The sequence below is a fragment of the Trematomus bernacchii genome, unplaced genomic scaffold (genome assembly GCF_902827165.1).
Source record: "Trematomus bernacchii unplaced genomic scaffold, fTreBer1.1, whole genome shotgun sequence".
In the NCBI taxonomy this organism is placed as follows: Eukaryota; Metazoa; Chordata; class Actinopteri; order Perciformes; family Nototheniidae; genus Trematomus; species Trematomus bernacchii.
Genome location: NW_022987652.1, coordinates 455,967 through 528,055, shown reverse-complemented (window position 1 = coordinate 528,055; position 72,089 = coordinate 455,967). Strand labels below are relative to the sequence as shown.

At 41.0% G+C, this 72,089-nt stretch overlaps 4 protein-coding genes across 5 annotated transcripts; all 4 read right to left on the bottom strand.

Annotated features, from left to right (window-relative positions):
* Positions 1-8,101: 8,101 nt before the first annotated feature.
* On the bottom strand, positions 8,102-10,583 carry LOC117486407 (tripartite motif-containing protein 16-like). The gene has a single exon (XM_034134835.1). It carries the CDS (start codon positions 10,381-10,383, stop codon positions 8,716-8,718), a length of 1,668 nt encoding a protein of 555 aa, XP_033990726.1. The 5' UTR covers positions 10,384-10,583; the 3' UTR covers positions 8,102-8,715.
* A 17-nt stretch (positions 10,584-10,600) lies between these two features.
* LOC117486410 (arsenite methyltransferase-like) lies at positions 10,601-19,131 on the bottom strand. The gene is given in 13 exon segments (XM_034134839.1): positions 10,601-10,821; positions 11,755-11,877; positions 11,951-12,090; positions 14,515-14,646; positions 14,726-14,747; positions 14,749-14,808; positions 14,890-14,959; positions 15,061-15,197; positions 15,608-15,758; positions 15,853-15,980; positions 18,005-18,053; positions 18,346-18,387; positions 19,122-19,131. Coding segments are annotated over 12 exon segments (1,140 nt in total). The 5' UTR covers positions 18,363-18,387; positions 19,122-19,131; the 3' UTR covers positions 10,601-10,710.
* Positions 19,132-23,954: 4,823 nt separating this feature from the next.
* LOC117486409 (tripartite motif-containing protein 16-like) lies at positions 23,955-26,554 on the bottom strand. 2 transcript variants are annotated; one of them, XM_034134838.1, is made up of 2 exons: positions 25,399-26,554; positions 23,955-25,356 (listed from the first exon to the last, which is right to left on the bottom strand). In XM_034134838.1, exons 1-2 carry the CDS (start codon positions 26,464-26,466, stop codon positions 24,805-24,807), a joined length of 1,620 nt encoding a protein of 539 aa, XP_033990729.1. In that variant the 5' UTR covers positions 26,467-26,554; the 3' UTR covers positions 23,955-24,804. The 2 variants fall into 2 exon arrangements, with proteins under 2 accessions (XP_033990729.1, XP_033990728.1); XM_034134837.1 differs by having other exon boundaries at positions 23,955-26,554.
* A 4,607-nt stretch (positions 26,555-31,161) lies between these two features.
* LOC117486406 (myocardin-related transcription factor A-like) lies at positions 31,162-67,318 on the bottom strand. Its single transcript, XM_034134834.1, is given in 19 exon segments — positions 31,162-32,318; positions 32,321-32,439; positions 32,526-32,589; positions 33,917-34,003; positions 35,920-36,054; positions 36,848-36,928; positions 37,016-37,222; positions 38,260-39,132; positions 40,272-40,652; positions 41,643-41,811; positions 43,387-43,571; positions 45,031-45,099; positions 45,806-45,967; positions 46,506-46,660; positions 49,127-49,285; positions 50,440-50,515; positions 52,767-52,822; positions 60,545-60,610; positions 67,049-67,318. Coding segments are annotated over 19 exon segments (3,612 nt in total). The 5' UTR covers positions 67,209-67,318; the 3' UTR covers positions 31,162-31,910.
* Between the last annotated feature and the right edge of the window lie 4,771 nt (positions 67,319-72,089).

The window sequence follows — 72,089 nt, the reverse complement described above, 5'->3', positions numbered from 1 at the left end:
CAATGGAAGAACTTAAATGAAAATGTATGAAATGGAGAAACTCTGAGAATTAGAAACCAGATGCATATCTTTGAGGAAAGGTGGGAGAAATGGGTCGAGTATAGAAAAGTAGTAATGAAGATAATTCATGTATACCTGAGTATTAATCATGTATTCATTCTTTATTTGGAATATTATTATTACTATTATTTCTTTCGTATATGTCATCTGTTATGTAGTTCATTTGGGTACCTAGATGTGTTTGTTTTGTTATGTACGCTTTGTGAATATTTTCTTAAAATGCAAAAAAAGAAAAGAAAAGAAAAGGATATCTTAAAATATTTATGTTTTCCCCCCCCACACACACACACACACACACACACACACACACCACACACACAGCACACACACACACACCACACACACGACACACACACACACACACACACACATACACATACACACACACACACACACACACAACACACAACACACACACACACACACACACACACACACACACAAACACACACACATACACATACACACACACACACACACACACACACACACACACACACACCACACACACACACATCCTTAATTCAATTCTACATTATGTCGAAATCTGCATAGAAAAGAAAGCTAAATAAAATGGATGGAGCCAAATATTTTAAAGAATATTAAATACAAATATTTTAAACAATATAACAACCTATTTTAAATAAAAATGCATATTTAAAATCCATTAAAAAACAACAAAAAAACTATATATCTTTGAATAATAAATATAATATTTAAAGGTGGGGTAGGTAAGTTTGAGAAACCGGCTCGAGATACACTTTTTGTTATATTCCATGGAATGCTCTTAACATCCCGATAGCAATGAATATCTTAAGGGCTTTGACAAAAAATCCATAAAAGAATTTCATCTGTGGAAGCCGTAATACTGTAAAAAGCACGACCAATCATTGTAGCCAGCCCGGCTAAAATAACTGGATGGCCTACCTGCCTGATCAGTTAGATCAGTGTGTAATCAGTAGAAAATAATAACCTCCCATTATGCAGATATGACATCCTCGGAACAAATGCTGCTGTGTGTGTGTGTGTGTGTGTGTGTGTGTGTGTGTGTGTGTGTGTGTGTGTGTGTGTGTGTGTGTGTGTGTGTGTGTGTGTGTGTGTGTGTGTGTATAAAATAAAATAAAATAAAGTGCTTAGGCTGCATTGATCTGTGAGATAACTGAACTGAAATGTTTAAGCTTGTATTTACTGTACTTTATTTATAAATGCGCTGTTCACTCAGCAGACACTAGAGGGCGCCAGAGGATTGAATAATGAAATCTGATGCAGAGCTCAGAGGTAAAGGAAGCTTTTTCATTATTTAACTATGGACAGAAACTTGACCTGATTTCTGATTTTGGTAAATAAACGTTGGAACACAAAATACTGAGCATGGACCCACAACATTTTAAATATTTCTTAGTTTTTGTACTGCCTGTTGCTATCCTGACTTTTTAAAATAATTATATTTATTATTCTAAAAAATATAGTTTTCTCCAGTTTTTGTAATCGTTTTTTTATGGATTTAAAATATGTTTTTTTATTTAAAATATGTTGTTATATCATATAAAACATTTGTATTTCATTTTTTTAAATATTTGGCTCCATCCATGTTATTTAGCTTTTAAAAAAATGTTCTATATAGATTTCGACATAATGTAGAATTGAATTAAGATTTTTTAACCAAAATAAAGGTGGTTATAACATCAGACATGAGAGACTTAGTTGATTTAATGTTAAATTAAACGGTTTTCAGCAGCAGCAGATTCTAGAAGTTTTGCCCTCGAGTTCAGACTGGGTTAAAAATGTGCAGCTCGTGTAAACGCTGACATTTAGAGCCTGTTTCTGCCTGTTCCAGGATCAGTGAGTTCTCTGCACGATGTGTCTGGCACCAACACAAGATGACCCAATCTGGAGAGAAAACTGGACTAAAGTAGGACGGAGCACACACTGAACATACACACTGAACACACACTGAACACACACTGAACACACACTGAACACACACTGAACACACACTGAACACACACTGAACACACACTGAACATACACACTGAACACACACACACTGAACACACACTGAACACACACTGAACACACACTGAACACAAACACTGAACACACACTGAACACACACTGAACACACACTGAACACACACTGAACACACACTGAACACACACTGAACACACACTGAACAACACACTGAACACACACACTGAACACACACTGAACACACACACTGAAAACACACACGAAACACAAACACTGAACACACACTGAACACACACTGAACACACACTGAACACACACTGAACACACACTGAACACACACACACTGAACACACACTGAACACACACTGAACACACACACTGAACACACACACTGAACACACACACACTGAACACACACACACTGAACACACACTGAACACACACTGAACACACACACTGAACACACACACTGAACACACACACACTGAACACACACTGAACACACACTGAACACACACACGGAACACAAACACTGAACACACACTGAACACACACTGAACACACACTGAACACACACACTCTGAACACACACTGAACACACACTGAACACACACTGAACACACACTCTGAACACACACTGACACACACTGACACACACTGAACACACAACACACTGAACACACACTGAACACACACATTAAACACACTCTGAACACACACACTGAACACACACTGAACACACTGAACACACACTGAACATACACACTGAACACACACTGAACACACACTGAACACACACTGAACACACACTGAACACACTGAACACACACTGAACACACACTGAACACACTCTGAACACACACTGAACACACACTGAACACACACACTGTGCAGCTCCTTTCTCTGGAGGTAATCACATTGAAAACACACGGTACTGTTCTGATATTTTGGAGATACTTTACCAGAACTATATATATTTTTGGGATAAACTCATTTTTTCTTTTCATGTTCTCTTATTTTTAGAAATGTTTGGTAATACTGTACTCTGATATTTTCTTTGATGTTTTCGAAACACTATACTTTGACATTTTTTTTTACAAACTGTACCATGAAGTTTTTTCTGATATTTTTACACTATGACTTATTTTCATATATTTTGGTATTTTCTGATATAATAGTATTTTTGTTTCGACATACAATTCCATGACGTTTTTTTACATACTATAATATCACTTTGCATCACCTTTTTCTGACACTCTACATACACCAATACGTATTCCTCAGATAATAAATAACATATTGATCAAACTAAAAATGTGAATAACAACCATCCTCAGTTTGACAGCTGATACTCTCTGCAGTGTTACAGTGATATGTGTCCTCCTCTCCTCTCTCTGTCCCTCTCTCTGTTCTCGTCACTGATTCCCCGTAAAGTCTCTCTGATGCGTCTGATCTCATTCTCCCTCCAATTAAACTCAGCTGTTTGGATTCAGACGTCGATTCATTGATTCATTGATTCGCTCATCTCACGTCATCGTGTGCAGGGTCGGTGACACAGAAACCTACTTATTGTAATGAACTGAAGTCAAATGTGTTTAATGCACTATTTATATATCATGTATGCATGTATGTTTGCCATGTATATAAATGTTATGTTCATAAATGTTGTATGTGACGGGACTACGGATGGAAACTAGCTCAAAGCTAAAATCCGGCTAATTTACATTTAAAAACATTATTTTGTTTAAAATGTTCATTAATGTGCACTGTCCCGGTTCAAATACACAATTAAATGAAAAATATTCATAACACACACATCTCTTTCCATAAAATGATGCTTATATAAATATATTTATTTAATACTATTGCATATTCTTACTTTTACTTCTTATGTTAATGTTTTTATTCCAAAAAAGGAGCAACTAACCCGGATAAATAAAGAATTGTGATCGTAAAATCTACATATTTATATATTATTACAGTATTGTGTATTTACTATACTCTACAGTTTTTAATTTCACATTCAGTTTGATCTTTTTAATGTATTTGTACTTATTCCTGCAGTTTACTTGCACCTCTGTGTCTCTTAAACTAGTCTGCAAACATTTCTTTACCTGTGTAGTCTTTAATATACGTCTGCTTTTTGTTATTTTTGGACATAAAACATGTATAAATAAACAGAAAGTGATTCCAAGAGACAGAGAAAAGCTTTTATTCTGCTTATCATTGAATTGAACTTGTATTATTATTTCATTTGCACTATTTTAAGGCACTATTGTGTTTCTTTATTCACTTAATTAGTGCATGTTGAAGAGCCTGGGACTTCAGATTGCTGCAGATATGGTGCATGACAATCAACCCTTTGAGCATTTTTAAAGCTTATGTATTTCTGATCAAGCTTCTCGTCTAATATCCGTCCGTTTGACACTCGTTAGCTCCGATGCTTCCTCATGTCAAACACTCTGAAGCCTTTTGTATGCTAATGAAGATCCAGAGAAGGACACCGAGGGAAACTCAACATCCATGCTTCATCGCCCGCACACATTCTTCCAGAGGTAACTAAGTACATTTACTCAAATACTTTACTTGAGTATTTCCATGTTATGCTAATTTGTACTTTACTCCACTACAATTCAGAGGTACATGGTGTACTTGTACTCCACTACATTAATACCGTTAGTTACTTCACAGATGTGGATGAATGATGTGAAATATAATCAAGTGTTAAATCAGACTTTAGTTCCACCTGGAGTAAATCCACAAGCTACCCTGCAGTATACAAAGTCATTCAAACTAGCTGCACCTTTACCAGCTTTGAGAACACTTTCATGATCAATCATTATAAAACATATCATATATATTATTCTGAAATGGACCAATCTGCAACATGAACTACTTTTACTGTCGCTACTTTAAACTATATTTTGGATGAGAATACTTTTCTACTTTTACTTGAGGAACATTTTGAATGCAGGACTTTTACTGTACAGAGTATTCCTACACTCTGGTACTTCTACTTTTACTCAAGTACACGATCTGAGTACTTCTACTTTTACTCAAGCACAAGATCTGATTACTTCTACTTTTACTCAAGTGCAAGATCTGAGTACTTCTACTTTTACTCAAGAGCAAGATCTGAGTACTTCTACTTTTACTCAAGAACAAGATCTGAGTACTTCTACTTTTACTCAAGCACAAGATCTGAGTACTTCTACTTTTACTCAAGAGCAAGATCTGAGTACTTCTACTTTTACTCAAGCACAAGATCTGAGTACTTCTACTTTTACTCAAGAGCAAGATCTGAGTACTTCTACTTTTACTCAAGAACAAGATCTGAGTACTTCTACTTTTACTATACAAGATCTGAGTACTTCTACTTTTACTCAAGAACAAGATCTGAGTACTTCTACTTTTACTATACAAGATCTGAGTACTTCTACTTTTACTATACAAGATCTGAGTACTTCTACTTTTACTCAAGAGCAAGATCTGAGTACTTCTACTTTTACTATACAAGATCTGAGTACTTCTACTTTTACTATACAAGATCTGAGTACTTCTCCCTCTCCTGCAGACTCCACAATATCACACATTTGTTAACGGTCCAACCTTTCCTCTCTCTGCTCCTTTTAAAGTTCCACATGAAATCCAGGCCAACAGGAGCGTTACGTAACTCTTCCCGCTCAGAGGTTAAGTTAAAGTACGCGGTTACGTAACGACCGGTGAACCGTGAGAGAAGCCGCCCTCCAAACGACCGGTGGATCCCAGTCTGACTCATCAGGTTGGAAATCAGGGTATTTTAGTTATTGAGTAGAAATGTCAACGTATTTTCTCCCAATTACGGTTGTTTTTTAAAGTAAGAGAACAGATACAATGATACTAATGAAACCCCCCCTCACAGCAGACTGTAATGACTCTGAGTGACATGCAGAGGGTCAAAGCGACTCCGTCTTTATCCCCCCCCCCCCCCCCCCCCCCCCTTCCTCTGTAAATGTCAGCCTTCACATCCCCTGCTATCAAAGGCTCCTCATCCTCAGCAGGATGCAGATGAACTGCTCCTCTCCCATCATGCAACACAAAGAGGACACAGGCATAATGAGGAACATTTAAAAGCACATACATAAACAGGTTTTGTGCAACTTTTTGATCATGAATGGGTTAAAAAAATGTGATTTCTCCCAAAGAATACACTTTTATACATAAAAATCATCATGAAACACTAACACAGGCAGTAAAGATGCTATTTTAATACTTCTACATCTACCTAACACCACTGTTGATGTATGACTGTTATCACCGGCTGCTACTTCTCCTGTGTTCACTTTCAAAATGTACTTTATTCTTAAAAGTAAATAAGGAAATGAGCACAGATGATAACCCATACGGAGGAGGAGTTACAGTTGAAGGATGTGTAGAGTACCTTTTCTGCAAGAGTATGACTGTCTACATTTATATTGTTAACAAGAGAAGAAGTCCCAAATCAAATATAGAAAATGCTGGAGAGTGTTGCTTAAAATACATAATTCAGCTCCCATCCCTACGACAATGATTGTCGTACAGTCCCTAATAAAACAGATAGAGGCCCAATCCCAAACCACGCCCTACACCCTACCCCTACACACTACCCCTACACACTACCCCTACACACTCCCCCTACACACTACCCCTACACACTCCCCCTCCGTGACGGAGAGACACTCGCAGCTTAACAAGGCTCCCTCCTGTCAGATGGAGGGAGTAAATACAGCGGCAAGCTTTGGGACAAACTCCCCTCTCTCCGGCAGAAACAGGAAATGCCGTAACTGTATGTAACAACGGTTTCAAATCAGCATCTCTTTGACAAAACATTAAAATTAATAACTCAAATAAACTCCAAACATCTTTAACTGTGTTACTTTTTTGTAAAGCTCTTTTAGTTTTAAACCTGATGTTTATAAGCTTCTTAGTTTTTGCAACAGTCTGTAAATATACACAACTTTATAATAAAATGCACACATTGACCTTTTTCTAGACTAAACACAGGTATGATCCTAAGTTAAAGAAATATGAGGTTATCATGAGGTTGTTAACATCGCAGTTTATCAGTGGATGTTTGCTGGAACTGTTTGTGAACAGCGTGTTTCCTGACGGACACACACAGCGCTTAGACCGGTCAGGTAGAGACCGGTCAGGTAGAGACCGGTCAGGTGGTCTCCAGTCAGCACCGATGCAGACTCGCTGTTTGAGGGCTTGATAACCCACTCCCCCTCCACACTCGTTGGTTTGGAACAGCACTTAATGTGGCAGACCCTCCGCGCAAACGGAGGGGTAGTGTGTAGGGGTAGGGTGTAGGGGCAGTGGCGGTTCTAGAACCTTTTACATGGGGTGGCAAAGGGGGGGCAAGAGGTCATGCCAGGGTGGCATGGGAGGGCGGACAGTACGTGGTATTTGATACTGTATATATAACCTATTTATTGTTAAATCATGCCCTAACACAAGTGTTCTTAATGCACAAGAGAAACAAGGTGTTCAGACCAACAAACTAACATATAGTATAAAACAGCAGAAAATACTCATGATACCCTAGAACTCTGCTTACTGTAAGTAGCCTACAGTAAAAGTACTTAGTTATAAGAAGTGATTGGTTAAGCTGGGGAGTGACGCCCCCGATCACTTATTGAGAGGAGAGAGAGAGTAGTAACATGTAAATAGTAAATGAAGGAGTAAAGACGGTCTTCCTGGTTGAACTTGCGCTGAGCTTCATTTAGTCTCAGATCACTTCCACATGTTCTCCATCAGCTTCGTATGGCACCTTGGACATAACACAAGAAGAACATCCTGTTTTTGTTTTTGAAAGACAAACCTTTATTAATGATCTAAACATTTCATTTGATCACACATCCCATCAGTAAAGTCTGTTCAATGATTTCATGATCAGTTTCATTTTATCCACACCATGTGTTTCATCTCAGCTATTTCAAACAGAGTCATACATGATTTCCTTATTGATTATTATCATGATAAGTTATGTTCTATAAAACTATGAGTGCCCACTTTCTATTTGGACAACAACAACAACAACAACAACAATTAGTCTGCAAAACAATAACATTTTATTTCCCAAGCAAAGACTCTAAGCTATTTACAGGAGAATAATGAATGATGTACTTATTGATTATGATCATGACAGTAAGTAATATCATTTTAAATAAACATGTTATGATGAAATAAGTGTTATAACCATCTGGGAACTCATTTGTAGTTAATTTGGGCAACAATAAGATTTAATCTGTCAAAATAATACATGTGATTATAAATGCCTCTATTGTTTTAGAAAGTGGGCAGAATAAAATGTGTAGAATAAAAGAAGCTCTGCTGCTTTCTCTCTGAAGACTCGTGCATTACAAGAGAAACAACAACATGAATCAAAAGAAATATCCAACACATATTTAGAGCAAAGTTTACATATCAGTTCAGGTGAACAAGGATCCTCCTGAGCAGTGACAGCCTCCATGGCTACACAGACACAGGAAGGAGCCGGAAGAAAGTCCAACCTTTACAGAACAACTCATGAGGAGATGTTGAAGCACATCCCATCATGTTTGATTGACAGCTGATCTCTGCACAGTGAAGACATGAACAATCAGCTCTGATGGACACACGGTGAGTTTAAGAAGTAGAAGAGTTCCTCCAATGACTTCAGGCTATTTGAGTTTACAAAACTCAGCAGTGTCTCCATATTTATAATAAAGCCGAACTCCAGCATGTAGCGGCTGAGTGAATGTGGTCTGCACTCTGTGGAGGAGAGTCATGGTTTCAGAGACGCTGTAGAAGGACAGAATACCTGCTCTGTGATCCAGGTACACTCCTACTCTGGAGGACCGAGGACCTGAGACGGGAGTGTTGATACTGTTGTAACGAAATGAATATCTGTTTTGGTCACAATCTAAGGACCAAGATTTGTCATTGTATCCAAATTCACTTCCCTCCCCCCCTGCTCTGCTGATATTCTTGTATGCGACTGCTACATAAACTCCTCTCCCTCTCCACTCCACCTCCCAGTAACAACGTCCAGTCAGACTCTCTCTACTCAGGACCTGAAAACGTGGAGTGAATCTGTCTGTGTGACTAGAATAAGACTGATGTTGATCCATGAGTGTTGCTTTTCTGCTCCCCTCAGATAATAACAGCTGTGTGTGTGCTGTGTTTGGATCCAGAGTGACTTCCTGTGAATATTGTAAGAACCCAGCTCTGGTGGTGGGCTCTGCTGCTGACAGTAAAATCTCCACCTCAGTCGGTGAGACGTTTGTCCATTCCTCTCTCAGGACGTCCTGTAGTTTGTCTCTGACTGCTGACAGGGCCGCCGTCACGTCCTCAAAGTAGCTCAGAGGACGGATGTTGATGCTGGAGGAGTGTGTAGGTTCACTGAGGGCTGACAGTGAGGGATAGCTGTGCAGAAACTGGTTGTGATCCTCTGTGTGAGACAGCAGCTTCAGCTCAGCGTCTCTCCTCTTCAGCTCAGAGATCTCCTGCTCCAGCTTCTCCTGAAGCTCTTTGACTCGACTCACTTCTCTCTTCTGCTGGGATCTGAGCTGCTGCTTCACATCAGAGCTTCTTTTCTCCATGAGACGGATCAGCTCAGTGAACATCTTCTCACTGTCCTCCACTGCTTTATCAGCAGAGCCATTGACGGCCTCCACCTCCTGCTGAAGCAGCTTCACCTCCTTCTCTCCGTCCTGGATTCTCTGCTGGATGTTTAGTCGACTCCCCTCCAGCTCTCTCTGCCTCTCAGTCCTCTCTGCTGCAGCTGACACCGTGTCGTGGCCTTTGTGTTCGTCCACAGAGCAGAGATAACAGATACACTGCTGATCAGTGCGGCAGAACATCTTCATCACCTCGTCGTGACGAGAGCAGATGTTCTCCTGGAGCTTCTTGGAGGGCTCCACCAGCTTGTGTTTTTTAAAGACAGGTGATTCATAATGAGGCTGGAGGTGTTTGTCACAGTAAGAGGCCAGACACACCAGACAGGACTTACAGGCTCTCAGTTTCCTCCCAGTGCAGACATCACAGGCCACATCTTCAGCTCCAGCATAGCAGAGATCAGCAGGAGCAGGTGGGGGTCCAGTCTTCTTCAGCTCCTCCACTAAAGCTGCTAACATGGTGTTCTTCAGCAGGACAGGCCTCGGTGTGAAGCTCTGCCTACACTGAGGGCAGCTGTGGATCTTCTTCTCATCCTCTCCGTCCCAGAAGCCTTTAATACACTTCATGCAGTAGCTGTGTCCACAGGAAGTAGTCACCGGATCCTTCAGTAGATCCAGACAGATGGGACAAGAGAAGGTTTCCCGCTCCAGCTGAACTCCTTTCTGCGCCATTTCCCCTCTCAGTAGCAGCGAGTGTGTGAGTTTCACTTCCTGAGAGCTGAAACTAGTGTGACAGCTGATCTGAACAGGATGTGTGTGGGCGGTGAATGTGGCCTATCAGCTCTTGTTCTTTACCCACATGTTGGTTACACCCCTCCTCCTCAGTGTGGATCTGAAGGGGAGGAACCAGGAAGTACAGAGTGGAGCTGGCTGTGTCTGAGAGCAGGAAGAAGAGGGAGGGCTTATCAAACTCTGAGTCATTCAGGAGGAGGAGCAGCGCTCAGACTCTGACTGACACAGAGCCTCGGTTACAACCTGCTCTTCATTTGAAAAGAGCTTTTAGTTGTAAAATAAGTTGGTAGACTGAGTGCTGCAGCATCCCCCTGTGGCTGAACCTGGCTGTTGTTTCCCCAGCTGAAGGACCAGCTGGAAGGGATCCACAGTGCCCGCCTGTATCAAAAGTAAAACAAGGTAGAAATCAGTAGGAGTTAACAACACACACACAGTTTTATGTACGTATGTATTATATTTATGGTGTGAAAGCAAATCTAAGAATTATAGAAAAGTTTGAAAAGGTTATTCTCACTTTTTTTTCAGATATTCCAGGATTAAACATCCTAAAAAATATTCATAATAGCAGAATAAAAAGGTGTTGTATGTTGAGTTTTTTAATTCTTGTGTCCACATGCTATTTCTTTTATGAGATACTAGTTGTTCGTGAAATAAACATTTCACATTAGCAATGCTTTCAAAAACAAGATCAAAGGCTATGTATTACCTATTATCACCAACTAGCCGCGCTGATAAGGGAAAAGTATCTTGGACATGATTTTACTTCAGAGGGACAGGCCAAAGGGTGAACCCAGGGACAGATGATACATTTTCAATTTCGTTTTTTGCTCCACAAAAACCAAATGGAACTTCCTCAATAGCAGAATAAAATGTTGCAAGTGATCATAGGATTAGGGTAGTCATTGAAAAATATATAGTGGTGTTTGTAGATGTGAGTGTGTGTGCACAGAACGACCATGAGAGCTGATAAGATGGCATTCCGTTAGCTGAGAAGAGAACATTCTTTCTTGTTCAATGTTCCCCAGCAGGACTCCACAGTCTGGTTATGACTCCAAGACAGCTGCTTGACCTTGTGCGTGTGGATGTGTGCGTATGTATGTTTGACTGCGTATGTGAGTGTGTGTAAGAACTTGCAGCATGCGTCCTGGTGCACACATGTGTGTGGGACTGTGTGCACAGTTCAGACAGAGGGGCTCTCTGGGTGTGTCACACACTTGTAACGAATACGACAAACACACTGACCTCTAGTGTTTAACAAAGAAATAATCATACAGACATTTACATATCCTGGAATTCAGTCGTGACACTGACCTTAGGTTTGACTCCGCAGGACTCACGGGGGCCTCCCTGAGGCTGGAGAGTGAAATCTTCCCTGAATCTGGAATGGGTCAGTATGGTGGCCACTTCTCCATCAACCTCCACCACTTCATCCACCTGTGACATCCACACATGTCTTATAAAATGTGCATACAGAGTTTGAGCTGAAGTAACTGTGGTATGTACAGACCTTGAATGTGAACTGAGTGTCAAACTGGAAGCTGTCCTCTACTCCTGTAATGCTCCCATTATATATGACCTGACAGGGATTGGTAGCGCCTTTAGGGACCTTGAACAGGCGGTATGTGGCAGAGACAAACTTGAAGTCGCCTGTATTGTCAGAACAGAGGCCTGTACTACGAAGCTGGTTCAACTTAACCTGGATATGTTGGAGTTAGCCGGTTGGCGTAATCCAAAACATACGCGCTGGCGCTAAACTGTACTACGACGCTGGATATCAAGTGGATCGCTCAAGCCGCCGTGTCCTATCTAGTTAGGTGCGCGTTCACATGAAAGGGGTGGTATTTGGAGCATTCGACCAATCTCAAACACGGAGAAGCGTACTGACAGCGCAGCGTCATACTTCCTGAATGAAAAGTGAACTTTAATATTAGTCAAATATGAAGAAGTTAAACTTTAAACATCCATGACTTAAACACTTTATCCAGGATAAAAGCCACATAGCTGCACCTGCAAGGTGAATACAGCTGGTAACAGAAAAAGTGTTTGAATGCGTACATTAACAGGTTTATGATATCACTGCCCCGTCCAAGACACGATCTGACTTTAATTACATTTGACTCGAGTGTTTCGTCAATTTAATGTGTTGCTTAAAATAATACTTCTGCATACAGTATGTGACACTGTGAGTGTTGCACGGCCAGATACGGCTCAGCTGACTCAGATAAGGAAATATATGATACATTATGATGTGATATGATATGAATGATAATGGGACACATCTACGTCTGCACTCACAGTGCCGCGGACTGTACTTAATGTTACTCTGATCCGGTTACTTATGTCGTGGCAGATATTTAAGTAAGCTTTCTTAACGCTAATGTTATAATAGTCAGATTGCTCTGAAGATGGGAGGGGATATTCTATTAATTTTCACGTTCACACAGTCAGTTGATTTTGGCCGGTCGTCTTTCCTGCAACGGCAGTTTAAACTGTATTTCCTTTCTCCTCCTGTCATATGAATTGATCGCTTTAAACTCCGCACACGGAGCTCTGATTGGTCAGCAGGCAGTGCTTTCACTGAGTTGATCTCTTAGCCTGCCACCTAACCTGCTCCGGAGCAGGTTTGCCGCTCAGCATAAGTTACCATGGAAATCTAGCCTGCTAAAAAGAGAACCAGCGTCGTAGGACCGGAAAGCCCGAGATTTCCCTGAATTTAGCCGGCTAAGCGAAAATCCAGCTTCGTAGTACAGGCCTCAGGTCAGAGAGAACAGAATCAGTCAACATCGAGAACAATCTAAAATGTCTTGTATGGTATATTCAATGAACAACAGTTTCACAAACACAGTTTGTGATACGACTTCAGTAGAACTCAATTTAACATAAGTTAAACATTAACCAAAGCTTTGCAGCACAATATACACCTACCCTTAGTTTTGTAAATCTAAATGAAGCAAACCTGAATAAATTCATTTACAGAGATACTATAAATATTTGTATGGTGGATACCAAAAACATGTAGATGATTTGAGTATTAAATCGCTGGAAAAATCTCAATACGGAATCTGTTCCTTTTTTTTTATATTGTTTGTTCCACAATGCAACAAACAATGTAAAAGTTGGAGCTGTTCAATGCTAATGGGATTTCTAAGAATTGCAATGTTGGGTTTCTCAATTTCTTTTTTCAAATTAAAGTTGGATTTGAATGTAATATTTCCTGTTAAATACAACACGTTCCTTGCAATTTAGCTACCAGAGAATGCCACTGTCAACATAACTGCACAGAATGTAAAGTATATAACAAAAACATGAAACTCTAAAGAGAAAACTAGTGGTCAATTAGATATTCGGTGACCAGAAAACATGTCCAGAATGCTACTAGATGCACAGGACTAAAGGTAAGTAAGGACACGTAGTAACACATTTAAACCTAATGAAACTGTCTATTAACACCTGCACAATCCACACAGGTGTTTCCAATGTATGCCTAATTAGACCTCTCTGTGGGCATGTGCAAACTGTGCTTGATTGACATCTCCCCCTCTGTACTGTGAGCTTAACGCACATGTTAGTGTGGGACAAGTTTCACTCTTAATGGTTCATGTCTGGTGACCTCATTAGATTCTCTGCCCCCTTTCAACCAGAGCCTACGTCTACTTAGCAAGAATAAGTGGACACCTATGGGTGTGAAAGCCTCTAAAAGCAGGGTTTTTCAGGATTGATTTAGAAAAAAAATTATTTAAATATTTAAATCAGTAAAGAGAATTTGTGTCGTAAAATTATGTTGGCAGAACCTTAATTATGTCTAGTTTCAAAATGAATGCTTGTTACTTCAACAGCTAAACAACGTGATATAGAAAGATGAGTAAACAAGAAACATATTAAGAATAAAATAGAACCAATAGCAGAAATCCTAACTACTATCACATCTTTTTGGTTAAAAGATTACATTTCTCTACTTAAAAATCAATCACAGTCTGGAAATGTGTCTCCCACTTTTCCTTTATAACATGCTTTAAAAAATGTGTTTAATAAAGAAAGTTATGAAAAAATCAAATATAATAAATATCAAACCGAGGATGTCCTGCAGTTCTTTGTTGTCCACGGTGATGAAGCTGGCTGTTACAAGGCGTGGCGGGCTGAAACCAACTTCTTCTGCCAACTGCAGCAGATCCTCCCACCAGAGCGCTCCACCAATACACTCGCCTGCCAAGATAAATTACATCTTGATATGGTAGCACTATCTGTGAGCTTTTTATGGCTGTAGGATATTAATTTTACACACCCCAGAGGACTTTATGATTTTTTTATTTCCCCTGTTAATCTTCCACTGCTGTAGACATCACTGAAGTACAGCTCACCACCATCCTAAAGATCAACAGGTAAACGGTGAATGTTCAAATTATTTTTCATAGCATTTATTTCATGTTTTGTGAGAGAGAAGCATACCTTGAGCACACTGTAGGCTTCAGCCAGTACTCGCTTCTTGTCTGGAGAGAGATTCACCACACAGTTGGAACTATGACAGAAAACAAACGTTTGAACACATTATTTCTAGAAGTATACAGCATTACAATTCAAAATAAAGACAGAGGAAGAGAGTTGAGAAATACTTCTTACATAATGATATCAAAGGAGCTCTTTTCCAGACCCGCTTCTGTTAGAGCCTCGATGTAGCCCTGGACAAAACTCACATTGGGCTTCTTGAAGCCAAACTCTTTCGTGTGATAGTCCACATACGTCCTGGCCACGTCAAGCTAGAAAATAGAACACTCTTGCATTTAAAGCTGAAATATATATATTTTTTGTAGGTTGTAGGCAAGATACTGAACCCCAAATTCAACAGTGTGTGATCTGCTTCTGTAGAGGTGCTTTGGATACAAGTGTGAGCTATTGAAATGTAACGTAAACTTAAGAGCAGTACAGAAAAAGTACACACTCACCAATTAAAATAAATAAATAAATATAAATAATAATGATAAATTAAAAAGGGATCATTATTAATATAATGAAAAAATACATAAATTATTATAATTATACAATTAAATTAAATGTACTAAGTATTCAAACATGCTATACAGCTACAAGAAACATTGATACAGAATGAACACAATGATGTATATCAAGAAGAATACAATATTTACCATAAATATGTGTAATACAATACCTGGTCCTCAGTCATGTCAATGCCAGTGACGTGGCCCTTCTCGCCTACCAGCTCACTCAGCATGTACACGTCCCTCCCACTCCCGCTGCCCAGGTCCAGGATCCTGCAGCCCTCCAAGCACTCTGGCACCACCAGACCACAGCCATAGTACCTGAGGGAGAAGAGAGACACCAACAGTACGCTTCTGTGGATCAGTGATGGTTGCTAACACTTCACTGAGGGTGAAACAAAAGCTGCCCGGTTACCTGGCGGTGACTTCAGGGTGCACTTTCTTCAGAGCCTGGCGGATGAAGGCAGGAATGGGCTGAGCTGGAGCCACACAGGCATTGCTCTTCAGGTCAGAGGTTTTCTTCAGCACCTTGCCATAATAATCCTGTTTGGGTGCAGAAAAGCACACACAGCAGGTTGCAGATGAGGAAGAAGTACCCAGATGTTGTACTTAAAGTAGAATTAAAGTTCCAGAGTAGGAATACTCTGTTACAAGTCAAAGTCCTGCACTCAAAATCTTTATCAAGTAAAAGTATAAAATAATTAGCATCAAAATATACTTAAAGTACCAAAAGTAAAAGTACTCATTATGCAGATTGGCCCATTTAGAATGATACATATCATTTGTTTTGAATGAATTCATATGTTTGTCACAGCTGGTTAACACCGCGGAACTAATTTTTATTATTTTATTTACTGCTGGGTATTTAGCTCTTTTCTTTAGTTTTATTTATTTAGTTCTTATTATACATCCATGGTATTTAGTCCAGGTGTAACTAAAGTCTTATTTAAGTGGAGTAAAAGTACACGATTAACCTCTGAATTGTAGTGGGGTAGACATACAAAGTAGCAAAAATACAGATACTCATGTAAAGTACAAGTACCTCAAAATTGTATTTAAGTACCGGTACAGTAGCCTACTTGAGTAACTGTATTTAGTTACTTTTACATCAGGTTGTCATCAATGTGTAGCCCAGGGGTTCCCAACCTTTATTGTGCCAAGGACCGGTACATTAAAAATAAATCGCGGACCGGTTGTCAATTTTAACTGATTTTAATATTTACTCACCACCAGCAGGTAGCAACAGAGGCTAATTGTATGTAACAGCCTGAACAAATACTAGAACAATATGCATCCAAAACATATTAACAAAGTTTAAAAAAGAACCGGTGTTGTTTTTTGGTTTTTCGGAAAACCAAAAAACCGACGTTATTCAGTTTTTAAACCAAAAAGGGAAAACAGATAAATCAACGTTTTGGTTTTGTTTGTATGATTTACGGATAATCCAGTGAATGCTGGGAAAACGAGGAGAAGGCGCATTATGTGTGTGTATGTATGTATGTATGTATGTATGTATGTATGTATGTATGTATGTATGTATGTATGTATGTATGTATGTATGTATGTATGTATGTGTGTGTGTGTGTGTGTGTGTGTGTGTGGTGTGTGTGTGTGTGTGTGTGTGTGTGTGTGTGTGTGTGTGTGTGTGTGTGTGTGTGTGTGTGTGTGTGTGTGTGTGTGTGTGTGTGTGTGTGTGTGTGTGTGTGTGTGTGTGTGTGTGCGTGTGTGTGTGTGACACTGGCATTTGTTTTCAGAAGATATTATGATAGTGTCGTTCGTTCCGGTGCACTCCCGACAGCATTTAGCACTACATCGAGATTAAGATTAAACTAATTTATTTTGGGAACAGCCGCATATATGCCGGTGTCGGACACATCAGGCGCCTTGGTGACTGACTGGACATCTCCTTCATAAAACTAATAAAAGGGGGAGTAATCGGGCAGTTCGATGTGTGGAGAGGTGTGTGTGGTTAACACGTAGCAGCCTGCAGTCACTCTTAAACTGTTCTGATTAAGTTAAACACAGCGAAGGCGGTGCGTAAAAAGGCACAGCTCTTTACCGAGTACGTTCCGCTGCCTCCTGCTGCTGCAGCCATTTCATGAAGGAGGGTTTCCTTCTATAAAACAGCTGCGGGCAGCAGATCGTGAGAGTCCCGGACATTAATTCAAGGCAGACTGGTTTACTCTCCTGTTTTGCCAATCCGGTGCTTAAACAAATAGCTCTACACCCCTGGCCGACATGTCCTTAAAATGAAGTCCGAGTTTGAAATATATCTCAAATAATGTATGCACCACCATTTCCCCACATAAACATAACAGTCTGCAATCAAACGGTTGTCTCCTGTGGGGTTGGGGAACCCCTGGTGTAGCCCACATGGCACGGTAGTAGTAAACTGACTCATACGGTGAGATGTACTTTGATCGCTTAATTCACCTTGAAACCGTTAAATAGACATTACGTTGTTACTACAAGTTGTCAGTGGTTAAGCTCATGAAAGCACAAATTTAAGCTAAGCTAGCAAACACTATGACATGTGCTGTGTAAATATGTGATGCACGTGAAATTACCTTGACGTCGACATGAATGCTGCTATCGACGAAGCCCTTGGCACACGCACTTTAACAACAAGTATTTGAAAGTGAACTTAACTTCAAATTGCATGTTTGTCGTTAACTCTAATGTTAGCTATCTGCTAAGTGCTAACTCAGTTTGCTAGTTTGCAACAACAACATGACAAGTTATAACTGCACACAAGCTATTTTTAATACGTAATATATGTGACGTTACCACTATGGTCATTCAAGTTGAAGGTTCGAATGTCACACGCCACTCGCTCAATTTATTATGATAGTATACATGAACATACAATATGATGAATGAGAAAAGAGGCATGTTTTGATGTTCTTACCTGTTTTCTTCGGCCATTGTCTCGAGTGTTTCAAGTAGCCTACTGAAGTAAAGTATTATTTTATTTGTAGAGGAAAACTTTCTGATGCACACCTAGTTGCTCTCCGAACAAAATTAATATGAAATGACTTCCTACTTAATAGCACGTCCTGCCCCTCACGGTCTGATATCACATCTGAACCCTGGTACAGTCAACAAATCCCAAAGATAAGAGTAGACAATGTCCAGCAACTTCAGAGTGGAAAGCAATAGTTCAGGAAATTAATATTGTGGAACAACTGTCTCTCTGAGACATGCCAAGACAACAATTGAGTAGGCTACCTTCTAGAAAAACTGGAAATGTTATTTGAAACCCAACTGATGTCCATATCAGAGGTGGGAAGTAATTTACTACATTTACTCAAGTACTGTACTTAAGTACAATTATGAGGTTCTTGTACTTTTACCTGAGTATTTCCATTTTATGCTACTTTATACTTCTACTCCACTACAATTAAAAGGGAAACAATGTTTTTTTACTCCACTACATTTCTTTAACAGCTTGAGCTACTTCTAACAAAATGCATCCCTCAACATTAAACTAATGGACTCTTCCAACTTACAAAAGAGTACAATTATTTAAATATTTTACAAAAAGTAAATCAGAACTTTGTTTGTCTAAAACAGTTAAATGCTACGTGATTCAACAATAGTATCTAGAAATGTCGCTTACAAATATAATGATATTCACACATGAAGGCAATTTTTCTGTGCAATGTTTATCTTAACTTGTTATACTTTAAGTACATCCCCTCGGCCAGATCATCCGACATCATGGATACCCAACTGTATCTCAGCACCACTCCATCCTCCCAGCTCCCCCCTCAGTCTCTCATCAACTGCCTGCATGACATCAAAACATGGATGTCTTCCAATTCCTAAACTAAAGTACTCAATCTACTTTTACTCAAGTACAAGATCTGAGTACTTCTACTTTTACTTTACAAGATCTGAGTCCTTCTACTTTTACTCAAGTACAAGATCTGAGTACTTCTACTTTTACTCAAGTACAAGACCTGAGTAGGCTACTTCTACTTTTACTCAAGTACAAGATCTGAGTACTTCTACTTTTACTATACAAGATCTGAGTACTTCTACTTTACTCAAGTACAAGATCTGAGTACTTCTACTTTTACTGAACTACAAGATCTGAGTACTTCTACTTTCACTCAAGTACAAGATCTGAGTACTTCTACTTTTACTCAAGTACAAGATCTGAGTACTTCTACTTTTACTATACAAGATCTGAGTACTTCTACTTTTACTCAAGCACAAGATCTGAGTACTTCTACTTTTACTATACAAGATCTGAGTACTTCTACTTTTACTCAAGTACAAGATCTGAGTACTTCTACTTTTACTCAAGTACAATATCTGAGTACTTCTACTTTTACTATACAAGATCTGAGTACTTCTACTTTTACTCAAGTACAATATCTGAGTACTTCTATTTTTACTATACAAGATCTGAGTACTTCTACTTTTACTCAAGAACAAGATCTGAGTACTTCTACTATTACTCAAGTACAAGATCTGAGTACTTCTACTATTACTCAAGTACAAGATCTGAGTACTTCTACTTTTACTCAAGCACAAGATCTGAGTACTTCTACTTTTACTCAAGTACAAGATCTGAGTACTTCTACTTTTACTCAAGCACAAGATCTGAGTACTTCTACTTTTACTATACAAGATCTGAGTACTTCTACTTTTACTCAAGTACAAGATCTGAGTACTTCTACTTTTACTCAAGTACAAGATCTGAGTACTTCTACTTTTACTATACAAGATCTGAGTACTTCTACTTTTACTCAAGTACAATATCTGAGTACTTCTATTTTTACTATACAAGATCTGAGTACTTCTACTTTTACTCAAGAACAAGATCTGAGTACTTCTACTTTTACTCAAGTACAAGATCTGAGTACTTCTACTTTTACTATACAAGATCTGAGTACTTCTACTTTACTCAAGTACAAGATCTGAGTACTTCTACTTTTACTGAACTACAAGATCTGAGTACTTCTACTTTACTCAAGTACAAGACCTGAGTACTTCTACTTTACTCAAGTACAAGATCTGAGTACTTCTACTTTTACTCAAGCACAAGATCTGAGTACTTCTACTTTTACTATACAAGATCTGAGTACTTCTACTTTTACTCAAGTACAAGATCTGAGTACTTCTACTTTTACTATACAAGATCTGAGTACTTCTACTTTTACTCAAGTACAATATCTGAGTACTTCTATTTTTACTATACAAGATCTGAGTACTTCTACTTTTACTCAAGAACAAGATCTGAGTACTTCTACTTTTACTCAAGCACAAGATCTGAGTACTTCTACTTTTACTCAAGTACAAGATCTGAGTACTTCTACTTTTACTCAAGCACAAGATCTGAGTACTTCTACTTTTACTATACAAGATCTGAGTACTTCTACTTTTACTCAAGTACAATATCTGAGTACTTCTATTTTTACTATACAAGATCTGAGTATTCTACTTTTACTCAAGAACAAGATCTGAGTACTTCTACTTTTACTCAAGTACAAGATCTGAGTACTTCTACTTTTACTATACAAGATCTGAGTACTTCTACTTTACTCAAGTACAAGATCTGAGTACTTCTACTTTTACTGAACTACAAGATCTGAGTACTTCTACTTTCACTCAAGTACAAGATCTGAGTACTTCTACTTTTACTCAAGTACAAGATCTGAGTACTTCTACTTTTACTATACAAGATCTGAGTACTTCTACTTTTACTCAAGTACAAGATCTGAGTACTTCTACTTTTACTCAAGTACAAGATCTGAGTACTTCTACTTTTACTCAAGTACAAGATCTGAGTACTTCTACTTTTACTCAAGCACAAGATCTGAGTACTTCTACTTTTACTATACAAGATCTGAGTACTTCTACTTTTACTCAAGTACAAGATCTGAGTACTTCTACTTTTACTCAAGTACAAGATCTGAGTACTTCTACTTTTACTATACAAGATCTGAGTACTTCTACTTTTACTCAAGTACAATATCTGAGTACTTCTACTTTTACTTTACAAGATCTGAGTCCTTCTACTTTTACTCAAGTACAAGATCTGAGTACTTCTACTTTTACTCAAGTACAAGACCTGAGTAGGCTACTTCTACTTTTACTCAAGTACAAGATCTGAGTACTTCTACTTTTACTATACAAGATCTGAGTACTTCTACTTTTACTCAAGTACAAGATCTGAGTACTTCTACTTTTACTCAAGTACAAGATCTGAGTACTTCTACTTTTACTATACAAGATCTGAGTACTTCTACCTTTACTCAAGTACAATATCTGAGTACTTCTATTTTTACTATACAAGATCTGAGTACTTCTACTTTTACTCAAGCACAAGATCTGAGTACTTCTACTTTACTCAAGTACAAGATCTGAGTACTTCTAATTTTACTCAAGCACAAGATCTGAGTACTTCTACTTTTACTCAAGAACAAGATCTGAGTACTTCTACTTTTACTCAAGTTCAAGATCTGAGTACTTCTACTTTTACTCAAGCACAAGATCTGAGTACTTCTAATTTTACTCAAGCACAAGATCTGAGTACTTCTACTTTTACTCAAGTACAAGATCGGAGTACTTCTACTTTTACTCAAGCACAAGATCTGAGTACTTCTACTTTTACTCAAGTACAAGATCTGAGTACTTCTACTTTTACTCAAGCACAAGATCTGAGTACTTCTACTTTTACTCAAGTACAACATCTGAGTACTTCTACTTTTACTCAAGTACAAGATCTGAGTACTTCTACTTTTACTCAAGAACAAGATCTGAGTACTTCTACTTTTACTCAAGTAGAAGATCTGAGTAATTCTACTTTTACTCAAGTACAAGATCTGAGTACTTCTACTTTTACTCAAGAGCAAGATCTGAGTACTTCTACTTTTACTCAAGAACAAGATCTGAGTACTTCTACTTTTACTCAAGTACAAGATCTGAGTACTTCTACTTTTACTCAAGAGCAAGATCTGAGTACTTCTACTTTTACTCAAGAGCAAGATCTGAGTACTTCTACTTTCACTATACAAGATCTGAGTACTTCTACTTTTACTCAAGAGCAAGATCTGAGTACTTCTACTTTCACTATACAAGATCTGAGTACTTCTACTTTTACTCAAGTACAAGATCTGAGTACTTCTACTTTTACTCAAGTGCAAGATCTGAGTACTTCTACTTTTACTCAAGTACAAGATCTGAGTACTTCTCCCTCTCCACAATATCACACATTTGTTAACGGTCCAACCTTTCCTCTCTCTGCTCCTTTTAAAGTTCCACATGAAATCCAGGCCAACAGGAGCGTTACGTAACTCTTCCCACTCAGAGGTTAAGTTAAAGTACGCGGTTACGTAACGACCGGTGAACCGTGAGAGAAGCCGCCCTCCAAACGACCGGTGGATCCCAGTCTGACTCATCAGGTTGGAAATCAGGGTATTTTAGTTATTGAGTAGAAATGTCAACGTATTTTCTCCCAATTACGGTTGTTTTTTAAAGTAAGAGAACAGATACAATGATACTAATGAAACCCCCCCCTCACAGCAGACTGTAATGACTCTGAGTGACATGCAGAGGGTCAAAGCGACTCCGTCTTTATTCTCACCTACTCTCTTGTCTTTCAAACAAACAGGTGTAGAACAAAACCCTCTCTCAGCCCCCCCCCCCCCTTCCTCTGTAAATGTCAGCCTTCACATCCCCTGCTATCAAAGGCTCCTCATCCTCAGCAGGATGCAGATGAACTGCTCCTCTCCCATCATGCAACACAAAGAGGACACAGGCATAATGAGGAACATTTAAAAGCACATGTCATTTGTGTACTTCATTATAACTAAGTACTTTTACTACAGTACGCAGAGTTCTAGGGTATCAAGAGTATTTTCTGCTGTTTTATACTATATTTGAGTTTGTTGGTCTGAACACCTTGTTTCTCTTGTGCATTAAGAACACTTGTGTTAGGGCATGATTTAACAATAAATAGGTTATATATACAGTATCAAATACCACGTACTGTCCGCCCTCCCATGCCACCCTGGCATGACCTCTTGCCCCCCCTTTGCCACCCCATGTAAAATGTTCTAGAACCGCCACTGCCCCTACCCCCTACCCCTACACACTACCCCTCCGTTTGCGCGGAGGGTCCGCCACATTAAGTGCTGTTCCAAACCAACGAGTGTGGAGGGGGAGTGGGTTATCAAGCCCTCAAACAGCGAGTCTGCATCGGTGCTAACTGGAGACCGGTCTCTACCTGACCGGTCTCAGCGCTGTGTGTGTCCGTCAGGAAACACGCTGTTTACAAACAGTTCCAGCAAACATCCACTGATTTGGTTAAGCTGGGGAGTGGACACTTATTGAGAGGAGAGAGAGAGTAGTAACATGTAAATAGTAAATGAAGGAGTAAAGACGGTCTTCCTGGTTGAACTTGCGCTGAGCTTCATTTAGTCTCAGATCACTTCCACATGTTCTCCATCAGCTTCGTATGGCACCTTGGACATAACACAAGAAGAACATCCTGTTTTTGTTTTGGAAAGACAAACCTTTATTAATGATCTAAACATTTCATTTGATCACACATCCCATCAGTAAAGTCTGTTCAATGATTTCATGATCAGTTTCACTTTATCCACACCATGTGTTTCATCTCAGCTATTTCAAACAGAGTCATACATGATTTCCTTATTGATTATTATCATGATAAGTTATGTTCTATAAAACATCAGAGTACCCACTTTCTATTTGGACAACAACAACAACAACAACAATTAGTCTGCAAAACAATAACATTTTATTTCCCAAGCAAAGACTCTAAGCTATTTACAGGAGAATAATGAATGATGGACTTATTGATTATGATCATGACAGGAAGTAATATCATTTTAAATAAACATGTTATGATGAAATAAGTGTTATAACCATCTGGGAACTCATTTGTAGTTAATTTGGGCAACAATAACATTTAATCTGTCAAAATAATACATGTGATTATAAATGCCTCTATTGTTTTAGAAAGTGGGCAGAATAAAATGTGTAGAATAAAAGAAGCTCTGCTGCTTTCTCTCTGAAGACTCGTGCATTACAAGAGAAACAACAACATGAATCAAAAGAAATATCCAACACATATTTAGAGCAAAGTTTACATATCAGTTCAGGTGAACAAGGATCCTCCTGAGCAGTGACAGCCTCCATGGCTACACAGACACAGGAAGGAGCCGGAAGAAAGTCCAACCTTTACAGAACAACTCATGAGGAGATGTTGAAGCACATCCCATCATGTTTGATTGACAGCTGATCTCTGCGCAGTGAAGACATGAACAATCAGCTCTGATGGACACACGGTGAGTTTAAGAAGTAGAAGAGTTCCTCCAATGACTTCAGGCTATTTCAGTTTACAAAACTCAGCAGTGTCTCCATTTTTATAATAAAGCCAAACTCCAGCATGTAGCGGCTGAGTGAATGTGGTCTGCACTCTGTGGAGGAGAGTCATGGTTTCAGAGACGCTGTAGAAGGACAGAACACCTGCTCTGTGATCCAGGTACACTCCTACTCTGGAGGACTGAGGACCTGAGACGGGAGTTTTGATTCTGTTGTAACGAAATGAATAATTGTTTTGGTCACAATCTAAGGACCAAGATTTGTCATTGTCTCCAAATCCACTTCCCCACCCTCTGCTGATATTCTTGTATGCGACTGCTACACGAACTCCTCTCCCTCTCCACTCCACCTCCCAGTAACAACGTCCAGTCAGACTCTCTCTACTCAGGACCTGAGCATACCAAGTGAATCTGTCTGGGTGACGAGAATAAGACTGTTGTTGTTCCATGAGTGTTGCTTTTCTGCTCCCCTCAGATAATACCAGCTGTGTGTGTGCTGTGTTTGGATCCAGAGTGATCTCCTGTGAATATTGTAAGAACCCAGCTCTGGTGGTGGGCTCTGCTGCTGACAGTAAAACCTCCACCTCAGTCGGTGAGACGTTTGTCCATTCCTCTCTCAGGACGTCCTGTAGTTTGTCTCTGACTGCTGACAGGGCCGCCGTCACGTCCTCAAAGTAGCTCAGAGGACGGATGTTGATGCTGGAGGAGTGTGTAGGTTCACTGAGGGCTGACAGTGAGGGGTAGCTGTGCAGAAACTGGTTGTGATCCTCTGTGTGAGACAGCAGCTTCAGCTCAGCGTCTCTCCTCTTCAGCTCAGAGATCTCCTGCTCCAGCTTCTCCTGAAGCTCTTTGACTCGACTCACTTCTCTCTTCTGCTGGGATCTGACCTGCTGCTTCACATCAGAGCTTCTTTTCTCCATGAGACGGATCAGCTCAGTGAACATCTTCTCACTGTCCTCCACTGCTTTATCAGCAGAGCCATTGACGGCCTCCACCTCCTGCTGAAGCAGCTTCACCTCCTTCTCTCCGTCCTGGATTCTCTGCTGGATGTTTAGTCGACTCCCCTCCAGCTCTCTCTGCCTCTCAGTCCTCTCTGCAGCAGCTGACACCGTGTCGTGGCCCTTATGGTCATCCATAGTGCAGATTAAACAGATACACTGCTGATCAGTGCGGCAGAACATCTTCATCACCTCGTCGTGACGAGAGCAGATGTTCTCCTGGAGCTTCTTGGAGGGCTCCACCAGCTTGTGTTTTTTAAAGACAGGTGATTCATAATGAGGCTGGAGGTGTTTGTCACAGTAAGAGGCCACACACTGCAGACAGGACTTACAGGCTCTCAGCTTCCTCCCAGTGCAGACATCACAGGCCACATCTTCAGCTCCAGCATAGCAGAGATCAGCAGGAGCAGGTGGGGGTCCAGTCTTCTTCAGCTCCTCCACTAAAGCTGCTAACATGGTGTTCTTCAGCAGGACAGGCCTCGGTGTGAAGCTCTGCCTACACTGAGGGCAGCTGTGGATCTTCTTCTCATCCTCTCCGTCCCAGAAGCCTTTAATACACTTCATGCAGTAGCTGTGTCCACAGGTAGTAGTCACCGGATCCTTCAGTAGATCCAGACAGATCGAACAAGAGAAGGTTTCCCGCTCCAGCTGAACTCCTTTCTGCGCCATTTCACCTCTCAGTAGCAGCGAGTGTGTGAGTTTCACTTCCTGAGAGCTGAAACTAGTGAGACAGCTGATCTGAACAGGATGTGTGTGGGCGGTGAATGCGGCCTATCAGCTCTTGTGCTTTACCCACATGTTGGTTACACCCCTCCTCCTCAGTGTGGATCTGAAGGGGAGGAACCAGGAAGTACAGAGTGGAGCTGGCTGTGTCTGAGAGCAGGAAGGAGAGGGAGGGCTTATCAAACTCTGAGTCATTCAGGACGAGGAGCAGCGCTCAGACTCTGACCTACAGAGCCTCGGTTACAACCTGCTCTTCATTTGAAAAGAGCTTTTAGTTGTAAAATAAGTTGGTAAACTTACAAAATCTGAAGGAGGTTAAATACTTGTTTCCTCCACTGTAAATGTATAGCCTCAATGTCCTGAGATAGCTGATTGATTTAATAATTGAATGTACAGTAAGTCGTTTTTTACTGTAAGTAGTAGTAGTAGTAGTAGTAGTAGTAGTAGTAGAAGTAGTAGTAGTAGTAGTAGTAGTAGTAGTAGAAGTAGTAGTGGTATTGTGTGTGTGGGGGAGGGGCTTTTATATAGAAATCCTTATCCTGTGCATTCACACTAACTATGAACCTGAAAACTACACGTCCTCTTGAATTGACACCAAAATGATGATTTGTGGTTGAAACCTTCTTTTAAATCTTTTCTTTTTACCCTCCAACAGATGTGTCTCAATGGAGAAGAAGAAACCTCAGATTCCTGAGAGTCCATCGAGGTGAGTTCCTCCGAGGAGACGTCCCCCGCTGTGTCCTCTTCCCAGGACCCCCCCCACAGGACCCCATCACAGAGACACCCCTACCTAACGTGATCCAGGAGACTGAACCTCCTTCCTCACTCCCTTCCTCACCTCCTCATCTCCTTCCCTCCTCTCCTCTCAGAGGACCCTCAGACCTCCACAGACCCCCTCCCTCTCCTCCCTGAAGACCCAGCAAACATAGCTCTGTTTGTGGACGTTTCTCCAGCTTCCGCCGTCCAGTCGATCGCCTGGATGGGGGTCGTACCCTTCAAAGCCTCATACAGCGGCCGCATAATGTGGGCGGCCCGGGCGTTGAAACGGTGGTAGAAAGTCACCATCCCCAGGAACTCACGGAGCGACCGGGCTGTGAGCGGGCGAGGAAACGCCGCAACTGTCTCAACCTTCGCCGGCAGGGGTGCTGCACCGCCCTTGGTGACGCGGTGTCCGAGGAAGTCAATAGGCGCGTTCACACCAAGTACTTTTCCCACAATAGTTCATGAGAACTTTAGTTCATGAGAGCTCTTTTAGTTCTGATGAACTAAAGCAGATCGCGTTCACACCAAAATGAGTTCCTGGGGGTGGGTTAGGCAAATGAAGCCGCTGACGTCACTTCTTCTTCTTCTGCTTTGGGTTTACTGGCAGGCCGCAAACAACTTCACGGCGAGTACAGTAGGTGGCGGTATGCACCTTAAAGTTGCAATCCACCAAAAAACCGAGAGAAAAAGAAGAAGAAAAACCTCCCGCGCCCACTTGCTGTAAATGAGGCCTCTGTTTACCTTCCGACCTCAGACATGAGCTTCGTCTGAGTTATTTAAGCAAACACAAATACAGATCGTCGACCAGTCAAATGCAATAGCAATGCTGATTCGGAGGCGACGGCGGTTAAGAAGGATTGACAAAAGGATTGGACGACGACATGCACGCGCTACGCTACGTGTGAAATGAATAAAATGTGCCAGGTGTGTCGTATGCACACTAAATAGGCTCAGCAGCTAACACACCTTTATTATATATCCTCCTGAGAGCAACTGCATCCGTCTGCCATGAACCCTACAGAAACCTACGTGTTAGTTGTGGCCCATAGTGGCCTCCATTTGTGTCGTGTAAAATGGGGGAAATCAAAAGTTAGCAAATCCCATGTCATGTTTATAAAAACATTTAATTTTAGGTCAAATAATGATTACACTGCTCTGAAACTCACTACACTAACTCCTAAGATGTTCCCTTACTATAATGAATTAAAAAATATTGAACTCACAACACTGGTAATAACAAACTTAACCATTTCTCTTTCTATAAATAGATGGACGCCATTTTGAAATACAATGAAATTATCTTTTTGAAAGCCACAATAAATAAAGCTTCGCCAGTTTATAACCGATGAAACATGATGGTATCAGAATAATTACTTACATGTGATGTATAGGATGCTACACAGGTCACTGTAAAGATAACGTGTCAGAGGAGAAATAAGCAAGCTTAGTTACATGAAATGTAATGAAAAATGTAAGATACAGGCTCTGTTTAATCGCCATGTAGGTTCTCTTTTATTGCACACTCAAGACAATATCAATAACAGCATCACGCTGTCCCAGGTGTGTCGTATGCATGTAAATAGAAGTTAACATTTTCAATATCAAATAAAGTGTCAGTAGTATCAAAACATATATATATATATAATAACAATAGGTAGGCTCAGCAGCAGACACACCTTAGTGCAAAGTGAAGTGTCAGTATTAATAACAGTGGCATATATATAATCACAATAATACAAAATGAACTGTCCCAGGTGTAGGCAATTTGGGGTGAAGTGTCTTGCCCAGGGACACAACGACATGCTGACTGCAGTGGGGTTTGAACCTGCGCTCCCCTGATCCGAACACCAACGCACCAGACCACTGCACCACACGCCTCCCAACAAGTCATTGTACAGTTTATCAACGACGACAAGTTTTTCTTTATTTTTTTATTGAAGGCCTGTTGGATTTAATCAGCTCGCTTAGCACTGCCAGAAGCCCAGCCTGAAAGGTATTTTGACACCTCCACCTGGCGCGCCGCCGAGTCAGCATGGTGCGGCATCACCATGAGCAGCTGGTCGTCCGATTCCTGCGCCTTGTGTGAATGCAGCAGCCGTTCATCGTGCATCTCCTTGGCACGCAGGTCCTCATTCTCCTTGCTGACCATGGCACGGCGGTCCTCCATCGCCATGATGGTGTCAAGGAAGCTGTCATCCCGTGCCCGCTTTCCTAAGGAGAAATAAGCAAGATACAAGATCAGTTTAATTACCTAGTAGGTTGTCAACAGAGACAACATTGGACATGGTGCAGGCAGGGACAGTGTACAAAATGCAGGTGTAAAGTAGAAGATAAGATCTACTAAGGCCTAAATGAAGCTCAGCGCAAGTTCTTTCAGGAAGACTGGGATACATTCACTCCACAGCTGCTTATAATCAGCTCATCACAGGCTTTCAATTAACCTATTACATTCACCTCAATCTCAGCAGCCAATCAGCGTGCTGCAGCCAAACTTTAAAATGGTTCTCCTCTCTCCTGCAGTCAGCGTGATTTCAGGCGTTCATGCTGCCGCCCGCCTCCTCCCCATCCACCTCCTTTCATCACATCCAGTGCCAGGAGAGCTAATCCAAAGACCTCATCACATCCCCTCTTCATCCCATCTCCTCATCAAATCCAGATCTTCAGCATCATCACCAGTGTCTAGACCCCGGGGGGTTCCCTATATGCTCACGGCTGCATTTCCCCCTTTAGATATACGATTTCAGGATCGGGGTCTAATCGCCAAAGACTTAACATTCATCATATGGCATGTGTCAATAAATGTTCTTTAAACCAAATGAAGTCTCTCCTGATTGAACTACTCACCCTGAAGATGTGTTGTTTAACCTGAACTCAGGCATCTTGCATACAACTAGTCGTGTGCAACAGGAAGTGTTGGTTTTCTGAGTCCGTAGAAGAAAACGTGTGACCCGGAGAAAAACAAGACAATAACAATATCAACAGAAAGGAATGAATAAACCAGAAAGATACTGAGAGAATACATTATTTTGTACTTTAAAAGCCTACAAATATATCCCTGTAACACTTAATTCTGTGGAAGCTGGGGGTGGAAGCTGGGGGTGGAAGCTGGGGTGGAAGCTGGGGTGGAAGCTGGGGTGGGAGCTGGGGTGGGAGCTGGGGTGGAAGCTGGGGGTGGAAGCTGGGGGTGGAAGCTGGGGGTGGAAGCTGGGGGTGGAAGCTGGGGTGGGAGCTGGGGTGGAAGCTGGGGTGGGAGCTGGGGTGGAAGCTGGGGTGGAAGCTGGGGTGGAAGCTGGGGTGGAGCAGGCAGCTTAAATAGAGCGGCATGTTCAGGAGAATGTGTTTGGTTGGTTGTAGGAGGGACGAGGTGCGTCACGTGTTAATGTCTGATTGGTGCTCGAGTTGACTGCCTGAACTAGCTCGCAGGCTTCACCCCATTTCTGTTGTGTTGAATTTTCAATTATATGTTTGAATAACTTTATTATTTAAGACTTTTTACATTTCCTTTCCAGCTTCCACATAATATTTAGTTGATTTTTATCATTATTTCTTATCTTTTTAAGATTTAGTTTTGCTATATTTCTGGACTTCTGCGTGTTAAGAAAATGATCAATTATGAAGAAATACCTGCATTTCTCAAATTCATTTTCTCCTTATTTTTGGAGACATATATTACAGCAAAAAAACTAAAACTGAGATGAATTAAGGTTCAATTGTATTTAATTATTATTCGTTTTTTAACAAGACAACCCAAATGAGTTTAACTGTTTTCTGAAAAAAGGTTATTATTTTAGTTATGAGTATAACTATAATACCTTTAATTGTGACAAATGAAAACAGACTCATCCTGTGAGTTTTTTTATAGTATGTTTATTTATTTTTTTTACAGTTTTTCTTTAAAAAAATGACAAGGTCCAAGTGTTTCGGAGCCCCTCCCTCAGCCTATGATCCCCAGCCGGCGAGCTCGACTCTAAAGCAACCAGCAAAGAAAAAATAAGTCGTATGGACAATTGATAATATACACCCCATATACAGCAATACATAGTGGTCTACCACAATGTTACCAATAATACACTGGTGCCACCGATATGGTTTCCTCTCAAAAAGTCAAATAATGACCGCGTTTTCTTTTCCACTAGTGTGGGCAGAGATCAGTTTGAACACACTTTTTTTTTTTACAAACCAATCAGATTCAGCATAAGTGCAAAGTTTAGGAGGCACTGACACACACACACACACACACACACTCCTCTCGTTAAACCAGTGAAATGTTTCGCATGTTGCATTACAGTGACCTGGTTATAAAGCAGTGGATTTAAACCGGATCCCGTTTTTATATTTGCATCGTTTTCAATAGTGCGTTTGCCCCCTGTGAGCCACCGTAGGTTTCCCCCTCCTCAAGCTGGTGCAAACGCGCTGCAACGGCGCAAATAGAAAAACACAAATGCGCCGAAACACTCGCATGTTTTGTCACATTTCTCTTTTTACATATGCATCGTTTTCGAAAGTGCGTTTCCCACCGTAGACCCCCCCCCCCTTCATCACGCTACATGTGTCAGTGCCCCCTCGCAGTGGTAGAGACAGCATAAGAAATGTTTCTGTTTGTGCACGGAAAAAAAAGATGGAGGAGGCTACAGACACGACTCCCAGTGCAGCTGCAGGTCCGATCCGTCCAGGAAGTCGGTGGAGAAAACGCTCGGGGGGGTGTGAGGCACCAGAGGAGCTAAACTGGTCTCCTCTCCTCCATTACTGCCTCCTCCACTCCCTCCTCTCACCATGGAGATGTCCAGCCAGTCCATGCTGTCGAAATCCAGCCCAGCAGGGTGTGGGGAGAAGCCCAGATCTGAGGTGTCCATGGGGGAGGGGGCGTGAGGGTCCAAAATGCTGGAAGTGCTGAGCATCTGGCTGTGGAGGTCGTGGATCAGAGTGAGACCGCCATCAGGTTCAACGCCCAGCAGGGGGTTCCCCGTCGAGCTCTCCAGGAAGTCCTCCAGACGCGCGCTGGAGGAGGAGGAGGGGGGGGGGGGAGGCGAGGGGAGAGGGAGGGGGGGGGGGGGGACAGGTGGAGGAGCAGGGGAGACGGAGGAGAGGCTGGAGAGGGAGGGTCCGAGTGGAGAGGGGCGAGGGAGGGGTCCGGGTGGCCTTTGAAGCCGGGGATTTCTGACGAGGACAGAGAAATGATGTCAGAACAGGAGACTCATCAAGTGTGTTTGTTTGCCGTTAGTGTTTCAATAAAGTTTTTTTACCTCCGCTCTTCAGCAGGATGTCAAACAGGTCGTCCATCTGCTGACTGTTGACGCCGTTCTCCTGCTGAAACACAACCGTTTCCATCAGCCACCAATCACACATCAAGCACTGCTAATGTAATACATGATATTGGAAGTTTAACTTATCGGTTCATTTTTTTATTTTTTTATTTCCTGAAATACCAAAGACATCACAGGGTGTTTATTAAACTACCGGCTTTAAATCTGTAGATTTTACTTCAAAATTGTAGTTTTATTGTCTTCCTTCCAACAGATTGTTGTTGTTTATCATTGACATGTCGAACTATAGAGAGGCGAAGTCCCTCCCCTTCCGGGGGACCTCCATGGGACCTTATTTCTGAAAAAGTATGCATTGAAGTCAATGGAGAGAGAAAGATTATCTTTCGATCCCGTTTGAATTGTGCCACGAATTACACATATGATGTTTGTCAATTTAAAAGATAATTTTGCAAGTCAAACAAATAAAAAATGTGTCGTAAAACTGTGAAGTAACACTTTTCTTTGTGTGAAACCGCTCAATGAACTACATCTCCCGTCTCGCACCACACACCAAGACGGCCGTCACGTTGGCACATTTCACTTCTTTCTTTCAGAATGAGGCGGAAAGTATTAAAAGAGGTGAAAATCACTCCAAGTCTGGGCATGTTGAGAGCTGTACATACACACAAGGGGAGTTAGTCGGTCCCTAAGAGCCAGCATGCGGGACCAGGACTCTGGGATTTGTAGTCTTTCTAGTTGCCTATTTTTCATAGTCTTATATTTCAACAGTTTTACGACAAACTGTGACCTTTTTGACATGGAAATTATTTTTTAAAATTGACAAACATCATATGTGTAATTCGTGGCACAATTCAAACGGGATCGAGAGATAATCTTTCTCTCTCCATTGACTTCAATACATAATTCTTCCGAAATAAGGTCCCATGGGGCGGAAGTAGATGGGCGCGACTTCGCCTCTCTCTGTGGAAAATTGATTATTATCATATGATAATTCAAACATTTCCCCCTATAAGGAAGTATAAAGAAAATATAAACGTTATTGCGTTTTTGTTTTCATAAAACACAAGTGACGTTACCTTAAAAGTGATTGATAAATACATGAAAAGCCTTAAAATGAATGAATATTTGTAGTTCAGGTATCAGGTAGGTAGAAGGGATTTAACTCTAAAGACAATTGTGGAAAATAATATTAATTTATAATTAAAAACATTTTAACGCTAACATTTCTATCACTATGACACAATCATAAAATAAACAATCTTCCAACTTCCTTCAGTTCAGTAAGCACAGAGCTCAGAGTGAGAGGGAACATGGAGGCAGAGACAGACACAGGACGACACTAAAGGACAGACGGAGGAAAGAGGACGTACTTTGGAGCGCTTGGAAGAGAGGGAGGAGTTGTGTTTGGGGGAGGGGGGGGTGAAGAGTGTGTGTCGGTCGTAACACACCTCCTCTCTCTGAGGGGGGAGGAGAGGAAGAAGAGAAGAAACAAGAGAAAAGTTAATGAGGTGAAACAACAGGTGGAGAAGATGGAGGAGAGTATCTGAGGAACAGAGATGGCACACATCCTGTACTCAAGTAGAAGTACAGATACTCGTGTTTAAAAATACTCTGGTGAAAGTAGAAGTACTGACTAAAGTTCTTTACTCAAGTGAAAGTAAAGAGGGCTTTGAAATGTACTTCAGTAAAAAGTACCCATAACTAGCAGCTGTTTTAAAGAGTACCTGACCTCCCTTTATATTAATAGAACAATAATGTCATTGTTAGCTAATGAATGTTTCCATGCTGAACAACGGCAACATGACAACGTTTTCATTGGTCCCTCTTCTTTAGAGAAGACCAGGAAATGATGGATACACGGATCGTGTTCAAATCAATAGGCACGCAATGACTCTAAATAATAATGATCACGCCACCAAACACACATTCAAACTAAAGGAACCAGCCTGTTTGGGAAATGTAAGAAGTAGAAAGTACAGGTATTTGTGTTCAACATGTAAGAAGTAGAAAGTACAGGTATTTGTGTTCAACATGTAAGAAGTAGAAAGTACAGGTATTTGGGTTCAAAATGTAAGAAGTAGAAAGTACAGGTATTTGTGTTCAAAATGTAAGAAGTAGAAAGTACAGGTATTTGTGTTCAACATGTGAGAAGTAGAAAGTACAGGTATTTGGGTTCAACATGTAAGAAGTAGAAAGTACAGGTATTTGAGTTCAACATGTAAGAAGTAGAAAGTACAGGTATTTGAGTTCAACATGTAAGAAGTAGAAAGTACAGGTATTTGGGTTCAACATGTGAGAAGTAGAAAGTACAGGTATTTGTGTTCAACATGTAAGAAGTAGAAAGTACAGGTATTTGTGTTCAACATGTAAGAAGTAGAAAGTACAGGTATTTGGGTTCAAAATGTAAGAAGTAGAAAGTACAGGTATTTGTGTTCAAAATGTAAGAAGTAGAAAGTACAGGTATTTGTGTTCAACATGTGAGAAGTAGAAAGTACAGGTATTTGGGTTCAACATGTAAGAAGTAGAAAGTACAGGTATTTGAGTTCAACATGTAAGAAGTAGAAAGTACAGGTATTTGGGTTCAACATGTGAGAAGTAGAAAGTACAGGTATTTGGGTTCAACATGTAAGAAGTAGAAAGTACAGGTATTTGAGTTCAACATGTAAGAAGTAGAAAGTACAGGTATTTGTGTTCAACATGTAAGAAGTAGAAAGTACAGGTATTTGTGTTCAAAATGTAAGAAGTAGAAAGTACAGGTATTTGTGTTCAACATGTAAGAAGTAGAAAGTACAGGTATTTGTGTTCAACATGTAAGAAGTAGAAAGTACAGGTATTTGTGTTCAACATGTAAGAAGTAGAAAGTACAGGTATTTGTGTTCAAAATGTAAGAAGTAGAAAGTACAGGTATTTGTGTTCAAAATGTAAGAAGTAGAAAGTACAGGTATTTGTGTTCAACATGTAAGAAGTAGAAAGTACAGGTATTTGTGTTCAACATGTAAGAAGTAGAAAGTACAGGTATTTGGGTTCAACATGTAAGAAGTAGAAAGTACAGGTATTTGTGTTCAAAATGTAAGAAGTAGAAAGTACAGGTATTTGTGTTCAACATGTAAGAAGTAGAAAGTACAGGTATTTGTGTTCAAAATGTAAGAAGTAGAAAGTACAGGTATTTGGGTTCAAAATGTAAGAAGTAGAAAGTTCAGGTATTTGTGTTCAAAATGTAAGAAATCAAAGTAAAAAGACGTCAGAAAAATAAGTAGTGGAGTAAAGTACTGATACCAGAAACATGTACTTAAGTACAGTAACGAAGTATTTGTACTCCACTACTTCCCACCTCTGCTGAGGAGGAGGAGGAGGAAGAGGAAGAAGAGTTTACCTTCAGAGAGGAGATCAAACTGCTTTGGCTTTCCGAGTCCGACATGTCGTCGAAGAACGGCTGCAGGCTGGGGGGGGCGGACAGGCTGGGCTGAGGGGAGACGTTGGTGTCCAGGTGAAGCCCCGCCTTCTCCACCTGAAGTGGATACAGACAGGTTTATTATTATTATTATATGTTGAATATAAATTGTGATTGGCTCGTTGCTGCTGGTTCACAGAAATGATGTTTAACTGTGTTGGTGGCGACACCTTGTGGCAGGAAGATGAACTGCTCATTAGATTCAACAGTCCTTAAGCACATCTCAAGGTTCAAGGCTTTTATTGGCATGTGTACAGAGATACAGTAGATATGACAATGAACATCTTAGGTCTCAGGCTCCTCCAACAGAGCAACACAATACAACTGATAAAATAGTGCAAGTAAATACAAATAAAATATAATATAATAGAAATAGTGCAGAATAGTCTATATGCAAGTAATTGGAATATTGATATATGAGTTACAGATGAATGTTATGGATGTTCTTTCAAAAGTTCAGGTGTTTAACGGTCTTATGGCCCGTGGGATGAAACTGTCCCTTTGTCTTACATTACAATTATTTGGTAGATATTATCAAGGACACTTCAAAATGTGGTGAAAAGAAAGCTGAGGATCATATAAACGCTTTTTGGGAGTGAGCCAAAATGTCTTGTAATTTATTTTAAATGATTTCCTGAGATAAAGGCAGCTCTTGTGTTCTCAAGCCTTAAGCTTATGCATCAGTGTCTATTATAATATTATATAATACATTCAAACAAAAGAATAGGTTACTTTGCAGAAGACGCAGAATGAAATAAAATACAAAAAAAGTGTTTCATTTCCAGCTTCTCCCTTTCAAATAAAAGGCGAAAAAGTTCCATAAAAAAGCAAAAAAATATTTATGACGTACCTTTTTGATTGGCTCGGCCTCTGGCGGCTCTTTTGATTGGCTGTCAGTGCTGGGCAGTTTAGTCGGAGTCGACTGTAACCTCTGTAACAACAAGCAGAGACATGAATATCTCATCACTGATTATTAACCACGTTCAGTCCATTCAACAATATGAAGTTTCCCCCGTACCTGCAGTGTGATGCGACTGTTGGGTTTGGCCAATGAGGACCCTCCGTTCTGCCCCTCTGCGCTGTGATTGGTCAGAGCGATCAGGTAGTGGTTTCCGTTGCTGTCGGTAACCAGCGTGGGGGTGCCGTTAGCCTTCAGAAGGTCCAGAGAGATGGCCTGCGTTTGGACCTGAGAGGCGTTCTGCTGGTTGACAAAGACCGGGGTCACCTGGGAAGACAAAGAGTATTATATGAGTTATATACATATATGTTTTATTTACTAGTGTCAGAGACAGTTTTATCTCACTGGCCATAAGACTGTTGAACTCTTGAGCTCACTAACATTGTTAAATATGCTGGAGCGGTTGTGCACTCGACATTGAAGCCTGGGAAAATATCAATGTAAATGGATACTGCGTTTAACAGCATCACAACTATATTTAAACGTCTGCTAACAAACTCTTGTGGAGAATAATCCCTCTCATTTGTCCAGTCCTATGCTCATTACTTCCCTCTCACGTGCATTCTCACAATAACGTCTCCATGTATCTTTTTCTATTTTGTCGTAAAGCAGTCTCATGCTTCTGCAAAATACTTGCCCGGACAAGCCAGAGTTTTTACTGGTTCTGGAGAAAATGCATGTGTTTGGGAGGAAATGAGTTTAAAGGTAGGGTAGGTAAGAATGGAGAAACCAGCTCGAGTGCGATAGAATTTGAAAGTACGCTGCCGAAACAAATCTGCCCCTTCCTTCAGACTTCCTTACAGAGCCCCTCCTCCAACACACACGGACGCGCACATGACCAATGAGGGCACGAGATAAGTTTGTGCACAGATGGAAGGCTGACAGGCAGGTAGGCCATCCAGTTATTTTAGCCGGGCCGGCTCAGATGATTGGTCGTGCTTTTTACAGCGCCACGGCTTCCACAGATGATATTTTTTTATGTATTTATTGTCAAAGCATTTAATATATTCATTGCTATCGGGATGTTAAGAGCTTTCCATGGAATATAACAACAAGTGTTTCTGAAGTGAATTACCTACCCCACCTTTAAGGCTGGATGAAGGAGAATTGGATTTAGTTTTGCCCTCGTTTACTACAATTCATCAAAAACGTTCCTCGGTTAATGGTTACTTTGTTCCTTGGGGAGGCATGTGAGAAAGACTAAATGTTCTCTTGAAGAATCCAAGGTGACACAGGGTCTAATTAGGGTTAATGAAGTTGAAATCCTTCACTGTTTGTTACTACAATGATCCTCTGAGTGTTACCTGCTGCGTGCTGACAGCGGCTGCCTGCTGCCTCTGCTGCTGCCTCTGATTGGCTCTCAGCTGCTTCCTCTGCTGACTCAGGGTCGCTGAAGGTCTCTGGATCTGCACCGGGACCTGCTTCAGCTGGCTCTTCCCCACGCTGTGAGGAACCGGTTTCAGCTGGTTCTGCTGCACCACCACCTTCTGCTGCTGCTGCTGCTGCTGCTGCTGCGCCAGGATCTGCTTCTGCTGCGTCTGCTGGATGATGAGCTGCTGCAGGTGCTGCTGCTGTTGGAGCAGGATTTGAGCGTCTTTCCTCTGCTTGGTCGTAGCCTCGGAGGTTTTCTGTTTGGGCTGCAGAGTGAGTTTGTTGTGCTCTGCTTGTTCGATCTGCAGCCGGTGGATCTGCTGCAGTCGAAGCAGCGTCTCCTGACTGCACTGCATCGGCTGCACTGCTTTCTTTCCCTCCGTCACGCCCTCCATCCCCTCCTCGGGCTCCAGCTCCTTCTTCACTTTCACCAACAGGCCGTTAGGGAGAGTCGGGGGTTGGATGGCGGACGCTTTTATCAGAGTTTGAAGCTTAACCTCTGTTCTGTTTCCTCCCTTTTCTGCTCCACCTGTCACCTTTCCCTGTTCCAGCTGAGAGCGAAGCGTCTCCACCAGTCTCTGTTTCTGCCTCAACATGCGGGTCAGCTCCTCGATCTGCTTGTCCTTCTCCTGCAGCATCTGGTCCTTCACTACGGAGGACGTGTCCATGGCTGCGGATGGAGAAGCGGAGGTGGAGGAGAGTCTGCAGGAGCTCTGAGACTCCTCTTTGACCGTGGAGAGAGAGGAGACGTTTGACGGGTGCTGAGGAGACGGGTGGAGGGTGAGCTGAGTGAGAGGAGAGCTCACCTGAAGGGAAATACAACAAGAAGAGGATTTCAGTTAGAAGGAATGTACACATATCACACATATGAGTCTCTACGGGTGATAATAGTTGAACTTATATATATCACTTAAGTTGATAATAAGTCAAAATATGTTTGAATATGCAAAATGATCCCTTATCGTATTGAATGTGTGATAATTTACATACACTTACAAAACAGAATATTGGATAAAGCCAGGTTCAAAAAGGGAACTTTTGAATATCTCCATAAATAAAAAACGAATTGTTAACAGCCTTAACAGGAATAAAATGTGATATGTATCAGGCTATGAATGAACTGTGAACAAGCTGCTCTGTAAAACGCTTCAGAATTTAGATATGAATACATCTGGACACTCTAGTTTGTGTTAGTGCTGCTGAAGCAGAGATCTTTGGCTCAGAATATGAGGAAAAAGTCAGAAAAATGACCAAAATCTAAATAATTAACCACCATGTGACCGTTAAAGTACTTTGCCGTACTTAGTTCCCAGCACTTAGTACCCCCATGGAACTAAGAGCAGATCACGTTCACACCGGAATAAGTTCCCTGAGGGAAGATTAGGCAAATGAAGCCGCTGACGTTACTTCGTCTTCTTCTGCTTTGGGTTTACTGGCAGGCCGCAAACAACTTCACGGCGTATACTGCCACCCGAAGTCCCCGGCCGGAAGTCCCCGGAGTTGGGGACTGGCTTCAGTAGAAGCTGCTGGGACTCCCAGCAGCTTCTACTGAAGCCTTCAGAGTAAATCGCCAGAACGCCGACACCTCCTCATCTCCACCGCTCCCACGTTATTTTTTGTGTTGCCATAAGTTATTCTCTCTCCGTTGGTGCGCTGGGCTAATGCTAATGCTAATAATGCTAATGCCAGCAAATACAATGTCGGCTTCACAAAACCTTTCAGAGTTTTACGGGGCATGGTTTGCAATCCGCCCAGCCAATCAGAAATTGGAACTTTTTTCTCCCCAGGAAAGTACCACCTCTCTAGCAGGGACTGAAAATGGGGGAAAAGTTCTCATGAACTAAGTTCTCTTTTTGGTGTGAACGCAAAATCCCAGGAACTATCGGAACTAAACGGGAAAAGTACTCCGGTGTGAAAGCGCCTTTTGCTTCATATAAACTCTCACCATCTCTCCGAACATGTCTCCGTTGCAGCTCGTCTCGTCGGGGCTCATCCCAGCCAGCGACCTCTCAGAGGGAGTGGGAGACATCGGAGGGCTGGAGCTGGTGCTGCCGAACCTCATGACCCGCCCCGGGATCACCTGACCGATGGAGGACAGGTCCAGCTTGAACCCTCCCTCTCCTGGATGGTGGTCGGGGGTGCTGGTTGTGTTTGGAGAGGCTGTGATGGTCCCAGTCTGTTGGTTTGTCTGCGAGACGGCGTTCTTCAGAGCTGCTGCGTTGCCTCCATTGTGCTCCTGGTAGTTTCGGAGACGCTCGATCAGATCGTTCTTCGTGCCGGAGACGGTCAGACCACGAAGCTTCAGTTCCTGTTTCAACTCGGCGACCTGGAGGATGAGAAACACGACCAGAAGTTACTTAGTGGGCTTTGACTCAGAGCATATATGATATGTAAGAGACAAGAACTAAACAAAAGTGTGTCATTTAGTTCAATGGCAAAACGTCCCAAAATTAATTGAATTGTGTTCTTTTTTTTACAAATAACTGCTCTATTGTTTTGTATTCTTATGTTTTTTGAGTTTTTGAGCTATCTCTCGTACAAGAATTTCCTTCAGGATTATAAAGGCCCGGACACACCGAGCCGATTTCAGCCGTCAATAGATGTCTGGCCGTCGATGAGCGTCCTGTCGCCCTACTCAGATTGGTGTGTCCCGCACCGTCGTGTCTTTTCGGCCGCGCCGACACCTTTTTGCGAAACTACCAGGTGTCGGCCGCTGTCGGGAGGCTGTCGGCCAAATAAATCACTCTGATTGGCTGTTCAGCTTAGCGAATCAGTGCATGAGAAGCGAAACGGAAGTGAAGAAGGCACACACAGACGGCTATTATTTTTCCTTTTCCAGTACCGCACTAAACATGTTTTCGATTATAAGTCGTTATGTGAAACAGTCTGTGATGGACGAGAGTGAACATGGAACGCACGCTATTTGTTGTTTGTATATATCACGCAGTCTGTTCTTCTTCTCTCGGTTATCACGCGGTCTGTCTTCCGGTTGTTGCCTCTTTTGAATGACGAATACGCACTACCGCCGCCTGCTGGTAAGGAGAGTTATTGCCACTCACGCATGCGCAGTTCGTACGTGCTACTTGGCCGTCGGCTGAAGTCTTTGCGGTGTGTTCCAGTGCGACTGTTGGCCAAGACGCAGGAGACGTGAGGCGACACAACAATCGGGTCCGTCGGGACGTGTTCTTTGGTGTCAGTTTTGTGTGTCAGGGCCTTTAGATCTATCTTATCTTAAAACAAGCTGGTTTGTATCTTAACTTAGTCAAATTTAACATATATTTAGATAAAAAAACTTTTTTCTGAAAAGTGTTCTCACCTTGAACTCATCCAGGTTGGCGGGCAGACTTTCTGGTTTGGCTCCGCCCGCTGCTGATTGGCTCAGACGGGAAGCCGCGCTCTGATTGGATGTGTTGGTGGTCGTTGTGGAAACGCTGCGAGAGGGGGAGGGGCCAGAGTTTGTTGATGGAGGCTGCTCAGTGGGAGGCCTGATGGAGGAAACACAGCAGGGGATGTTGATGTCATGGTAGTAAATACAATATAGTAAACATGGAAAGCTTTATTTCTCTCCCCAAACACATCCATTGTTTCATTTGAAAAGCATATTCCTAAAGTCCCACATTGTTTTTGCCAAAGCACAGAGGCTTATCTGGGATGAAGAGGACTTCTGCTTTAAGCTCCGGGCTCCACAGAATGACTGAAGAACCACTAACACGGAAGAAACAAACCACAGCAGAGAGTCAGGAGCAGACAGGAAGTCATAAAGAAACCGCCTGCAGGCTGTGCTGCACGAATTCACTATCAGTATAATAACCACGGGTTTAATATGAGGAAGAGAAAGGACTCCTGGGTGGCGGTCAAGTGGTTGTTTTTTTTGCTTAGGAAGGTTCCTAATGGGGTGAAATGTCCCAAAAGTAGCGGAAGTGGCCGCCATGATACGAGCTTTTTTTAATTCTCTACATGATAGGAAAGGACTTGTAATGCTTTGTTTGTTATCTCCGTAAACACAGGATACACTGGAGTATGCTGCACCAAATGAAGGGGATAATGCTGACCCACAATTCATTGCAGCTGCAACATTTAAAGTGACGCACAATTATCTATTCACGGAAACAGCAGATCATGATAGACACAAGCAGATCAATTGTTCCTGATATGCCATTTCTTGCCGAAATTCTTATATGTTTTGAACTTCGACCAAAAAAGTGTGTTTACTGAGTTGGGTGATGTTTAAGAAGCCCATTTTATTTTAATTCAACATGTTTGATTGGTGATATGCATAGTAGTCGGCGTGTAGGCCTCGCAAGTTATGCATATATTGCATAAAATAGTATTTATTTAAAAGGGTTTCATTCAATTATACTACTAATAGGGATTAATGCGGATTAATACGAGTGGACAGGAGGCTGAGGGAGAGCACTAGCAACCACTTTTTTGGTAATATATTTATCACTTTTGTCCCCTTGCATAAAGCCAAACAACACCACATGAACATATCTATATCTAGGGCTGTGCGATTATGGCAAAAATCATAATCACGATTATTTTGGTCAATAATTGATATCACGATTATTAAAAAACGATTATCCATTTACTTTGAAAACATCAATTTATTGTAAAATAAAATTGGAACAGTATGTTTTTAACAGTTGATTACCCTGAACTTAAAGTATAATTCAACTGAAAAACCAATAAAAAAAATATTAAAAAAAATAATAATTACATTTTTTTTTTTTTCTTTATAAAAATAATAATCGTTTTATTTCGATTACGTTGTTTTCGTAATCGTTGCAAGTCAAAATCGTAATCGAGATTAAAATGCGATTAATTGCACAGCCCTATCCATATATATAGAACATTTTAGTTTTCCCACAGCAGACACAAATCAATAACAATTGCCTTCACATCATGAATACGCTTCCAAGTCCTGATGAATTCTCCTTCACATCATTCCCTAACCCAATTACGTTTCTCCCAGAGGTTAAGGAAAAGTGTCTTTTGACCGCAGCCTTTGAATAACGCCCCTGCGCTCAGCCCCCTTTACTGTGCACTTGAACACTCACTTGGGTGGCGCGGGCAGGATGGTGTGGTAGTTGTAGTGCTGCTGCTGCTGGTTGAGGATCTGCAGCTGGAGGAAGAGCTGCTGCTGGTGGAGCAGCTTGGCGTAGGACGAGTCCATCTGGGGGGGGCGCTCTTTGTCTGCCTTCTGGTCTGGAGGGATGTACTGGTGGTACTTCAGCTTCTTCACCTGCACACAAGACAGACAACAGTTTAGAGAGTGTAGTATTTTTCAACATTGTGCAATCATTTTTGATGTGGTAATACATATGGCATACATTTTGGCAATTTTATAATTTTTTTAATTAGTATTCCAATTGATAGATGTTTTTATTATTACTTTTCTGTACATTTTTGGCTGTTTCCTTTTTTCAGTAAAGCTTACATTTGGCGAGGTTTTTTTCTATGTGTCTATTTGAAATGATGTACCCTTAAAAAGACAAACATTTCCTATTGAAACCCATTCAAATCACAATACATTAGATCAGGGTTTCAGTGTATTGTTTACTACTTTCCACGAGATTTAGGTATTTTTCTTACATATTTTTTGTTAATGTTGTATGTTGTTGCTAATCATGCCAGACTGCGAAAATAAATACCATCATGACTTAAAAATATAGAAACACATTTCTGCATGTGTTTTCTTCCTTATAAAAGAAACACAATGGCATTATTTTTTTACAAAATGACATTTAAAGGGTAACTAAAGTGAAGAGATGTCAGGATATTTGCTCAGCGTTAATGTTGGATAAGAGATTTAACTCAGTGAAAGTGGATATACCAGGGGTCGGCACCGTAACCAGTGGCACACTTGGAATAAGTGGAATAAGTGTGCAAAATATATTAATTGTATTTTCGGATCCTGAGCCAGAGCGCGTCTCCCCGTTACGTGTAGAAGGAAGCCATGCACGCAGCGCGATCGTCGGCACACTGATCACAATTTTTGTTTTAAATGGCACTTCATATTACATGACATTATATTAAATTACATTTCATGTTACTTGTTAGACGCTTTTATCCAAAGCGACTTACATACTCAATACTGTGGGCAATCCCCACAGGAGCAATTTGGGGTGAAGTGTCTCAGGGACACAACGACATGCTGACTGCAGTGGGGTTTGAACCTGTGCTCCCCTGATCCCAACACCAACGCACTAATCCACTGCACCACACGCCTCCTCATATCAAAAAGGTTGCCGACCCCTGGGATATACTATTGACGCACAACATTTTAAAGTTGTTGTTTTTCTCTATTGCCATTAATGTTAAAGTGGAGGCACAACACAAGGGTTAAAATATCCTCTTGCTTGACATCACTTACTGATTCCTGGACAGAAAAAAGGATGTGCTTTCAGGTCATGTAGGCGGGAAAGGTCAACAGAAATAACAAAACTAGGGTCATTGTTTATTCTGCTGTATTTAGGATGCGAAACATGGTGTCCCTTCCTCTTTTAACGAGGCATTTCTGGATTGTGTGAATGTTAAATGTGAAAATGTTTCTCTAGTTCTGAGAAAACTGAGACCAAAACCCCCGAGAGAGAAACTGGAAGAACTTCAGCTCTCTGGTAGTTCCTCAAAGATCAGGTACTCTCATAAATCAGCCTTATACAATGTGTGCTTGCTTTAACAGAAACAGAGAGTCAGCTGACCTTGGGTTTGCTGTCCTTTGGTTTCTTGGGTCTCTGAGGAGGACGGTCTGAACTCGACTTGTTCTGAGACTGGAGACAGAAAGCGTGAGAAACGGGGTCAGGAGGAGGAAGTGAGGAGACGAAGAGATGAAGAAGAGTAAGATGCTTACAGCTGCTTCAAAAATAGAGATTAGGGTTATTTAGAGGTCATCAAATCTGTATATATCATATTCTTGGGTGATGAATCAGAATCAGAATACTTTATTTATACTATGGGGAAATTGGGTTTATTGAAATAAATTTTTAAAAATGAGAATTTAAGATATTAAAAAAAAGTATAAATGTGCTATAAAAATATTAAATTAATAAATAAATATTTATATAAAATCAGAAGTTCAAGTAAAAAGTCATATTTCATATTAAAAATAATACAGAGTAAATATTTGTATATAAACATAAGAAATTGAAGTAAAAATACGCAAAAAAACATCAAATTAAAAAAGTATTTATACAAACATTAGAAGTTAAAGTCAAATGTTTAAATAAAATATAATTAAAAAAAATATATATGTAGATATAACAGGTTAAAGTAAAAAGGTGCAATAAAGAAATAAACTTAAAAAATATATTTATATAAAGAATTGAAGGTAAAATTCACAACAAAAGTTAAAATAAAGTAGAATTAAAAAAAATGCATATATACATAAGAAGTTAAAGTAAAAACGTGCACATTGTACCACAAAATATAACACGTTTAATTACAATATATAATGATATAAAAACCAGTTACACGTACCTTGATATGTCCAGTAAGGCGTGTGTTCGTTAAAGTCACCATCGTCCCATTGGTGACTTTTGTGAAAGGGGAGGAGTCTGACCCATTCACCTGAAGAGGAGGAGGAGGAGGTGGAGGAGGAGGAAGAGGAAGAGGAGGAGGGGGAGGGGACTGTGTGATGAACTGAGAAAAGATTACACTAGTTAGTGGTGCCATCAAGTTTATAATCACATCAAATTCAACTAAAATACATATTTTTGTTGAAATACTTTGACATTTTTTTTATTTTCTTTAGTCTGAGTTTGTTTGCAGAAATCAACAAACCTCCAAATATATAATGTTTTAATTTCATAATGTTTTAGAGGACACAATAAGAATAAACAGGAACCGTTAAATTAGTGATGGATAACTATTGGATCATTCGTTTGAATTCCATTTTGATAGTGTCAGAAATTAAAGGTGGGGTAGGTAAGTTTGAGAAACCGACTCGAGATACAAGCCTATATTATTAGAACTGTCTCCTGCTTTTCCCCACACACAGATGATTGCAATAATATGCTTTTCTATTGACTCATGTTAGCAAAGAAAAGATAACGACTGCATGAATTGCTTCTTAATTGGCCTAAAACATGTTGTGAATGCCCTGATTATGGAGGCAGTGCCCTAAAAGTTGCCCTATAAATATGTTTTTGTTCCCCCACAATGCATCCTGTGTTAGTACCTGTGTGGGGGATATGTCTCCGCTGTTGCTGAGCAGATCAGAGGGAGACAGCTGCGGGACGGCGCTCAGCGGAGAGTCCTGATTGGTCAGCTGATCCGGTGACAGAGCATCACAGCTGTCTTCATCCAGAGACGAGCCCTCACCCTTTGGAGAATCTGTAAGCAGACATCATTATTGTACGAGCCAGAATGCTACCTCGCCTGAGTTATTATTTGTATTATTATTATTATTATTTGTTTACGTCACTTTTATTTGTATTTGTTGAGCACTTCCGTTAATCGTCACATGGGTGTGGTTTGTGTATTTAGGTCACCTGTTTCATGTCGAGTGCGGATGACAGAGGGTGAGCTTGTGCTGCCGTTTTTGTATCTATAGTTACCGTGTTTTGATTTGGTTTTTTAAATATCGTCAAACTATCTTACTTCATTCAGTATGGACTTTCTCATTGAAAACGCGTCGCCGTTTATAGCCAAGCTTAGCCTCTCGGCGACTCAAACTGAACGGGAAATTGAGCCAATTATTATTACATCTGTTGGTAAATTAAACTTCTGTAAAAACAGAATTTAGGAGATTTTTTTCAGTATTCGTGTCCAGAGGGCAAACAGTTCACTTCCTTGCTTCCTCACAACGTGTCACACACTCATCCCTGTTTGATTTCTAAACAGTGATACGATACACTAGTTCTCTATCTGTGTTTTTTAATTAGTTCTCTATCTGTGTTTTTTCATTCTCACTTTGCTGTTATGTATGCAACAAGACACCAAGTCAAATTCCTCGTACGTGTCAACCCACCTGGTAATAAACCTGTCTCTGATTCTGATTCGTCATTTTAGAGAAGTTACACCACGCTGTATGCCCTACAATGTTTCCTAACACGAGTATGTCCAAATATATGTGTTTCGTCACTCCTGTAACAGAGCTACTGTGTGGTTTATCATCCAGTAAGATGATGCAACCTGTTTGTACACTCACTCTCAAAATACTGCATTACAGGTGTGTGTACAGTATATCCCTGGATGTTGTAATTTCACAGCTACAGTAAAGGGTGTGTTCAGAGAGACTGTAAATTACATTTTAGAACACATGTGTCAAACTCAAGGCCCGGGGGCCAAATCAGGCCCTTGGTGGATTTAATTTCGGCCCGCAGGATAATTTTTAATTACTATTCGATCTGGACCGCCGGTATATTGCACTCACACCTTCACTCAATCCTGAGGGTCTCCTCAGCTCAGAGCCTGACCCCAAACATTGATGAACTTGCACCCAAGATGAGATGCCAAGTATCTGGCTTGAACTAGCATCACAGAGCAGCACACTGAGTTTCAATGGATGTTTCCTTCTGCACTTTTTTTCTTGTGACAACAGGGCATGTTTGTTTTCTTTCTTTGAGGGAAATTGTTTTTTTGAAGCTGTTGTTGGCCTGTGGAAAAATGTAATCATAAGAAATGACTGCAACTGATTATTTAATGTTTAATGTTGTTTTTATAGGCAATAATTTAAGCTTTGTTAGTTCCAGGTTTAATATGTGCAATAAGTTCATTTCAATAAGTTTTGCAATAAACATTGAACCAGTCCGGCCCTCGACTAGTACCCATTTTTTTATTTTGGCCCACTGTGTATTTGAGTTTGACCCCCCTGCCTTAGAGCATACAGCTCAATAATAGAGGTTCAACTCCTCCCTTTATGGCTCCATAAATTCAGCAGGAGAGGTGAAGAAATTCACTTTGTGTTTGAATGAACTTTAAAGAGCTCCGTGTTTTGTGGTTACGAGTCATCATGAGTCTTACAGGTGTGTTTGTGAGTGTCGCTGCATGTTGGGCAAGTGTGTGTAACCCTGTGCCTGCATGCTTGAGTACCAGGTGTTCTGTGTGTTTTGCTACATTTGTTAGCCTGTGAGCAGCAGTTGAAATGTTAACAGTGACTCCCGCTGTTAAGAATGTTTGTTAAGTCTTGTGTATTTGTATTTAGTGTTTAATGTGACAACGGCTCATGACTGTGTGTTTTGTCTTTGTTTGTATTTCAGTTTTACAAAATGGAAATGAATGAAAATGAATCAGTAAACATCTGAAACAGACGTGCTGTCCCCTGAGAGTTTATTGATGACCTAGTTAAACTATCTGCCAAGCCTGCAATCTCTAAATATTCTTGTAAGGGCAGAATAGTGTCTTTATTATTATTTTTATTTATTTTTTAGTGTCCAGGACTTGTGCTTGTTTTGTCCATCTTCATTGCATTGAAGATGGACAAAATCTACAAGGCCCGGCCCCCCCCCACTGACACTTACCTCAGCCACAACGTAGTCTCTATATGCATTACATTAATGCACACAATGTTCATACTGCTTACTGCACATATTTCTTGTTTCATATTTCATATTTGATATCCTATAATTCATTCTATTTCCATGTCAATTACTGCTTTATTTTAATGCTATTTAATTTTATTACGGTGTCCTTAAAGATTTTTTATATTTTATGTCTGCACCATGACATCAAGTCAAATTCCTCGCATGTGTGAACCTACCTGGCAATAAACCTGTTTCTGATTCTGGTTCTGATTCTGATTGACTGTGTGCACATGTTGTACAGTGAGTCATTGAGCTATATTGTGTGTGTAGTTACCCAGAGGCGAGCCCACAGGCAGGTCCACAGACAGGATGTTCTTGTGCACCAGCTCGATGGGTCCGGGTCGATGGGAGATTTTGTCGTTGAGGTCGTCGGCCAGCCGCGCTCGCTTCAGCTGCAGCTGCTTGGCCTGCAGCGAGGGCTCTGCAGACGTCTCTGAGGGAGAGACACAACAGGCATTAACATTCACTCAAAACCCACCTGTTCAACACTGCATTCAACCTCTGACCCCCCCCCCCCCCCCCCCTATTTTCTGTTTTTGTTTGTCTCTCTATGTATTTTTCTTCGCTTTTTTGTTTTATTCTCTGTCAAAGCGTCTTTGATATTTTAGAAAAGCGCTTTATAAGTGTCATGTATTATTATTATTATTATTATTATATCAAGGGATTCATTTTGCAGCAAAACACCAGGTATCTGCCTCTTTTCAAGACAACATGCTGAGCAGATCTGGACAAAAAACAGGAAGTTAAAATCTTGAAGATCAGAGATATGAGGCGATATTCATGCTAATGTATCACATCCATGTTTTAGTTTTAACACGCTTAACTTTTGCTGTGTTTATGCCAAGAGTTCACATTAATTCGGCCCGTTAGAACCATCAAAATGGAGATTTTCGAAGGGAGGCGTGTGGTGCAGTGGGTTGTGCAGGTTCAAACCCCACTGCAGTCAGCATGTCGTTGTGTCCCTGAGACACTTCACCCCAAATTGCTCCTGTGGGGATTGTCCACAGTATTGAGTATGTAAGTCGCTTTGGATAAAAGCGTCTAACAAGTGACATGTAATGTAATGTATAAGATAGAAAACGTCAGGGTTGTTGAGTGTATGAGTGTTTTAAAAGTTCCTAAAAGCCGTTCCTGGATTTGAATTCAAGTTCAATTCAATAACCAAAACTAAAGCAGTCGCTCCTTGCTAATAGTTTAATAAGGTATGAAGCAAAAGACAGCATGAGTCAGACTAATATGCCAAACATAAAATAAAGCATGCAAACAAACATGACATTGCAAAACGTTAAAAAACGCCAGATAGAATTGACCAAGGGAAATGCCTTTACACTCTTTCAAAACAATTGGGCTACAGTATGTTGCAAAACCAGCTTCATAGTGCTGATGCAGTGCTGTCAAATTCTAAGAAATGTACTTGTTTTCATATGCCACATATAAATATGAAATAGGAACTATATGCTAACGTTATCAGATGGAATTGGTTCTGTTTTGTTCACTGTATGGTTCCTTTTTTTAAGGAAGTTTTATGCAGAATTGAGCCTTTAATCCTACACTGTATCACTCATTCTGTGGCGTATGAAAGCTCACCCTCCAGAATGTGCATCCTGACCAGCTCCGAGCGCTCAGGGCGACTCCGGATCTTCCTCTTCAGATAATCCTCGGTCTGCGGAGGAAAACACAAATGGACGTAAGAAGGAGGAGGAAGGTGGAGGAAACAGTCCTTAATGGATGGACTGTATACCGCATTAAACTGTTACTGTGGATTGCAAATATCTTGGGTCGACATGTTTGTGACATTGCTAATACCTCACTTTAATTAAGTAAGAGACTTGTGAGTTATGAATTTAAATCTTCACTCCAGATGGCAGCGAGAGGAAGATCTGACCTTGGGTTATGAAAAAATATGCTAATAAAGCTAAGCTGTTTGTTTGTGCAGCTCCTTATTTAAAGAGCGCTGCCTTCAGGGTTCCTTAGTAAGTTAAAGAGGACATATTGAACTCATTTTCAGTTTCATATCAGTATGTAGTGTCTCTACTTTAAAGAGTCCTCTCCTGCTGATGTTCAGGTGTATATCAGTGTGTAGTGTCTCTACTTTAAAGAGTCCTCTCCTGCTGATGTTCAGGTGTATATCAGTATGTAGAGTCTCTACTTTAAAGAGTCCTCTCCTGCTGATGTTCAGGTGTATATCAGTATGTAGTGTCTCTACTTTAAAGAGTCCTCTCCTGCTGATGTTCAGGTGTATATCAGTGTGTAGTGTCTCTACTTTAAGAGTCATCTCCTGCTGATGTTCAGGTGTATATCAGTATGTAGTGTCTCTACTTTAAAGAGTCCTCTTCCTGCTGATGTTCAGGTGTATATCAGTAGTGTAGTGGTCTCTACTTTAAAGAGTCCTCTCCTGCTGATGTTCAGGTGTATATCAGTAGTGTTTCTACTTTAAAGAGTCCTCTCCTGCTGATGTTCAGGTGTATATCAGTATGTAGTGTCTCTACTTTAAAAGAGTCCTCTCCTTCTGATGTTCAGGTGTATATCAGTATGTAGTGTCTCTACTTTAAAGAGTCCTCTCCTGCTGATGTTCAGGTGTATATCAGTATGTAGTGTCTCTACTTTAAAGAGTCCTCTCCTGCTGATGTTCAGGTGTATATCAGTATCTAGTGTCTCTACTTTAAAGAGTCCTCTCCTGCTGACTGTTCAGGTGTATATCAGTAGTAGTGTCTCTACTTTAAAGAGTCCTCTCCTGCTGATGTTCAGGTGTATATCAGTATGTAGTGTCTCTACTTTAAAGAGTCCTCTCCTGCTGATGTTCAGGTGTATATCAGTAGTGTTTCTACTTTAAAGAGTCCTCTCCTGCTGATGTTCAGGTGTATATCAGTATGTAGTGTCTCTTCTTTAAAGAGTCCTCTCCTGCTGATGTTCAGGTTCATATCAGTATGTAGTGTCTCTACTTTAAAGAGTCCTCTCCTGCTGATGTTCAGGTGTATATCAGTATGTAGTGTCTCTACTTTAAAGAGTCCTCTCCTGCTGATGTTCAGGTGTATATCAGTATGTAGTGTCTCTACTTTAAAGAGTCCTCTCCTGCTGATGTTCAGGTGTATATCAGTATGTAGTGTCTCTACTTTAAAGAGTCCTCTCCTGCTGATGTTCAGGTGTATATCAGTATGTAGTGTCTCTACTTTAAAGAGTCCTCTCCTACTGATGTTCAGGTGTATATCAGTATGTAGTGTCTCTACTTTAAAGAGTCCTCTCCTACTGATGTTCAGGTGTATATCAGTATGTAGTGTCTCTACTTTAAAGAGTCCTCTCCTGTTGATGTTCAGGTGTATATCAGTATGTAGTGTCTCTACTGGGACATGTCTCCATGCTTTAATGTTCAAAAAGCTCTGTATTGTTATCATACTTCCTGTGCTGCAGCACCTCTTTTCACCCTCTGTCTGAAACCAGAGCCCAGTCTGCTCTGATTGGTTAGCTGGCCAATCAGAGCTTGTTCAAATATGGCACGTGAAAATTGCACATAAAATTCAAAATGCCCGACTTCCTGTTGGGTTTACGATAACACGCCAAGAGGCTTTTATGTGCGTCTCAGCATCCTACATACTGTATACCTACCACATTTCTAGGTGAAGGGTGAGGGCGCTATAGAGCTTTTCACCAATGCCTTGAAAACAACACCCCTAATATATCAAATATTTCACCAGACCTAACAATTCTGCAAAAACAAATCAACTTTTGGTGAACTTTTAAGCCATCAGTAATGCAATTAACTTGTGTACATTGTAATAATAAGAACTTGAGCAAATCACAATAGGTCTTTTGTTTTAACTCTGTTGGTGCTCAGGCCCTAAATACTGCTTTGCAATTTAAATATAATGCGAGTGTTTTTCCCACAGAGAAAGCTCTTGGTGCTTGAAGACACTCACCCTCGCTCGCTCCAGACTCCTCCGCTGTTCGTGAAAGGCTGCCGGGCTCTTCAGTGCTGCGAGGAGAGACAGAAAAGAGACAAAGAGATGAACAACTCTTCCAAGGACCGATGCTCCTCTCAGCGAGACGCAAATTGTGAGAAACAGAGACGGCGTTTAGAGGAAGACTCAAAGCAGAAGTGGCTGCAGGACACAGGGTCAGGGGTCTGTTCTCCAACCACACACTCTGATGACAGCCGTGTGTGTGTGTGTGTGTGTGTGTGTGTGTGTGTGTGTGTGTGTGTGTGTGTGTGGTGTGTGTGTGTGTGTGTGTGTGTGTGTGTGTGTGTGTGTGTGTGTGTGTGTGTGTGTGTGTGTGTGTGCAGGGATAAAGAAACATTTTGTTCTGGTAACATTTGTACCTGCCTAAGATTGATTCGACCTGTTACTATGCTGTCATGTTATCATTGTGGCTTTTACATTAAAGCAGCTACACGAAGTTGTAGCCATTGGTTACGGCTTATTTTAGGTGAATTCGTTTTTTTTTTTTAGGGGTCAAATCATCAGACAAACTTCATGTTATAACCACAAGATTGTTACCTTGCCTAAAATGTAAACAAACTGACTTCTGGGGGCTCATATGCTCAACTTATTTCATACAGAATTTCCACATATTGTTTTGTTTTAGAGGAGAAAATAAGTTGGTTTGAAAATGCATTTAGACATTTGTGTTTTCAGGGTCTTATCACACCAAAAAACAACAACCGACTAATCTCCAGGACACTTCAGTAGGGACGAGGGAAATGGGATTCTTCGATGCATTGAGATTTTCTCTTGAAAAAGTCAGTTTTGATGCAGAAAAGTCATTAATAAGACACTCCCAAACCCCATTGTCAACCTTATGATCGCCTGTGTTGTAAGAGTAGCTCAGACTAGCAAAGCAACGTGTGTGTTTGTGTGTTTAGCGGTGAAGATATCTAATAAATGTGAAGTGGTGTTTGCAGTTTGTGCATGAAAAATAAACGCTGCAGCTCATCAACACCAGCAGAAGTTTCCTGTTTCTTGTTTTTCCCGGAGTGAAGTGATCGGGTATAACTCAACCAAAACAAAGTGTCTCTCCTTAAGGAAAACCAGGATTCATGTTGCTTATAGAGGAACCAATTAAGTCATGTTTACTTTCTAAGATAGGTTAATGCACCTGTTTATCTGAATTATGCATCATTCAAATACACTTTGTTTAAAAGTAAAAGGTAGCCAAACAGTGTGACACAAAACATACATGTACAGTATAGACATTTTGATGCCTCAAGATCAGCGTTTCCGCCAGGGGGGCGTCTTGCCGTCATTTGACCTTATTCAGCTTGGAACGCCCTGAACTCGAGCCGAGGGCGTCCAAAACATGTTATAATTCGAGAGAAGATCAAGAGTTTTTATCGCTTGAAATGACGAAAAGGAAAAAGGACAAGGACACCCCTCTGTTGGAGGGGCAAAGGAGTCTGGTGGGATTCTTTTCGCCGCCAGCAAAGCGTGTTCCTGTGACGGAAAGTGTACTGCCGGCGAGCCTTGACGGGGGGTGCTAGTGGAGCAAAATGAAGAAGAGCCGGCTCTTCTTAGTGAGCCGAGCCAAATGATCCGGCTCACTAAAAAGAGCTGGAATTCCCATCCCTAATACGTAAAGAGATAGTATCTATAAAGGGACGGCTCAATTCAAAATTCAAGTCATGTGACACGACGTGACGTCACCACCCCCGCTCTCAGGGTGGACGCCCACTCAGCCCTGGTCTGGCGGAAACACTGCTCAAGATGCATTGATAAGTGTTTCATTATCGCATCATAGCTTTCTGAATCAGAACAAAATCAATAAAGATTCCCATTGCAAATGTTCAATGCAGCAAACTACTTTTCCCGTGTGAAACAAACAAGCTCTTATCCTGATTATATTCTTGCATACTTCGATACATCAGCACTGCTCCATGATAGGCTCATTATTCATTGCTTTAAACAAGAAACAAAAGAACTGATGTGGCGACGTTCACTGTGCATTTTTGAGATTGGTAGAAAGCAGACTATTTCCAAAAGTATTTCAAAGGTTTACAGTGTGTGTGTAAAGTCAGAGAGATGTACAGTAGCTGGGACATACATTCCTGAACGAGGATCGTTAAAGAGCAGACGGAGGAGAGAGAGACTGATGGATGGAGCGCTGCACACAAAGAAAATCTACATTCATCACCGCACTCAGCCACGACTGTCTGCAATGTACTGAGTGTATAGAGGAGAGAGGGAGGGGGAACGTCTGTGTGGTTTGAGTGGAAACATGTTTTTATACAAATTTAGCGACCCAGTTAGAGCATCAACAGAGAATATTACCTTTAAAAGGAGAAGTTTAAAACTATTACATTGTTTAAAAAACGTACATTTCAGTTCAAAGTTATATCCAAGAAGTTAAAAACGTGAAACAGATATTTATTTTTCCAGCTGCCACTAAAGAGTCATTGCATAATGAAATGATCCTGCATGTGGGGGAAACTTCTGAAGCAATTGGAATAAGGACTCGGAGAGACACGAGGAGAGCTGGAGCTTTGATGGCAAACACTGACGGTTTATTTGGAGCTTCGGCCGGAGAATTCACAAGACATGTCACGGGCCACGAGTTGACCACACGGCCACAATCAATTCTGAAGACCCCTCCTGTAGCTCGAGGTTTTAACTAGTTCAGAGTGTAATAATCAACATTCTTCATCAGCGAGACTAGAGCTGTCGTCCATAGAAAAGAATGTGCGCCAGGGAACCTACGTCCCTAAAAAGAAGGGCCTCTAGACGTCCCTGAACAATAAACTATCTCATGTCAGCTTGTGCTCTGTCAAAGACTGGCAACAACAATGCGCCCAGCTGCACCTCCTTAAGAGAGATAGTGGCAATACCCAAGGCCGTAGAACTATGCCGTGAGAAAAGAGACAGTAAGGAGAGAAAACGATGAACTGGGTCGAAGGTTGAATACCTAAGCAAATGATTCCCCAACACTGCAGATTATTTTCTAGATGAATTGTTTAAAACATTTAAGAAACATAGAAAAATGTCCAACCATGTATCTCAAAGTTCAACGTCTGACTCATGTCGTAAAATGTCTTGTTTTGTACGCAAAAGACTCAACAATATTCAATTTCAGATGATATAATGCACAATAATGCAGGAAATCTCAATAAATTAGGCTAAAAACCAGCATTTTCTGCCATTTTTGCATGAAAAGTTACCTTAATTACTAACCGATGATGATTCTTTCCGTCTTTTATTCACATTTTCAAGATGAATCTGTCCGACGCATTCCCTTTAGGACATTTAGCCAAGAGCACAGTTTCCAAATGTTAAGCAAGACATCAGAACTGTCTTCAATATCAAGAACGTTTGGGTTTCTAATATCTAAACAGACAGTAATAATGATGTTCAGTGTATTTGGGGAAGGATATTGGGAGGGCAGCGGCAGTTACGATGATGCAACGCAGCGTTCATAAAGATTGGTCAAGAAGAGCTGGTGAAATCCAAAAGGTGTGTGAGGGTGTGTGTGGACATCCTGGAGACAGAAGGGCATCAACTGTACTGTGTGTGTGTGTGTGTGTGTGTGTGTGTGTGTGTGTGTGTGTGTGTGTGTGTGTGTGTGTGTGTGTGTGTGTGTGTGTGTGTGTGTGTGTGTGTCACAAGCCTTGACGCTGAGAGAAGAGCTGAATACCAAACGCTGTTATGTAACAAACGGTCACAAATCACAACAAACACACCGCCGGTCAGCTGATCCTTCACTATCCTCAGCTGAGAGACAACAACACATGTCTTACTTATGCAATCAGAGTCTTATTGATGTCATTATGTGAATATATCAGACTTCAATTGGCCTTTTATAAAGAATATCATATCAGGCATTCACTTTAGGCGCTTTCACACCGGAGTACTTTTCCCAGGAATAGTTCCGATAGTTCCTGGGATTTTGCGTTCACACTAAAAAGATCTGGAACTAGAACTTATTTCATGAGAACCTTTTCACCCCTTTTCAGTCCCTGCTAGAGAGCAGGTACTTTCCTGGGGAGAAAAAGGTTCCAATTTCTGATTGGCTGGGTGAATTACAAACCACCCCACGTAAAACTCGGAAAAGTTTTGTGAAGCCGCCATTTTATTTGCTGGCATTAGCATTATTAGCATTAGCATTAGCCCCGCGCACCAACGGAGAGAGAATAACTTATGGCAACACAAAATAAAACATGGGAGCGGTGGAGATGAGGAGGTGTCTACTGAAGCCAGTCCCCAACTCCGGGGACTTCCGGCCGGGGACTTCGGGTGGCAGTATACGCCATAGATATATATAAAGGCTAGATGGCTCAAGGGGGCGTCGCCAGCGTAGCTCACCGGTGGCCATCTTGCCACAGTCAACAACTACTGCTACAGCTGTTGTAAGGTGAGTGATCTGCACAAAAATACTCTTAACTCGCTGAAATCTTGACTGATTTACAAACGGTTTGGTTTATTATAAACGTTATTAGCATGGCTATGATACAGGAGGCAACAAGACATGTTGAACAAAAAAAAGTCCATGATTATAATTATAAGTATGCAGTATCATAACTAAATCTTTGATGTTTATAACAAACCAAACCGTTTGAAAATTGGTTGAAAATTGAGCAAGCTATGATTATTTCAATAGTGCACCATAGACATAATGTTATGAATGAGCGAGCTGCCTGTGGCAAGATGGCCGCCATGTGGCAATGTCGGTCTCCATTAGCCAGCAGCACGGGTGAGTCATCTAGTGTTTATATATATCTATGGCAGTATACGCCGTGAAGTTGTTTGCGGCCTGCCAGTAAACCCAAAGCAGAAGAAGAAGAAGTGACGTCAGCGGCTTCATTTACGTAATCTTCCCTCAAGGATTTATTCCGGTGTGAACGTGATCTGCTGAACTAAGTACGGCAAAGTACTTGGTGTGAAAGCGCCTCTTGCTTACAGACATTAGTAGGAAAAGGCGTAGAGGAAATAACATGTTGTTTTTTGTAATATCTGTCCGCAATGAACCCTTGAGATTCTAGAAGAATTATTGCAATCCATCTCATAATGTAGCTGTAATTGACATGTTGTTCTGTTTCAGCAGACAGTATGAAATAATGCAATTGCATGTCTGCACAGCTGGCCTTTGAGCCCAATCAATCACTACTTTTACTAAAATGCACAGAAACAGTGAAAGCACCACAGTGTGCATCTGGCTTTACTCAAATACAGAAGAGTCAGACAAAAACAAAACAGAACAGAGATTAATCTCCAGAGGACAAGACGACTAACTGGCTCCCTTTAGAGAATGATCTATTGTTCTGAAGAGGCTTCGTGCAAGAATCTGCTTTCAATACTGGGAACATGACACAGACACTTTCATCTCTGGAGAATAACACAAATAAATGTCAACTCTTAAGTGGTTAAATATATCATTCAGCAGCTCAGACATACATAAAAGAAACATAGAAATTCAAGACAAGAGAGCTTTGTTATTAGGGAAGGCTTTACCAGTTCTTCATGTTGGATAAGATACTTGAGTATCTGATAAAACGAATACCAGATACTAATACCAATCCTACACCGTCCGTTCCTCTCTTAAACAAACAAGCTGTTACTACTATATGTGTTTTGATGCACTTTGCTTAAAGCAGACATTTAAACTCATCATGGTTAAACTGTGAGGAAAACATAGCACACAACGTGACACTATAACTCTATACTGCTTCTTCACAAATCAAATTAATAGCAGCATTTTTGTTCCACAGTCCCATTCAAACACTGAAAATAAAACCTAAAAGTGCAATTTTCTGCAAAAGTTACATCTTGGAATTAAGACTAACAAAGGAGTTATAATTCCAGTGTAAACAACGAAATAAAACTCACCGCTCAATACCCCAACTACATCCAATTAGCAGCATGTTAACTCCTTTGCATTTAACCTTTACTGAGATAGTGTATTTATTCTCACGTTTGTCCAGAGACACCCTGCTTCACACTCACATACTGACGCAAAAAACAACAACTCCTGAGGTCAAGTGCCTTGCTCAACAACACCCAGTCAGTGGTTAGTGAGTAGGTGGAGTATTACTCATTCACACCTCCAGCTGAAAAACTAGTGTGAGAACTAAACCACAGCAGCACTGACCCTAGATCAGTTCCCAGCACCGACTCCTCTGCAGCCGGGCAGTGTGGGAGAAAATATACTGCTATTACATTACATGTTACTTGTTAGACGCTTTTATCCAAAGCGACTTACATACTCAATACTGTGGGCAATCCCCACAGGAGCCATTTGGGGTGAAGTCTCTCAGGGACACAACGACATGCTGACTGCAGTGGGGTTTGAACCTGTGACCACCTGATCCGAACACCAACGCACAACCCACTGCACCACACGCCTCCCTCCGCCTGCAATATAATTAAGAATATTTCACTGGTATTGATGTAAGTCAGGTTAGGGTTGGGCCATATGGAAAAAAAATAGATTTCTGATCAAGTATTTCATAAAAAGATCATTAGTAATGTGGATATAATGAATTAATAGGAAAAGGTGAATATAAAAACAGCTATAACAGTGACTAATATTAAAAAATAGACACCACTTCACTGTAATGCAGGCTTAAAAAACAGGGAAAGACACTTGTGTGATATTACAGTATCAGAAATATAGGATAATATCTAGTCTCACATCAAGATATCGATAGAATATCAAAATATTGTCAATTAATAGTAGCATTTTTTATATAATTGTACCACTTTTGGTCAAGTTTGAAGGTAATGCATTAGCACAAACAATAATTTGGTTTACTTAAGGCGAATGTACCGTTATTTTTTAGCTGTTTTGTCATCTACATGGTTTATTGCGCTTACTATAAGTAGGGTTGGACAAAAATCATACTTGATGAAGCATAATGTAATATTGCATGCGTTGGAGTTAGTTTTGAATGCACTTTTTGTAAGTCCCCTTGGATAAAAGTCAATGAAATGTAATGTAGAATAAAGCAGCTGAAAATTATCCAACGTTTAAGGACATGCAACACTTTGGTTTCTATCAATGGGGCCCAACAGTCAGGTTTACTACTTTCACTTTCATTTCTCTACTCCACACTCACTTTGTCATAGCAGATCATCTACCATATAATGTACGAGGCTGAGTGCTGCGTGCTTTTTCAACAAAGACTCTTCTCGGAAGAAAACACTCCGACTTGATGCCCACAGATTCAATCTACACTGAAATAGAAGAAAAAAAAAAACCCATCTCTGCCTCTTGTGATGTGCGGAACTCTGAAACAGGAAGTGGATACAGAAGAAGGGGAAGCTGCCCTATTTGATAACACAAAGTGGTGCAAAGACACACACTAAATGTGACACATGTATGAAGTCAAACAGATGACATTTACAGTGAAAAATTTGATGCAAAACGTCTTAAAATACAGTTTTAACTGAAGAAAGTCAAACAAATCCTGTATATGAGATGTGGATAATCACATGGCACATTGAACTAATGAATCAATACACTTTACAGTTCAGTATTTATGTAATAAAGCATTCAATCTGCTATCGGATGATGTAGCTTAACTCTTTGACCTTGGCTCAAAGACACACACAGTCAGCACAAGTTCCTATTAAGCATCATAAAGCGCTTTCACACACAACATACGACAATAATACATCTTCCTAGCCGCCTTTCAGTTCGAGCTCTCCCTGCTGTGTGTAATGCATCACTGGTGTAAGGTGTATGACATTATAGTGTGCGTAAAAGGACTTACGTGGCATGATCCCTTGGCTGACCAGCTCTTCTCGTGTTCGTCTCTGCTGGAGTTTGAGCTGGAGGACTGCATGGAGACAGAGGAGGTGAGGAGGGGGAGAGAAAGAAGGGGGTCAGTGACGGCCGGTGAGAGTAAGAAAACTGCAGCGATGGAAAGCTTCCTTATTGTCCAGCGATCAGCAGTCTACAGAAATAAGCACACACGGGAACACAGGAGGCATTTGGACTAAGAACCTGCACTCAGTTCTTCATCACATTTCCCCCTTCAAACAGACGCTTTTTTTTAAAGTTTGGAGGCGGGTACAAGGAGGGCGTGAGCAGCAGACTACACTTCCTGTTTCTCGACTTTTTTTTAAAACTTTATTTCTGTGTGCAAAGTGGGTGCAAGTGATTCTAAAAATAACAGCTATCTTTAGAAGACTCAGTAAAAAAAAGAGTTCAACATTAAAAAGATGAGAAGCCAGCAGAGGAAGGTCAGAAGAATAATTACATTGCAGAGATTGAAACAAGACAAGTAAAGAAATAGTGCAGTGGGTCGATTGCACCTTCATTTCAAAACAGGAAGTGCTCGGTACATAACAGGCGGTGCGAGAGTTTTAAGGAACACGGCGCTGGACAAAAGGAGTGCGACCATGTCTGACCTTTCTGCAAAGTATCACTTGTTTGTGTAGACGAAGTATTGCTAACACAAAATACTTATTAGTCATGCGTAAGTGGGTTAAGGCACAGAGTTGCAAAGTTAGAACAGTCTGGTAATGACATCACTCTACTGAAATGCATGCTTTAACACCAGGGGAAACACTCAATATCAAATGTTAAATTAGAAATAAACTAAAATGTACTTAAAGGGGCCCTATTCTGCTAATTTGAATGTTCATATTAATATTAGTGTCTCTACTGTGACATGTCTCCTTGCTTTAATGTTCAAAAAGCTCTTTATTTTTCTCATACTGCCTGTGCAGCAGCCTCACCCTCTGTCTGAAACCAGAGCCCAGTCTGCTCTGATTGGTCAACCGCTTAGAGATGTCCCGCCCCTTAGCCTATCACGTACAATGTGTTGGAGCGCTAGCCAATAGAAGCATGAGTGTAATATAGTGATGTCACTATGTTCCTGAGGGAAACAAAGGAGTTGAGTAGAGGCGTTTGAAGACCCTTTACATGCACAATAACCTATATAACACACAAAAGAAATAACAGGGCCTCGTTAAAAGTTAGGAGGGATGCAAAATGTTTATCATTTAGTGCATTGTATTTCATGACGCCCTGGAGTATCAGTTTCAACACGGATATACTTTAGGGAAGTGACCCTTCAGTCAGTCTTACAGACAAGAACAAACACACGCCCCTCACCCCGAACAATGATCAGACTGTAAGGAACAGCGTGAGGGTCACACAAACACTGGCGGTGGTGTGATGTGTTTTCCGAGGGCGATAAGTAACTGATACTCTCTGAAGGTCTTCCTCTGGGCTCAAAGCGGCAGCCGGTTTCCTTTTTTAAAACAGAAGTCATTTACTGTCTATCTTCAAGTTTACAGTGTTCGATAAAATCAAAAGGAAGGAAGGAGGTTTTTTTATAAACTAAACACTACTTTCACTGACATGCAGCTGAGAGTCTGGCTGTCCCTGTTGAAGGGGTGTGTGTGCGCGTGTGTCTGTGTGTGCGTGTGTGTCTGTGTGTGCGTGTGTGTCTGCGTGTGTCTGCGTGTGTGTCTGTGTGTGCGTGTGTGTCTGTGTGTGCGTGTGTGTCTGCGTGTGTGCGTGTGTGTGTGTGAATGTGTGCGTGTGTGTGTGTGAATGTCTGCGTGTGTGTGTGTGTGTGTGTGTGTGAATGTGTGCATGTGTGTGTGTGTGTGTGTGTGTGAATGTGTGCGTGTGTGTGTGTGTGTGTGTGAATGTGTGCGTGTGCGAATGTGTGCGTGTGTGAGGCTTCACAAGAATGTCAGGGTGTGTGTCTGTGTGTGTGTGTGTGTCTGCGTGTGCGTGTGTGTGTGTGTGTGTGTGTGTGTGCTGTGGTGCATGTGTGTGTCTGCGTGTGTGTGTGTGTGTGTGTGTGTGTGTGTGTGTGTCTGCGTGTGTGTGTGTGTGTGTGTGTGTGTGTGAATGTGTGCGTGTGTGTGTGTGAATGTGTGCGTGTGTGTGTGTGAATGTGTGCGTGTGTGTGTGTGAATGTGTGCGTGTGTGAGGCTTCACAAGAATTTCTCTGCGACACAAACAGCACCTGTTCCTTGCCACTAACAAAGTGACATTATTTGCAGTAATGCAAGTTAGTGTTTGTAATCCCATATGACTAATTTATAAAGGACAGAATTATTTATATATATATATATATATAGCTCTCATACCAAAATGCAGATTTCCCCCATGAAATGTTAAAGTGGTGCCAGAAAACAATATTTCTGTTCGTCAACAACGGTATAATTACTGCAAAAATATGAAAATCGTGTCGAATAGACCGTCAGACTGCAGAGACAGCTTTTGTTTTTACGGAGCTCAGAGGTCACGTTGTTGTTTACGTCCACCGCTAGAATTATAATTATTTTAAATAATTGTGTAAAAATGTTGAATTCATATATTATCTTTTAAAAGTGACCTATTATCTCAATATTGACCAAAACTATGACGATTTCAATTCTTGCAATTATCCAGCAGCCATAAACATTAGTGTTGCAGGCGAGCTAACCACCTAGCCGCCGTGCGTAGCTGCTGCTGTGTTATGACAAACAATCGTGGACAGAAACACTGCGAGTGTTAACGTCACAGTCTCTGCAGCTACAGTAAATGTCATTTAGCTTTGCTGGAAATCCTCTCTAGGTGATCTCAGCCCTACTCTGTTTTATTTACAAGTGAGCATGCTCTACATCGCGAGGGATCAGGCTAGCTCTAGAGAAGCAATAACATGTCAGAGACGTAAACACAGCCCGGCTGCGTCGTCTATATGTTGCTCCAGCAGCTAAGAGACTCACTATTTCCACAGCGCCAAAACACACGGGCTAAAACACGAGCCTCAGAGCAGGACGAGACACTTGGCACTTCTTCCAGGGAAGAGGGGGTTATTCTGGGAAAGGGAATCTTACACTCTGCCCCCACATACACTCTGCATACTCTTTTACACTGAATGGACTTTTTTTAGCCTCTCCTCCTGCACTTTCAAGTTTCACAGTGACACCTCTCATCATTTCTAGTGAAGGTGCGATGTGTGAAAAGCTGCAGTGGTGTTCAAACTGTAGACTGTCGATGTGGGGAAACCAAATCACACGATGCAGAGAAGTGAAAATAACTACATGACATACAAACATCATAACCATACAGACTTCATGTAACTTTAGAGATTTCTACCGGACTCTGATTTTGCAATGCAACATGGTTTTATGTGCATGTAAACATATTCAGTATTAATGTTTTCATTGGATAGTGATGATGATTAACAATGCTTTTATCTAAATCAGGTTTGAGGTTAATTTAGGGAAAGGATGAAAAGGCAGGGCAGCTTTATTGGGATACTAGGCCACCGCCTACGCACTCATAGAGGGCTAAGGAGACAGCTATTGACACAATGGTGAAAAGCAAATAAATATCCAAAGAAAGGCAAGTCAATTGTAATCCCTAGTTAGCAAACCTTTGATGTTTCACCTGATAAGTAACAAATAATGACGTTTTGTTGAATGAATAGGTTAATCAGGTAAGGTTCTTTATTTGTCAAACTAACATAGCTACAGTGTAGTTATGTCGATGAAAATCTTGTGTCACAGGCTTCTCCAACAGTGCAACACATCACATCAGTACTTAAGCAATGCGGTCTTGCAAAGAAGGGCTTCATGCAGGAAGTGACATATCAAATGTTCCTTGTACCCAATACAAAAAAAAACTGTCCAGGCTTATAGTTAGGTAGTAAGATATGAAAGTTAGGGAATTCCTAGTGTATATACTGACTTAGGACACATGTATAAATGTCCAACACCATGACAACGTGAGAGTGAGAGTAGTAGTAAGGACAGAGAAGCATCAGGAGGACGGGGTCAGTGAGGTAGAGTCAGGTTCACGCTGGCCAACTAGGCTAATCCTCCTGCGCTCATTTGTCATTACTTCTAAACACGTCTGAGTTTGTCACTGTCCTTGCAGAGGCTTGGCACTGACACACACACACACACACACACACACACACACACACACACACACACACACACACACACACACACACACACACACACACACACACACACACACACACACACACACACACACACACACACACACACACACACACACACACACACACACACACACACACACACACACACACACACACACACCACACACACACACACACACACACACACACACACACACACACACACACACACACACACACACACACACACACACACACACACACACACACACACACACACACACACACACACACACACACACACACACACACACACACACACACACACACACACACACACGTTTAATTTAGTTAAGAAAGACGTTAATATTTCTCTGAACAAATGCATTTTGGTAACAATTTATATATAGTTTTTAATGTTATTTTTAATATATCATTTTCTATTTATTTTCTTCATTTGTTTTTCAGTTTAATTAAATTTAAAGGACAACAAAAACACAGGTTCCACTGACCCTCGGCGTCAACAATTGGCCTTGGCGTTTGAAATGTTATAATAGGAAAGCCTGTGAATGTCCTACATGTGCTCATGCTGTTGTTCAGACGTTTGATTGCACCTAAACGCAGCGCCGCAGCAAATGTTTCACACATCAGTGCGAATGGAAAGAGGCCAGAGGGCAGGAACAGTACAAGGTTAAGGCTTCTCACACTTTGAGACGACAACAGGAAGGGTTGTTGCAGTGAATACTAATTCTCTTAAAGTTCAAGAGGAAAGCAGTCATTTTCCCAGAGCTTTAATGGCTTGATGCAATTCCTGTCACTCTCACTTTCTCTACATGATGCCTGGCACCTTTAAAGAATTTAGCGGTTAGCAATAAGCAGCTTTATTAATAACTGAAGGCTATGCAGTGACTGTATCATGCCAGCTGTTTTTTTTTAAAGTACAAAACAAATTCTTTCCACCTTTGTTTCATACTTTCCACTCGCTTTCATCACTCTAATCTCACAGGAAGGCTTTGTTTCAGCTCCAGACGGTGATCTGAATCTCTGAACATCTCTTTAAATGTTAGTGAGAAACTAAGTGAAGCTAATTGACTGTAAGCCATTCCAAATAACATAGCATTGTATTTTATGTCATTGTTGGCTCTCTTAAGGTTTTCCTTTAAGTGGAAAAACATGTCTTTAAGCCCTCAGAGAGTTAGTTCTCCTCTTGTTGATGTGGAAAGGAATACAGCATCACATTTAAAACACACTACTACTACTACTACTACTACTACTACTACTACTACTACTACTACTACTACTACTACTACTACTACTACTACTACTACGACTACTACTACTACTACTACTACTACTACTACTACTACTACTACTACTACTACTACTACTACTACTACTACTACTACTACTACTACTACTACTACTACTACTACTACTTCTACTACTATACTACTACAAGAAGAAAACATAAAAGCAGCTACTTCAAATATGGATGAAATGATGGTTTTACATGTGTTAAGTATTGATAGCTAATAGCTCAAGGTCTGTTTCTTAATAACACAAATGCATAGGGAGAATTTAAGGGCAGACACTACAGGTGGATAGGACTTTTAACTGCTAGATATCACAATGAAACTTCAGGCTATGAATGATAAACTCTGAATGAACCCCTCTGTATTACAATTTACATTGAACTAGTCTGGTGTATTCTTTTAGTGCTTCAAAAGAGGAGATTTCCGACTCAAAAGGAATGGGAAAAACACTACTTTTGAGAAAGCTGCCTTTACAGATGTGTACTGTACAACTTTTAATAAAAAAAAAAGACTTAAGATAAGTAGGGTCGACTCATTTAACAGAGATATCACCATGAAACATCCCCAGTTGATTGCCTGTATTAAGAAATATAGTTTAAATATGCAAAAAAAGGCATCTAAACGTAACTTTTAGTGAATCTAAGTGAAATCTACTAATCTCAAACAGCCAAAGAAGCGAAATTAAACACCTAAATGTGCATTTTTTTATGTTTTCGTTCCGATAGTCTGAAAGAAAACATGTTATGGATGCAAACTAGCCCAAACGCTCAAAACTGACTAGTGCCTGTAGTGTCTCATCATCAGTGAAACACCACAGACTCCGCTATTTGCATGCATGGTTGCACACACTTCCTCAATTAAACCTAGTGGTTTAGTAGTCTGCCTATTTAACAGGTTTATCAGAGAGAACAGATAACCACTGCTGACTTCCTTCCTACAGAAGCAAGTCAGCAAAATCTCTCGTGTTAGGAACGCCTCGACATCGGATTAGTTATCGAAATGCAACCTGTAGTCTGAAACACATGCACACAAATCATCGGAGGTGTGTTGTGTTTTTACTGACTGTGTGCGGCTCCCGATCGCCCACCTTCTTTCAGGCTGTGATAGACAAGTCTGTCCTGATCCAGGGTCAGTCCTGCCTTCTCCATGTCCTCTCCCATTGGAGGAGAGCCCGGGGGGGAGGGCTCATAGGACAGGCAATGGTTGGTGTCCAGCATTATCATTCAGAACGCAGATGAATTATGTGGTAACCATTGGACTTCCTCATTCAAATGCTGTCCACACAAAGTCCCAAATGTTTTCTGAAGAGCGGAGGATAGAGAAAAGTCCTTGATGTGTCAAAACTGCGACCAGCTGTCCCTTCAAATTAGCCGTCCTCTCTCTCCAGGGGAAGGACGAGAATCAAATTCCTCGGAAGACCCCTTGTGAAAGTCAAAGAAAATCTCCCTTTAAAGCGGAGGGAAAAAACGCCGCCTCTGTTTCTATCCCAAGTGTCTTCTGTATCGGAGGGATCGATTGGTCTGTCTCTCTCTCGTCCTCCTGCTCTTTCCTTCCCTTTGCAGTGGCAACCGGCGAGTCACGACAGCGCTGGAGAGACCGCGAGGGAGGAGAGAAATCCTCAGGGCGAGTCGTGGATTAAAAGAGCTGAGGAATATGAAAAAGAGGCCAGTGGCGGAGGAAGAGAGAGGACACAGCAGAGAGCTCGGCAGAGAGAGACTGCTCTGGTTGCAGCTCCTCCTGAATCTCTCTCTCTCTCACACACACACACACCAGACACACACACGAGCAGGGAGTTCTGCCAATAAAGTTCTCCTGCTCAGCTGTTGCAATTCATTCACTGTTACAGGCTAAAGGGAGGGGGGGGGGGGGGGGGGGCTGCTACATGCTAACTCCTTTCTGTAAAACTCATTCAAACAGAACCAAATATCAATTTTTTTAACACCTACACGCAAAAATGATTTCATCTAAGGGCGGTTTTTATTGCTAACGGCAGCAGTAAGTGTTTCAATGATGACCTCATCCGACATAATCGACCTTTGTCAAAGACTCTTAGGTACATTTGATACGGGGGTGAATCGCACATTGACTTTTAGAGTGATTGATTGACTTTGCATCAACGCTGCAATTCTGAAATTGATTGTTGAGCAGCGTACCCTTGAGGAAATGCATCTTACTTATACAGGGACTTTAGACCAATAGGAGCAGAGACACAAAGCTGATGCACGCACATTTGTCATCTGGTTGTCACCTGATGTGTGTTTGTTCCTTTGCTGTAGCGTATTAGTAGGAACGCATTTGTAGATTATGCATGGATCGCTGACTCATTTGTGTCTCATTCACTTATTGTCAATGTCTGTCTTTGTACAAATTCTTGATTTTTGTTTTGGCGGTCTAGTCCCACCACCAAAGTGTCTCTGGATCCCGCAGAATGCTGATGCTAAGCCGCCTCCCCCCTCCCCCTGTTTTAAATAGAAGGACCAGCTGGCCGTAAGGGGGCTATATTCAGCATGGTATCACCTGTGCACTCGCAGGGTAGGGTTACTTTGACACACACACACACACACACAAACACACACACACACACACACACACACACACAACAAACTACACACACCACACACACACACACACACACACACACACAACACACACACACACACACACACACACACACCACAACACACACCACACACACACACCACACACCACAACACACACACACACACACACACACACACACACACACACACACACACACACACACACACACACACACACACACACACACACACACACACACACACACACACACACACACACACACACACACACACACACACACACACACACACACACAGTATCAATGTTTCATGAGTCGCTGTGGAGATACTTTTATACCGTTCATTTCTCTATACATTACGGCATAAATAAAACAAAGGCAAGAGTATAAATATCAAATATGAAAACTCACGAAAGTACACAGTGTGACATCACGGCTGGATCCCACAGGTGACACACACACACACACACACCTGAAAACACAGACGAGCCCCTTGAACAAACGCTGGCTGGTATCTGCAATAACTGTCTGTTGTGAGTGTGTGATTAGAGTCCACCTGCTGTTATGATTCACAGTCTGGGCAGGAAACAGAGATGACAACACACACACACCCACAAACCCACACACCCACACTCAGGGATTAGGATGTTGCCGCGTGGGTGACAATCTCAGCAACGCACACATCATAAACTGACACACTGCGTGCCAAACATGTGTGTTTATTTTCTTCTTTATAGCTGCAAATTAACATGTTCACATTCTCACTTCAGTTTTCCTGCAACTGCACTTTTTCAACTTTTAATATTTCATTGATTTAATCTGAGTTTCATACATAACAAAAACTCACAGGGCTATGATTTCAATGGCGATAAGCACATCATAGAGGATGGCAATATACAGTTTTACAGTCATGAATGAAATCTGTGTTGTTTGATGATTGTACACTGGACCCAGGGGCGAAAGCAGGGGCATTTTTATGGTTTTAGGGCTCATCGTGTGTGGGAAGCACAGTAAGGCTCTTTCCCATGACTTGACTAAACCATATTATCACTGAGTGTGGGGCTATAGCCACAATTATATCTTAAAACGGTATTTTAAAATCAAAATTCTCCTTGTACACAAGCACTGTTTTTGAAATGATCTATATCCAGCCAATAGAAGCGCAAAAGTTACATCGTGATGTCACTGTGTTACGGAGGTAAACAAAGGACTATTTACATGCACAGAAACCTATAAAACTGACTACAAGAAAGCCCCAAAAAGCACAATAGGGCCTCTTTAAGTACACTTGTTATACACGTTGAATAAACCACAGTATTCAAGGATGTCGTCGTCGTCATGCCTGGTCAAAGAAAAAGCAACCATAGTGTACTTAAAGAGGCCCTATTGTGCTTTTTTGGGCTTTCCTGTAGTGTGTTTTTAGGTTTTTGTGCTTGTAAATAGTCCTTTGTTTTCCTCCGTAACACAGTGACATCACTATGTAGCTCTTGCGCTTCTATTGGCTTGATGTAGATCATTTCAAAAACAGTGATTTCAAAATAAAACAGGGTCAGTTTCAAGTTCAACACGCTGGTGTTAACGTTGCTATCCCTAGATAGCGGCTAACACGGCTAAAAAACGACACACTATGACTATTTGAGCACGACAGGCATGATTCCCAGGAGGGTTGTCAATATTTAAAATGTATACTAGTACTACTTCTATATTAAGCCATGCGTGCTGTTCTCGTATTCTCGTCACAACCTTTACACAGGGAGATGAAGTTAACCTTTAGCGAGAGAAGCTAACCGTCTTAGTTTGGGAACATTCCAGTGAGAGTATTCGGCCTTGGACGTCCTTATCTGGGTCTTTCTCTATCCATCACAGAAAAACATTTCTGGGAAAATAAAACAAAAAATGCTTTTTGGCCCGAGCAGACGGGATATAATTACTGTATAAAAGGTCTTGGCGAACTCAAGGACTTCCTGTGGATGTGTGAATAAACGGAAAAGTCCCCCACAGCTTCCAGTCGGTCATTATAACCTGGAAGAGCGGGACATAAACATCGAAAACAATGCTTGTTTTCTTGTAAAATGTCATCCAATCCTGTCAGTTTGCTGTGTTTTGATTTCTTTACATCCTGTTTGTGCAGGGTAGCCGCAGAGTGATGTTGACAGTAACAGCTAAGTTCCTAGTAATATTACTGGCTAATAAATGTGGGTCTTATTAAGAAAACCAAGCAGCTATTTTGTTTGCTTGCTAAGTAGAGGTTTACCACTGATGGGTCCTTGCCACAAAAACTCTCATTTGGCATTCTCCATTGGCAGAGTGAATGAATATGTACTTTGGAAACCAGCATCTCTCACAATAAGAGCGTGGTCCTTACCAAAGTCTAAAAAAATAAGGTATTGTTTCTATATTTGTACAGAAACTTGTTTAACATTTGGGCCATATACCTAGCAATGGAGTTGTGCAGGAATGAGTCCTAATCCCGTAATATAGTTAACATTTTATAACTTTGTCTTGAAGTCAATGTTTTTTTAAATGTGTTTTTGGTTAGAAGCCTGAAATAAGGACTGTGGTTGATACAAGCGTATGACATTTTCACTTTTAGTTCTATGTCATACAAAACCTCAGTAAATAAATACCCCACTGGTGAATGTCTGAAGCTTTTACATGTCTCAAAACGATGGTTGCTAGTTTCTAAATGAGCATCTAAACATCATCACGTTCAACATTAGCCACCTTTAGCTTAGCGTTGGAGACGTGAAGCCATGTGAACATGCTGTCGTCTGTTGACGTTAGCTTTTAACCTCTGGAGATTGCATTCATGCTTCCAAATTAGGAATTGTGGTGTCAATTTGTAAGCATCATAAACGTTTGTTTGCCACAGATCCTATATTCTTCAATATTCCAATAAAAAAAAAAAACCCATTGGCTTTTTGTCAATTCAAACTACCTGGTACTACAACAAAAACAATGTCTTCACTGCATCTCCTTATATGCCTAACTTGTATTTTCCAAAGATGCTATGTATTCCTGTCATGCTATGTTTTTTCTTGTTGGCTGTTCTGTTTGTCTTCTGTGTTGAAAAAGGGAAGCATGATTTCCACCCCAAAGAAGTCTGTACTGTTGCTTACACTTGTATGCTTCTTCTCAATACAAATATTCGAAAAACAAAAATGCTATGGGTTTTGAACAGGTGACACTCTAGTCTAGTCTAGTCAAACAAGTTTACCAACAAGACAGATGGATAAAGCAACAACCAACAGACGTAAATAACAAATCCCGACCTGCAGGGAAACCATCGGTCTTGTGCCAGTTTACCTCAGGTCAGATCATCCATTAACATACCAGCAGGGAAACAGAAGGTGTTTTTCCCTTTTACTTCCTGGTCCCCTCCCACCCGCCCTTCTATGGAATTTACCAGCACTGTTTGCATTTGGCCGTGACTCAACACTGACATCAGGTCGAGCTTTTCTTAGTGTTGATCCACTGAACTGCACAGAGACAGCCTGAGGAATCTGGTTAATGATATCTGAAGCGACGCACTCGCACCGAGGAG

Bases quoted from the DNA above. Each gene is read 5' to 3' on its own strand.
- LOC117486407 (XM_034134835.1), bottom strand. From the start codon at position 10,383: ATGGCGCAGAAAGGAGTTCAGCTGGAGCGGGAAACCTTCTCTTGTCCC.
- LOC117486409 (XM_034134837.1), bottom strand. From the start codon at position 26,466: ATGGCGCAGAAAGGAGTTCAGCTGGAGCGGGAAACCTTCTCTTGTTCG.